General features: G+C 43.4%; 1 protein-coding gene across 1 annotated transcript; it reads left to right on the plus strand.

The window, feature by feature from the left end:
* Nucleotides 1-21,158: 21,158 nt before the first annotated feature.
* CLIC6 (chloride intracellular channel 6) lies at nucleotides 21,159-56,241 on the plus strand. Its single transcript, XM_054393800.1, has 6 exons — nucleotides 21,159-22,805; nucleotides 51,850-51,959; nucleotides 52,441-52,566; nucleotides 53,600-53,706; nucleotides 54,610-54,791; nucleotides 56,080-56,241. The coding sequence occupies exons 1-6, from the start codon at nucleotides 21,159-21,161 to the stop codon at nucleotides 56,239-56,241; spliced, it is 2,334 nt and encodes a 777-aa protein (XP_054249775.1).
* The last annotated feature ends 4,707 nt before the right edge of the window (nucleotides 56,242-60,948 follow it).

A 60,948-nucleotide genomic window follows, 5' to 3' on the forward strand; every position in this document is an offset into this window, starting at 1 on the left:
TTAAAGTAATTTAAGGAACTCAACCTGTTCTAAGGAAAATTAGCTGCATCAAAAAAAAAAATCTTTCATCTCAGCCCTAAAAAACAATTCTTCTCAGTAGTCCAAAGCTGAATTTTCCATACACCCTTTATGTTCCTCTTACTCTCCACAAATGAAATGAGTGATACTTGCCTACAATTAGATTGAAATGGAAACATGTCAGTTAGAACAGACCTAAGTAACCTACTTAGAAGAGACTACCAGGGCATAAATGAAGTTATTTAGCCCCCATGTGGCTGTACTCAGAACTTCAAAGTCATCAGTGAAGTAAGTATGCCACATCCCTTCAGGATTACAAGATACAAGCAAGCCTATTACTTACTGGACTTACCATTTTACAGTACAAGTTCTATAAAAAAAAAAAAACCAAGTGTCCTCTACTGACATAAAAAGGCTCTTAAAAATTGAACACCAGTTGAGGAGAATGGAAATATGCAAAAACATAATTGCTGCCTCTGGTAATTAGCTACTGACACCTTTTATTCTTTTTTTTTTTTTCCTCTCAAGTACATAGAAACACAACATGCAGATAAGTTAAACCTGTTGTAACTGTATGAAGAAATACTGCTTTGCTCCAAGGAAGAATTACAATTCTTCAAGCACAGAGTCAATATTAAAACTACCAAAAAGATGGGAACTAGAGGTAGAAGACATTTCAAGAAGACAGCAGCATTTTTCCAAGGTCATTAGCCAGCCTGAAGAACAGATAAAGGTTTTAATTGAAGATAATTTCTTGTACTTAGAATCATAGAATGATTTGGGTTGGAAGGGACCTCCACAGGTCATTTAGTCCAACCCCCGTGCAAGTGAGCAGGGACATCCTCCACTAGATCAGGCTGCTCAGAGCCTTGTAAAGCCTGACCTTGAATATAGCCAGAGATGGGTCCTCAACTATCTCCCTGGGCAAGCAGGGAGAGTTCCAGTATTCCATCACCCTCACGGTAAAGAGCTTGTTCTTAACATCCAATCTAAATCTACTCTTCTCTAAATTAAAACCATTGCCCCTCATCCTATCACTTCAATGAAAATAAAAGAGGATACAGACTCTAACAGGTATTCCTCCAACTGTACTTACTCTGAAGATTATACAAAGCCTTCAAGTAATCCCTGGAAGATTTTGAAAATGACACTGAAAAAGTAGCCATGAGTTATTTAAGCAAGTGAAATTCTTACAAGAATAAATCAGAGAACAAATTGTAATTTACTAGAACTATTACCATACTTGACAGAATGGTCTAAGAAACTGATCACTAACCCAACAAAGCCTCTTCGTATTTCTCAACTGTGACATCAACATTTCAATTAAAAAAAAAAAATGAGAGAGAAAAATCAAGAATACAGAAGCAACATTTGAAGAGTAAGTCACTGTTTGGGAAAGAGGAGGGCAAAATAGAAATAGTTGTTGCCAGCCATTGCCTAGCTGTCCTGTCTCACCTTTGATTGGATCAACCCTTCTCAAATAGGGCAATCCAGGATTATTAAGGGGCCCACTGAAGAGAAAAAAGCACTAGCTATGTAGACAAGGTATTTTAGGAGTGTTACAAACACTGGAAAAATATGAAGTCCAGAAAGCAGAAGAAATCATGTTGCACATACCATAATTCATTGAATATTTATAAAATGCTGGTGATGTCACACATTACATTCATTCCTTTGTCATCACAGGAAGAAAGTTCAACACAACTATTACATTTACTCACAAAAGGAAGTTTGATTTTTCTGTATATACCCTATAGCAGACTTCCTGAATCCTCTTAAAATTAACTCCCTCGTGAACTGTGGTCTTTCAAAATTATTACCTTGGAATCATTTTCAGATGCTAAGCTGTCACTCTAGACCATCCATTTTCTTGGATGCCAGAATCAGTAAATGCAAAGCAAAACTGGATGCATGCATGAAAGACTTATCTTTCCCCCACATTTAATATAACCTTGTTCTTTTCTGCAGCAGTACACCGGTGCCAATTTTCACACATCCAAACAGTCTGAGATTCAGCCTTTGCGCATAACCCACTTTTTCCTCTCTTTGCCTTATATGACCATATTAAAACCATGTCAAATTCACAGATCTGCTGTTTTCCCACATAGCAGTCATACATTTCCAGTTTTAAAGAGTTAGCTCTTGCCATCTCTATGACTGTATTGACTAAATCCTGTATTTTGATGGCTGAGATTGTTAGCAAAAACCTAAGCTCTTGTTTCAGCCTACTAAATCTGCATACGCCTACTACATTTATAAAACACCAGGTCCCAAGCACCTCAACATCTTTGGGTTTTTCTTTAATCTTGTGTAATTTATAAAGCTTTGAGAAAGACTTTTTCTTCCCTCTTAGAGATACACATATTCCTTCAAGGTCAAGATAATTCTTCCATTCTTTGCCCTTGGAATTTAAAATTTAAAAGGAACAGCTATGCTGCAGCGTAACTGTGTATGCTGTCATCCGTGGTTAAGATAACACAGTTTATGCTGAGATTATTAACCTCAAATTTGTTATAATTTTAAGTAATCTGCATTCCTTCCTGATGAAGTTCTTGGCAAGGAAAAAAAAGAAAAGTAGTTAAAACAACTTTTTTTTTTTGTAGTGTTAAGGTGCCGCTCCCCTCACATCCTCCAGTGCCCAAAGTGTACAAAAGTACATTGCCATTAAAAGTTATATAACTGTAGAAAGTACCTGGAGTACAACAGAGCTGCATCTCCTATTTCCTGCTCATTTTTAATGCATTATAGCTGTTAGCAAGGTTGATTTGTCGGACCACTACTACTACAACTCTAAACTGTTTTTCACAAAGAGACAGCCAATTATTTTAATAGCATCTTAAAGCAGTACAATTATTGCCTAATTTTCCATGTCCATTTCATTTAAATCTGTTAAAAAAATAAACACCTTCTTCAGTATCACAATCGTTAGAAAAATAAGAGTGTGATAGCAAGACCAACTATAAAAACCAAGAGAGAAGTTAGCTTTGTTCGGTCTTTAATTTTGGCCAGGGCTGAGACAAGGATGAAAAGTTAAGATTCATGGGAATTTCTTCCTCATCAAGTAGGCCACAGATAACATAAGAAGCAATTATGAAAACTATTTCAGGATACATCCATTTATTACACCTAGAGCTGCAGTTAACTTCAGGTAGTTTATAATATTCCTCTGACTGCTGCTGTTATATTTCGCATCTCTGGAACAATGGCTGATCATTTCGATTATTTTTAAAACAAAGTGGTGCTCAGCTCAGACAAGCGCTACAGATCTGCGTGGGATACCCAGCTCACTTTGCCCGTAGGCAAGCTGTGTGCACTCGAACCACTGTCTACTACCTGCCACCCTCCCAGGTCTTCAAACGCTGCCTTCTTCCTCGTGTCACCAAACACTTTCGAGTGCATCAACAAACTGCCGCTCCTTTCTAAACCGCAACCGCTACGCTTTGAACAGCGCGCTCGCGGGCAGTTTCTTTCTTTTCTGGTCTATGCACCTCTTCGCCCTGACCTATGGGTTCAGGTCAGCGACTGCGCCGGACTGAGTCCCTGGTTCAGACCCTAGGATACGATCCCAGATAAGGCTTTTTAAGCCGCTGGCAGAGCGGCCACCCAGCCGAGGTAGAGCCACCGCATCTTCCCACACTCGCTCCACTTGCCAGGAGACAGGCGGGGACGCAGAGCCGCAGCCTCACAACCCTCCCCCCGCCTCCCCTTCCTTGAGAGAGGAGGTGGCCACGGAAACCCGGGCGGAAGCGGGCCGCCCCCTGCCTCTCTCTCATTTCCCCGCCGCCGCACAACGCCGGCCCGCAGCGCTCGCCCCTGCCGCAGGCCGCCTCTTCCCCCAGGAGCAGCCGCTGGCGGCGGCGGTGGCCCTAGAGGACGGGAGCCGACCGAGCCGAGCGGAAGCGGCGGTGGCTCCTCACCGGCAGAGGGAGCCGGCCCACGGCCCTACCCGCGGTCCCCCGGCATGGGGCGGGCCTGCCCGCCGCGCTCACCCGGCACGGGCCGTCCTGAAAGACGCGTGGGTCTAGGTTGCAGGCGATGGTGGCGGTGGGCAGGTCCCGCAGCGCCACCGCCTCCATCTCGCCGTCAACGAAGCTCCAGTCCGTCTCGGCCTCGGGCGACGACAGCAGCGCCGTCTCCTCCTCCCCTCCTTCTCCGGGCGGCAGTGGCTGCTGGAGCGGCGGCTCCTCCTGCCCCGCCGGGCCCCTCCCGCCGCCACCGCTCTCCATCGCCGGGGGCGAGTGGAGCCCCTTAGGGCGGGGCACAGCGACCACCGAGCGTCGTCGAGCGCCTCCCGCCGGCGTCAGTTTTACCCCGCGCCTGCCCCCCTGCTAGACGCGCGCACACACACAAAACTTGCACACACCCCCCAGGCCCCGGTTCAACCGGCGACTCTCTGCCGCCCCCGCTCGCCCCTCACAGGGCGCACGGCGCCGGGCGAGCCAATAGGAAGCCGCCTCCGCAGCAACAGGTGGCCTGCCTGAGCTTGGCGCTCCTTCCGCCATCTTGACTGAGGGCAGCGCGCGGCTTGGGAGGTGGCAGTGAGTTCGCGGGGAGTGGGGCGATAGCTCATGGGGCAGCAGCACAAGGGCGGTGGCTGGGCGGTCAGGGCGGGGCGCGGAGCGGAGCAGGGTGACCCAGCGGCTGAGGTTGAGCACATGCCTGGTGGGCATGGCTGCCCGGTCAGAGATAAATGCAGCAACCCAGGGCCAAGGTGACTGGTGAAAGCCTGCTGCGGTGGCACAGCTGTGTTTTGCAGTAGGACTGGAGAACAAAGCACTATGCAACAAGCAGATGAATTTTAAAAACCCCTTAAACGCTTACAAGTTAGCCAAAAGTCGACGTTGTATATGTCTTAATTCTCTTACCTGCCTTGCAAAGAAGCCAACTCACCGTAGGTGTTCTGCAAGCAGGCCAACAGAATAGAAGCTTAAAAGAAGCAAAAAACATCTCTCTAAAAGACAATTTTGTCTTTGCCATTCCTTACTACTTTTTCTCAAAAACTTCTTATTGCTGGGTCAAGACGAAAATTTTGGAAAAATTCAGAATTTGTGAAAGGTGGCACATAAAGCTATAGCTATGTCCCATCCTCATTGCTTTGGACGTGAAGGAGGTGTTTGCTTACAACCTTTCTTTTTTACTTGTCAGAAAAGGCCATAAAGGACAACAGCACCTTCTCTGCCTACATTCAAGGAGCTGCTTGTGTTAGGTGTTTCTATGCAGAAAAGTAAAGTTTACCTAATGCACTTTGCTGGCTAGTTTGACCTAACTGACCTGGACAAACACTGCTCTTACATACGTATACAAAACATCACCTTCCAGGGGAGGGCCCAAAAGCGAGCTTCATAGTTTACAGTTTTCTTATAAAGTTGCTGACATTCACATATCTAACTCCAAACTCCAAAGTTCTGTACCAGTACAAGAGTGTAATGCAGAATAGTGAAAACGTGATAAGGAGTAAAAATATGCTGGGCAGTACTTGGCAAAGTACAAATGTAATATCCTACCTGTCAGGGCTGCATAAGAAAGAATGAGGTCTGAAAAGTGGGAAGAACCACCAGAAACCTGCTTTCTCACCTGAGACCTGTTCAATACCAAAATCCATGTCTATTAGCAAAATGTACTTGAGTTCCTGTCAAGCACGCAAACCGGTTACAAAGTATGGGAGTTCCTTATGATGAGAAAGCCTCTGGGGAGCTAATCCTAATCTCATTTTCAGTCACAAGAAACTTCTCAAATACATGAAGAGTGAAAGTGCTGACATGTATACTACAGATCAGAGTTCCAGAGCTTACTTGTAAAGCAATATTTCATCCCACATACGATGATAATGATCATATAATGATCTTGTCATCCTGTGTCATCTATCCAGAAACCACAAAACAACAAAAAAAAGAGTTTCATAGTGACTGATATTCTCACAGATTTTTAACCATATTTTTGTAGCTAGCACATGTTAGCCCACACTTGGAACACATTACTTTGATAAATACAGAGTCGGATTTTGTAACCAGACTGTACACATACCAATGCAGGCTATGACAGGTCACTTCTTCTGGTACAGCAAGTATTTTCAAAGTGAAATACTCTTACACCTCTTTTCTTTCAAAATGCATCAAGATGAAAAACTAAACTAGGTGAAAAACTAATTTTGACAGTTGTGAGTGCTACACCACCTACTGCACTGTGCAAAGTTTATAGCAGTGGCAACTGCCCCAGTACTTGAGATACTACTCTTATGCTATCTTATGTTAGCACTGATGACCTTTTTCCCCCAACAGATCAAAGACTTTAAACTAGTCTCGGTTTTAATGACATCTTGCAGGATACATCATGAAAGAGAAAAATACCATGTGAAGAGATAATCGTTTCCCTTTTCCCTCCTCTTCTGTTAGAAGTTTCTTCTGAATCGCTAATCTGTTTTGCACCATTTAAGCCTTTTCTGAGAGATAAGCTCTCATCTTGGATGTAGGATATTTCTGTGATCAGTTATGCTAAGTGAAATAAGTCTGCGTGTTCTCATGCCACTTTTCACAAAAATTCAGACAAATCGTATCTTAAAAGTAACTTATATGATCAGGCTGAAACTTTTTAATGCTAAAATACCATTAAAACCTGCAGACAAGCTAATGCCATTTTTAACCTTATTCTTTGATCTCAGAGTTGTTTCCTGACAGGAATGGTGACACTTGCCTCTTTGAGAAGACACTCTCTGTCTGTACTCACTGCATCAAGAGCTCTAGCCCCCTACAAAAATCCCACCCGAGGAATCTGAATGGAAATTTGCTGTTCCATAGATTTAAAAACCTGAAGTCAAGAAGCAAAACCTGCTGACAACAAATTCCTGTAATGGCAGTCTCTGAAAAATATTAACAGCTACTGGTTATTATAACTCAAGAATCAGATTTGTAGGTGACAATAAGTTATTAATAATATTTGTATCATAATAGCACCTAAAGCTCAATTGAGATCATTATCATATTCTACCAAGTGCTGCAGTACTCCACAGCCAAAGGACCTAACTTCACTAAGACCTTAAAAGTTGCTTTCTCTGAATTCCACCCTTCCAGCATTAATGCATTCATAAGCTTCAGAAGAAAAATTAAACCTTAATCTCCATAATCTTAGGGTTTAATGACAGATTCATCTCTTCTTTTTGTTACGTATGAGGGGAATGCAATGTACACTTTTGACTGGAAGAACTGGTAAACCAAGAAGAAAATAAATCTTCACTCCAATATTCAGCTTTGGAGACAGAGTATATCTTTCAATGTAAGTGGTAATGATTAACGATAATGATTTCTTACCCAGGAAAAACAAGATTCCTGGGGTAAATCTCTGAATGCACATGAGAACGGTGCCGTTCAAATGTTTCGAGCAGCACACACTGCCATCTAGTGGTAGAAAGAAAAAGCACGAAGGAGAGCTATTTCTACTTGCATCTGCAACAAAAATCCTCACTTCTCAAATGAAAAGTAGCTAACCAGAATGAAAAATAAATTGAAAAAAATTTAAAAATCAAACCGTACAGAACTTGGTTGTAACTAAATGGAAAACGTTTGGAGAAAGACCAAACACGTGGCCCTATTAGCATCCTTAATTCTTAAAGTCTGATTTATTATTCTGGCTTATTTAATATTCCTCAGAATAGATTTTCATTGCACCTATTTAATGGCTACACGTAGGCAGGTATAGATAGCAGTTTGAGCACATGGCATTGGTATCAGTGACAACACTTCAGAGGACTTTGTGGGATTTTCCTGCATAGAAGCCTGTTCACGAGACAGTACTGCAACCATTCCTTGGCTGTAGACTTTAAGTATACATATATCTAAAATATGCATATATCAATATTGAAGATTAACTGTGGCTATCAATGACAGTTTTGTTTTTATCAAAATAAATGCAATATCCTGCAAGTACAAAAGTACAAAAGCACATCTTCAGTTGCTTCCTTGTGTTGACATTGAAATATTTATACCATCAGTTATTTGTATACATATGTAACAGAAAATCTTGATTTCAACCAAATAACCACCTAAATTTACAATAATATGTGTCCACCACATTCACAGACTTAAAAGCTCAAAGCAACCCAACTGTCCAGCTGAATCTAAAAGATGGTCAAAAGCACTTGACCCATCTCATAATTTCCCCACAGTCAACCGTGGCAAACCAGCATATAATATGGCATTTAAAATATTTACTTAATTTCTCTTCTTAGATTGCATCAACTTTACAAAAGCCTGACTAATTTCAACAACACTCATTTGTGGGGCCCTTCTTTATTAAGTTTTGAGGAAGTGGTCCTCCAACTCCCATGTGGAAGGGCATACCTTAAGTGTGCCAGTCACTTTTCAATCCTGTTCTTTTGTTGGACAGGAAATGCCCATCTCTGATCCTTCCTAGAGCCAGAGGGACCTTTCCAAACAGTGGTGGCTCCCTCACAGGCTGCTCAAAGAGCTTTACCTCCTACGTTTCCTACAGCCATCCTGAAGACTTTGTTTTCCAGAAGGTTTCACTAAAAATCCTACTCAGTAAACATTTCAATTTACCTCTTTCAACTGCTTAATATGTGTCAAGCATCCCCTCTGGATTAATTTATCACAGATAGACTTGTTCCCCTTAAAACAGCTTCTCATAGACTGAGAAATCTCTTGCTCTTTAAAGTGAGCCACTTTTCTCAAAGTGAATGTATAAAGTACACAAAATCTCACTGCTTTTACTCTGAACTCAATTTGAGCAAAGCACATGCCCCCAAAAGAAAAAACATCTAAAGAATATCACCAGCCTTGTTTAACAGTTTGTTCTGACGTTAAATTTATGACGTTGTTAATGTTGGAGTCCCTCCTCACTATTCTTTTTGTTCAGCTGAGCAGATCCAGTCCTGCAAATCTCTCTCAGAGCTGTTGAAAGTGGTTTCACACCTAGTCCATACTTATCCCAGTGTGTTCCATTTCCTTCCCTTGACATCCAAAGGGATTCTCTTTTGAGAGTATCATCACTTTCACCCTTTGAGGTTCTGAATGCTCTCCAGTGCTGCTTGCCAATCTCCTGCTGTACCTCTGGAGCATCATGCCCCAAACCCCTGCCTTTTGTCTTGGATGCCTGTGGTCTTCACAGCCGCTTGCTTAGCTGGGTGTCTGTCTACCAATAGCTGCAGCATCCACAGTAACCAGATGTCCTGACTGCACTTACTACGGTTTGATAGCTTTTCCCAAGCCTGAACAAGGCAAACATACATCTTAAAACACCATTATTACAGGTTTGATTTTTTTTTTTTTGTCAGCTTAGAATAATTCATACAGATCACTTTTCTATATGTTTCTTGGTCTCTGTAGCAAACAACATTCAAGGTATTATTATAGTCTGTATCATATCAACCATCTACATTAGCTATTTCTAGCCTTATTGACTGAAAATATCTCATGACTGTCTTTCCTAGCAAAACACCTGTAACACAGGGTTATTTCTCATAGCAGTTTGGTGCACTGCATTTGCCAGTACAATTGGCCATCTTTCTTCTTTAACTTGTGCAGACCAATCCGCTGTCTCAAAAACACAGTAGTGAGAACAAGAAAGCAGAGTGATAGCTTTTGTGTCCCACAGTGTGTAGACTGGCCTCTTGTAAAAGGATCTGGCAACAACAGGAGAGGTAGGATTAGCTGGGGTGCTTTTTAGAACTACTAATATTTGGAAGAGTAGTTGTTGACTGGGAGCAGAGAAGAAAGATACACGTAGAATGCTGTTAAAGAAAACAAATACAGCAAAGATGAGGTTTCATTACTTTGGTATTGGTAGGAGGCTAAAAAAAAAAAAAAAAAGAAGTCTTGAGGTACAGAAGCTAAGGCTTATTAAAGAGTCTTTAAAGTGGTATGTACTGTACAAAGCTCATGTGACTGCTTCAGATCAGTTGCTTTGTTAAATGTCTTTCAGCACAATCTCTTTAATACGTAAGTCCCCTTTCTCCCATGGTTCACAACGCTCCTTCCCTGCTGCTGTTCTCAGTTAGATGGTAAGTTGGTCTGGAATGCGTCTTCCTATATTTGCATTGTGCCTGGCAGGGTAGGACTCCCAAGGTCACTGCCACCTTTGGATGCCACCCCAGATTTCACGATACGCTTTCCATTATAGTGACACAGCAGGTTACCGTGTACCTCTTACTGATTTTTAAATTACACTCTGAAATGTCAGATCCTAAATTAGGTAGAAAAGAGTCATACGTAGTAGAGGTAAAAGAGCCATTTGTTTCAGGTGCAATCAGTAATAAGCCTGGTTACTTATTTACAAGTACTGTAGAACAAATGAGTTTTGTTGGTAAGCACTTCTGAAAAGGAACCACAAAAACTATGTCAAAGCTCTTATAGATAAAGTGGGGTTCTGTGGTGGTTTTAAGACTGTCTTTTTAATTTTTCTTCACAAAGTTCAAGCAGAGAAAGTGAAAGAATGTAAATAAATCACTATTGGGTGTAAGAAAGCAAAATAATGATTATTCTAAACACTTCTATTGGAGAGGTAGAAATGTTTAAGAATCTCTGCTCAAAACAAGGTTGGGGAGTTGAGCAGTCTCTGCTTGCTTGGCTTCTGTCTGCCTGCTTCTTCTTTTCTGGCTGAAGATAACACACTGACCTTGACGAGCTAAGTCTAACAGCCTCTCTGCTTTTTGACTCTGCCTTCTGCCAGGGGGGTCTGGGGGGGGATTCCTTCTGGCTGGGGGAGGAGGCCCCTTGGGGGAAGCAAAGGGAGCTTGGTTGTGCTTTTCTGTTGATTGTACATATTTGTAAATGTTGTGAATAGTGTATATTTGTAAATATTCATTGCATTTTATCATAGACTGTAGTTTTGCTTGTAAATAGAGCTTTTATTTGCTTCCAGACTGAGCTAGCCTGGTTATTGTCGGTGTGGGACGGGGATTTCAGCTCTCACACTGTTACAGGTTCCTAATCTTGGGTAAAAGAAAAAAATAAAAAGAAAAAAAATCAAAGGAAAAAATTAAAAGGAAAAAAAAAGGGTGGGGGAAGGGGAAGAGAAAAAAACCCCACAAAATAGAAAACAAGAAAGAAGGGGCAAGGGGGGAAGAGAAAAAAAAATAAAAAAGAAATTGTGGCATAACTTGCATGCAAATAAAATAAAATAAACATTAGTGATAAATGGACCTGTGCCTATACAAAACTGTGTAATCCTATCCCAAGGCAGATGGTACTTGCCTTTTTCATATGTTTTCCTACCCCTTGTGATGAGTTCTAGAGCACTATGCACTGAAACCAGCTTCATTACACACCCCCTCAAAAATACAAAAAAAAACCCAATCAAATGAAAGAGTCAGCTATGCAGATGTTGGGAGAATGCCACATGCAAATTAAGGAAAAGGCAAGCAGGGCTGAGGAGACCTCTGGGGATCACCTCCCTTTCACTATAAGGCTGCAAAACCATTGATTTCTTTAATGATGATAAGAAAAAATATTTTCAAAGCTATTATTACAAAGCTATTTTCAAAGCTATTATATAAAATATTTCAGAGAATTCTGTGGAAATGAAATCTATATATTAGTTTGTAGAGAGCTACATAAAGATGTGATCTGTTTTTCTAATGAACTGAATTTAACAGTTAGTGTAACAACCAGGCTGCAAACACTGCAGTATTGGTAATAAAAGCCAAATTATCCCTTCTTCTTGATTATAATTTACTTTTATATCATCTAGGTATTAACACAAATAATATTATGGCTATTTTGTAACATTCTAAGTTTTATGCCCCAAATCTATAATTGCTTTATCTCTGAGTTTGCAAAGAATAATTGTATTAAAAGCCAAGTTCACAAGGAAATCTTTACAGAGAGGGAATGGTCTGCCCAGGGCAGTGGTAGAATCCCTGGAGGTGTTTTAAGCAGTGTGTGGGCCTGGTATTTAGGGACATAGTTTACTATTGACCCTTCAGTGCTGGGGGTGAAGGTTGGACTGGATGATCTTTGAAGTCTCTTCCAACCAGATGTTTGCTGTGATTCTCTGATTCTATGAAATGGTACAGCCTATGTCTATTTTACACAGGAAAACAAAGCATTTAAGATCTATGAAGAGTAAACAAATTCAAAACACAAGCAAGAGTATTGAAAGGTCAAATGAATGGCAATTAAGGAAAGCATTTAAAGAAATTATTGCAAGATTCTACAGGCACAGCAAAAATTGGGAACTAACAGAATAAATGACAGTTTAATGTAATAAGAATTAAAATAATAGAAAATATAGACACTTACTAAAAGTCGGGAAAACCTCTTGGACCTTAGAAAAAGCTTTGAGTTATTTCCAGGTTCTACAGTAAAACACTCTGATGGATCTATTTAGAACTTCATATGCAACTTTGTAAACCAGATCAATGTGAAAAAGCATCATTTATAACATAACATAGGAACACTGTATGTAGTTTATCCCTTTAGTTTTAAGAATAAATATGCCCTGGGAACTTAGCAAAACATGTTCTCTTCTCCAAAAAGCTTATATTTTAAGGACTAGTTTGCAGATACCTACAGCAGATGAAATTCAGCTGAAGCTGGAGCAGTTCATCACTTTTAAAAGCTCACACCCCAAATGCAATGCTACTGTATGTCAGAAAATAGAGGGAGGAATGCTGAGGATGACAATAATGAAATCACAGTTACTTAAGAAGACCCAGATCCTTGCAAAGACTCTTAGCTTTAAACATATCAGTAATCCTATTGAATCATGTGCAAATCAAGATGGTCCTTTAAATAGTGTTGTGTGCACACCCTTCCCTTAGCAATGGTGCACAAGGTGGGGGACAGGAATGGTTGAAAGGCATTTGAAAGTGATGGGGAGGAAGACAGTTCAGTGAAGTACATTTGACAAGGAATACCCAAGCAGAATCCAAATCCTGGGCTGGAGTACTTCAAAATGAGAGCAGGTCCAGAGTTTAAGCTGGACATACTGTGAAGTGAGTGCTGAAGTAGCCTTATTTAGCTAAAAAATGACATAATACAAGGCTCCAGGACAGTCACCAGACCATGGCACATTCAAAGTTAATTCCAAACCACTCTTTTATTGAACTAGATAGAGTAATTGACAGAAGAAGTCTACATACATGGCTGGTTTATCTTGCCTGTGGCACATCAGGTTATTATTTCTTCATTAAAATAGTACTGCTTAGCAAAAAGAAAGGTAAAAAGTAAGAACAGGAAAGTCAAAGCCTCTTTTGGAGAATGAGGAGATTTTAAGTTAAAAATAGCAAGCATTATGGAGTTTATTTTGTTGGTTTTACTATTGGTATTATTTTATTTTGTTAACACACTGCATAATGGTTCGTTCAGAATTTCAGTACAGACTACTTCAGTGCCTGTGGCTTTGTGGGGTGCTGGGAATTTGGGCATCTGAGTAAGAAAGAGAGAGACAAGGGGGACTGGGGGTATCTGGCTAGAAGATGCCCCTATTCTTTCTCTCTGCTTTTTCAGCCTTGGTTAGAGGTAACTTGGCTTTCTGTGCTTCCTAGCCTAGCAACCAGGATTTTTCCCCCCTCGCATATCTACATCCCTACCTTCTTCCCAAGCAGACTGCCTCTAAGCAGCTGGGAAGGGAGCCGATTGCCCCTAATCAGCTTAATACTGGGTAGCTCAGAACACTAAATACAGATGGCATCACCCCCCACCCCCTTAGCAGGCAGCATGCCACTACAACAACGTGGTTGTTTTCAACAAGGCATCTCACCCTCTTAATTTTGGGTGGACCAAACACTCTTTCAGCCACAAAGCAGCAGAATGCCACACCAACTTCTTGACAACAGTTTAAGAAACCAGGGACAAACATAGAGAATATATATATGTTTTGAAAATTATAGTCCTCCAATAGCATTTTTTTTTTCACTTACAACTTTGTGTTCTCTATAGAATATAGAGCTAGGTTACATACAAACATTAATATAGTTTTGGGTTTCTTTTTTTCCATCACACAGGGCTAGGTGCTCATATTCTTATTTGAGATAATGTTGTATACCACAAGTAATTTGTGGATATTCCAGTTAAACCACGAGCTACAATAAAAATAATGCCAAAAAAGCAATTTGGCCCATGTTTTGCTGGCTGCCCATTTTCAAGTTTTAGTCTGCTGGGAGAGGATTCATCTCGTGTGAGTTCAGATGTGCCCAGTGGAGACATCTTCCTCTGCGACTGTCACCTTCAGATTCTTCAACAGTCAGTGTAGAAAAATAAGCACTTTTCTGTCAAGGACTCGCTGGTCTGCTTTAGACATCTACTGTGGGATAAGACGAGTCATTTCATTGACTAGCCACTAGATCTCTGTTGGCTATAGGGTCTGCAGACATGCAGTTTGCAGCTGTCTGTGTTTCCTCTCTTAAATCCCTCCTCCATCACATGGTGGGGAACTATCTAGGCTGGAGGCTCTGTTCAACACTATTTCCCGACTGCTATTTTTCAGTGTAAAATAACTGAAAAATAACCGCTATTTTTCAGTGCAAAAAAATAGCAGTTACTCAGCATTTGCAGACCAAGCAGAATTCAAGTCGTGTGCAGGCATCTTTTGGCCTGGAGATATGTAACTTCACTTCTAAATCGTAACAGACCCTGTGAAGAGCAGATGCACAGTCTTGATGACACAGCACAACTTCAGTAACAGCACGCAAAAGGGAACAGGCAGAGCAGGCTTCTGTGGCAGACAGCAAGCCTGCACAGAGGGGCTAAAAAGTCTAATTGACTGTTAGCCCAGTTCACTTCAGACAAAACACTAAACATTTGGCATTTATGTATTTGACACTGCACAGGACTGTGAACTGGAGTTGCAGGTACCTGAACAAATACCCTGATCTTCTTCCTTCACACTGGGGACAACTTGTCCCAGTAGTTCGGCATGCCAATGAGGAGCGCTCTCTCTGAGACCCTTGTAAATGCAAGAGGCATTTTTTCCCTATCTCAGGATGCAAAAAATACAACCTCAGTCTGCAATTCCGTGTACAATCAAGGAAGGAAAAGAAGTCACAATAATCCAGGCAAGTTCAGTCTAATTGATAGTCCCAAGGGATATAACTTGTTCCCTAACAGACTATAAAGGGATCTTCATGTTGTCCACTAATGTCTAACATCTGTGATATTTAATTACCTGCACTCATCTTTTAAATGAAGGTGTGCAGTAATCCTTACTGAAGCCAAACTGAGAAAATAATATTTATTAGCTGAGGGCATCTTTTAGAAACAGATGGGGTGTAAAGAGCTTGAAGGTAGTATACAGGAGGACTGTGAAGCAGGAGAGATTAATTAAGTAATTGAGATAGAGGGCAAGAGTGTTGAATGCAGAGGATGCAGAACAACAGATACTCAAAGCTCCAGGATTTTACTGGGACAGATCTCATTTTAATGGTGTTTTTCCAAAACTACCTTTGCGAGGCCATGATGCTGAAGAGGGACAAGGAGCAATGTTAGACCAACTGGCCAGCTCTTGCCTGAGCTGTGCCCACCCCATCCCTCTTTACCCAGTCTCCCAGCTCCCTGGCTTCCTACTTTGTCTCTCTTGCTTTCATGGAGACCTCATGGCCTAAGCACTAGCAGGGTGGCCTAGAGCAGGAACATTAACCCAGTGCCTTTACATGTCATTGCTAGGTCTCAACTCCAGCAGAACTGGAAAATACCTGTTCCTATACTTCAGGAAAGACACAGCAAGATCTGTTACAAACTATCCAATCATTACTCCATAAAAATAGCAACTGTATCAAACACTATACCTTAAACTTTTCTCTATCCTACAAAGATAATTAACTTGATTATATCAGCTATTAGTCCTTTTCTGCTCTGCTTTTGTCAGACTTGGGTAGGGCTAATCTTTCCTTACACTTAAACATTGGCCAATGTTAATTATCAGGCAGTGCTTATCACTGAAAGGGGTTTGGTTTGGTTTGGTTTGGTTGAGTTTTATTTGTATGCTTGGTTTGGGGTTTTTTTGTTTTGGTTTTTTGTTGGTGGTGGTGGTGGGGGTTTTGTTTGGTTTGGTTTGGTTTGGTTTTTTTTGGTGGTGTTTTATTTCTTTTCCAGTCTCGAAACCCTCACTGTTTTCTGCTGAGAGCTATGGAGGAGGGAATAGGCAAATAAAGAAAACCAGGATACCAATGTTAATGAATAAACTGTGTAATGAGTAAGTATAGCCAAGAGACAATTATCTCTCATGTAGTTCTATCAGGTCAGCAGGATGCAGTTCCATGCCAAACTCATAACCTGGGCAAACCTTGAATCTGATGCTAAAAGAGATATTTAGAGAAGTGATGCAGATCCAAGGGATAGAGCCAAAGAAGGAACACTCCAGAGTGGGCAGCTCCAATATGCCAGAGAAGCCTGTGGCACATGGGGCTGCAGAAGAAAGGAACACAACATGCTTGGCTCATGGGGACTAGGAGTGGGAGTGAGCTAAACACAGTGTTCCTGTAAACCTAGACAGCAGACTTCAGTGGTTGTATATATAACCTGCAACAATTTCTCCTGCAAAATTTCCACCAGTTTTATGCCATGGATGTTGCTTTGCCATTCGTCTCACCATGAAAATCTGATGTGACCCTTACTCCTTCCAGACAGCGGACAGGACACAACACAGCAGTGTTTGTGGATGATCTGTGCAGTTGAAGACAGCTCTGTCTCATATCTGAAAGCTTTGCAAGATGGGACTTGTATTACACCTGGGGGATGTGGCTAGCCTTCAGGACAAGGATTAAGAACCCATCAGCAAGGGTGAGGATGAGTAAATCAGTATCTATGCAGAAACAGAAATGACTGAGATGTGTCATTCTGCTGATACCAGAACCATTACAGAGAATCAGCTGCAAAACCTCTACCATGAGATAGTGGAGTCTTCAATATGCAGGGAAATAGGGAGGAGCAGTAACAGAACCCTCACTTTGGACTTTCAGAGGGCAAACTTCAAGTTGTTCAGGCAACTTATTCAGAAAGTTCCCTGGGTAACAGCCCTTAAGAACAAAGGGGTCCAGGATGGTTGGACCTACTTCAAACAGGAGCTCCTAAAGGCACAGGAACTGGCAGTTCCCACATGCCGTAAGACGAGCCGGCGGGGAAGACGACTGGCCTGGATGAGCAAGGAGTTCCTGAAGGATTTAAGGGAAAAAAAGAGGGTTTATTGCCTTTGGAAAGGGGGGGAGGCAACTAGTGATATGTTTAAGGATGCTGTTAGATCATGTAGGAGAAAAATTAGAGAGGCAAAAGCACAGTTAGAAATTAAACTGGCCGCTTCTGTGAAAGACAACAAAAAGCATTTTTATAAATATATTAATGCTAAAAAGAGGGGCAAGAGGAGCCTCCACTCTTTATTGGACGTGGAGGGTAACATTGTAACTAAGGATGAGGAGAAGGCTGAGATTCTAAATACCTTCTTTGCCTCCATTTTCAACAGTAAGGCAGGAGGACTTCAGGATAACTGGCCTCCTGAGCTGGTTGATGGGGTCAAGGAGCAGTGTTGTACTCCTGAAATCCATGTGGAATTAGTGTTCGAGACTTGTTGAGTCACTTGGATATTCACAAGTCCATGGGACCTGATGGGATTCATCCTAGGGTGCTGAAAGAGCTGGCAGATGAGCTGGCCAAGCCTCTCTCCATCATTTTCCACCAGTCCTGGCTCACTGGAGAGGTCCCAGAAGACTGGAAACTGGCCAATGTGACACCCATCCACAAGAAGGGATGGACAGAAGAACCTGGGAACTACAGGCCTGTCAGCCTGACCTCAGTGCCAGGGAAAATCATGGAGCAGATTGTCTTGGGGGCAATCACTGCATACCTGAAGGATAGCCAAGGAATCAGGCCCAGCCAACATGGATTTAGGAAGGGCAGGTCCTGCCTCACCAACCTGATCTCCTTCTATGATCAGGTGACAGCCTGGTGGATGTGGGAAAGGCTGTGGATGTAGTCTACCTGGACTTCAGCAAGGCCTTTGACACTGTCCCCCACAGCAAACTCCTGGCCAAGCTGTCAGCCTGTGGCTTGGACAGCAGCACTGTGCACTGGGTTAGGAACTGGCTGGAGGGCAGAGCCCAGAGAGTGGTGGTGAATGGTGCCACATCCAGCTGGCAGCCTGTCACTAGTGGTGTCCCCCAGGGATCAGTGCTGGGCCCCATCCTGTTCAATATCTTTATTGATGATCTGGATGAGGGGATTGAGTCCATCATCAGTAAATTTGCAGATGACACCAAGCTGGGAGCAGATGTTGATCTGTTAGAAGGTAGAAGGGCTCTGCAGAGGGACCTTGACAGGCTGGACAGATGGGCAGAGTCCAACAGGATGGCATTCAACAAGTCCAAGTGCCGGGTGCTGCACTTCGGCCACAACAACCCCATGCAGAGCTACAGGCTGGGGTCAGAGTGGCTGGAGAGCAGCCAGGTGGAAAGGGACTTGGGGGTACTGGTTGACAGGTGCCTGAACATGAGCCAGCAGTGTGCCCAGGTGGCCAAGAGAGCCAATGGCATCCTGGCCTGCATCAGGCATAGTGTGGCCAGCAGGAGAAGGGAGGTCATTGTACCCCTGTACACAGCACTGGTTAGGCCACACCTTGAGTACTGTGTCCAGTTCTGGGCCCCTCAGTTTAGGAAAGATGTTGAATTGCTGGAGCATGTCCAGAGAAGGGCAACGAGGCTGGGGAGAGGCCTTGAGCACAAGCCCTATGAGGAGAGGCTGAGGGAGCTGGGACTGTTTAGCCTGGAGAAGAGGAGGCTCAGGGGAGACCTCATTGCTGTCTACAACTACCTGAAGGGAGGTTGTAGCCAGGAGGGGGTTGGTCTCTTCTCCCAGGCAACCAGCACCAGAACAAGAGGACACAGTCTCAAGCTGCGCCAGGGGAGGTTTAGGCTGGAGGTGAGGAGAAAGTTCTTCACAGAGAGAGTGGTTGGCCATTGGAATGTGCTGCCCAGGGAGGTGGTGGAGTCACCATCCCTGGAGGTGTTCAAGAGGGGATTGGACGCGGCACTTGGTGCCATGATAGTCATGAGGTGTAGGGTGACAGGTTGGACTCGATGATCCTTGAGGTCTCTTCCAACCTTCTTGATTCTTGATTCTTGATTCTTGATTCTTGATTCTCTATTGCCAAACACTGAGCCTCTATTCCTAATCTTCAAGAAACATCTTTTCTGACCATGACTGCCCCAGTTCTTTCTGTCTCACTGGCAGTGCACCTCTAGGCAAGCATAAATTCTATGGAAAACAGATGCAGGATTATTTATTTGTTTGTTTGCTTGCTTTTATCAGAGCAGGCATTTGACATGATGGAATGAATTATTATTCTGTAGTATTTGCCATCTCTTGTTGGCTGCATCTTTTCCCTTCCCACCCATTCCAGTGTTCACTTTCTACTCTCAAATATATATATAAGTGACTTTATATAAACATATTAAAAGAAGTATTTACATACATATATAAAAAGAAGCATTTATATAAATATGTAAAAATAAGTGTTTAACTGCATTTTTTTCAATATGATACCTCACTGCATCAGCTAACTTTTCTATCCACTGCTCTCTCTATGCCTAGAAAACTATGATTATTTTCCATTCAAATAGTTAAGTGATGCTTAACTTCACTTCTGATAAGAGTGGGACTAAAGCAGGCTGCATCTCCTAGAAAATGACTTACTGTATACAAGCAAAACTACTGAAGCTTATCCTCACAGCAGAACCTGCTGATTGTCTTTTTTTAAGTGTGTGTATGTGTGTGCACAGGCGAAGTGCCTCCATAAGACTGAGAAATTACCAAAAGCATGAAAAGTCATCTCCTATCTGGAACGGAAAAGGCCTGTGGGATGAATCTGCAGCTGCCTTACCGAAACTAAAAGTTACTGCTTCTTTCACACCAGTTGCCTGCTTCTACACAGAGCATAGTATTTCTTACCAGATTTAAATGCAAGCTATCACATGGGGCTTGACATGGTCACATATGAAGGACAGCTACTTAAAAGCATGCAAATCCAGGGGGTTTTACAATGTTTCAAAGTTCCCTCTGCAAGTTGATAAGGATACATTTTCCATCTTGACAATGTTTGCTGTAGCACAAAAGGGGCTTGAGAATACATTTCAGATACTATCCCACTGCTAAGGGAGGTTCAGGTTGGATATCAGCAAAAACTTCTTCACAGAAAGTGTTATCAGCCATTGGAATGTACTGGCCAGGGAGGTGGTGGAGTCACCATCCCTGGAGGTATTTAAAATACATGTAGATGTGGTGCTGAGGGACATGGTTTAGTGGTAGTAGCTTAGCAGCAGTGATGGAATTTTGAGTTCTAGGCCAGTGCTTGCATTTGATTATCTCAAAGGTCAGCAATTCTGTGATTCTATGATTCTATCTGTAGTTTCAAGAACCCTGCAAGACTGTCTGGAGTCCTGTCACTTTCAGTGCGTCAGCAAGTGTGGGGTATTAGTGATTCCCTTTGTAAACCTGGATTTGGAAAACGGCATCCCTCTCCTTGTCCTGGCAGCCAACAAACCCTCAGCTCTGCCGGGGTGGCTGTCAGCCTCACCCGTCAGTGGGCACAGGGCTTTGTGGTTGAGGCGAACAGCAGGGCGCCTGGGGCGGGGGCGGGAGGGGTCTGCAAGGCGCACTGTGCCTGAGGCCATGAGCAGCAGCAAAGGGAAAAAGTAAGGGCGGAAATAGGGTCTCCGGGGTGGGAGATGAAGCCTAGGGCAGGGCAGGCAGCCCAAGTTTTTTTGGCCACTCGTTGCAAAGGCTCTGGTCCCGCTGAGCACCTGCAGGCAGCGGGCGACTGGGAAGGAGATGTGCGAGGGGCAACACTTGGCGCCATCATGCCACGCTCTCGCCACCTATCCCTGAGCCAGCTGCAGCCAGAATCAGTGGAGGATTTAGAGGGGTGGAGAGGTGTGGGGTGGGAGTGGTGGTGGTGATGAGAAACTCGCTGGCCTTGCCCTGTGCAGGAGAGGCTGGGGACAGGTACCTGTGGCTGCCGCCTCCACGTACACGCACCGCGGTCCCGGGAGCCGGTGTGCGCAAGCGCCGCCTTTCTCGTCCGCCCCCCTCGTCGGTGCCCGGTGCTGATCCCCGGCGGGGACTCTGCCTAGTGCCCGCTTGTCCCGGCGGCCGGAGGCGCCCGCCGCGCTGCGCTCTTGGGCAGCGGCCCCCGTGGAGGCTGGCATGGCGGAGAGCCCGGGGGGATCTGAAGCTCCGCCGCCGGAGGGGAGCGACGTCCCGCGGGAAGGAGACGATAAGGAAACAGCGGCGGGGGAGCTGCAGCCCGGGGCGTCCCTAAACGGGGCGCCCCAAGATGGGGCAGCGGAGTCCCAGGACGAGTCCCTAGCCAGTGAGGTGCCGAGGCAGAGTGGGGAGGCGGTGGCTGGGAAGGAGCTGGTGGTGGTGCCTCCCGGGGACAGCGGCGGGACAGGGAGCGGCTCTTCCGAAGGGGCGGTGGAGACCCCGGGCGGGCCGGGTGTGGGGCAGCAGGCTCTGACGGGGGCTGAGCAGCGAGACTTCGACGGGGGCGACCTGGGGGGCGAGGGTCTGCCAGGAAGGCAGCTGGTGGCCACGGGCATAGACGCTCCCCAAGGCTCCGCGCCGGAGAAGGCAGACTCCGAGGATGCGGCTGTGGCCCCGTCGGGGACGGAGCCCAACGAGGCAGCCCCGGAAGGAGGAGACCCCGAGGAGGCAGTCCCGGCGGGGACAGACGCCGCATGTGTGGCCATGGCCCCGACGGGAACGGAGTCTGGAGAGACGGAGGTGGCTCCGGTAGGGCCAGACCCCGATAAGGCGGTGAGGGGGCCAGCCTCGACCGAAACAGACCGCGAGGATGCGGTGAGGACAGATCCTGAGGAGGCTGTAGTGACAGTCCCGGGAGTGACAGACGCTGGAGAGGCGGCGAGGACAGTCCCGGCGGAGACAGACCCTGAGGAGGCAGCGAAGATAGACCCTGAGGCGGCTGTGGCGGCAGTTCCGGGACGGACAGACCCCGAAGAAGCAGCGAGGACAATCCCGGAGGAGACAGAACCCGAAGAGGCGGCGAGGACAGACCCCGAGGAGGCTGTGGGGACAATCCTTGGAGGAACAGACCCCGAAGAGGCGGCGAGGACAGACCTCGAGGAGGCTGTGGGGACAGTCCTTGGAGGAACAGACCCCGAAGAGGCCGCGAGGCCAGACCACGAAGAGGCGGCGGTGGCAATCCCGGGGGAAATAGAGCTCGAAGGGACGGCGGAGCCAAGCACTGAGGTGATGATGAGGAAGGAAGTCCCGCCGGGGACAGACCCCGAAGAGGTGGGGGAGGAAGCCCTGTCGGGAGCAAGCCCCGAAGAGGCGCTAAGCCAGGCAGTCCCGGAGGCGACAGACCCCGAGGAGGCGGAAGCGACAGTTTCGGCGGGGACAGTCCCCGAAGATGCCGTGTGGGAGGCAGCATCGGCGGCGGCCCCGGCGGGGAGCGGGGAGGCTCCCGAGAACCGCGGGGAGGTAGAGGTAGCGTTGCTGCCCGGAGGGGAGTCCGACGGCGGGCGGCGGTCGCCGGCCGGCCCCGATGGCGAGGACGGAGCAGAGGCGCCGGGGACGGAGCAGGGAGCAGCTGTCCCGGCTGTGGCAGAAACGGGGAGCGCGGCCCTGGGAGCAGGGGAAGGCGGCGCGGCGGATCAGCACGACGGGTCCCTGGGCCCCAAGGAAGGCGAGTGGGACGCCGCAGGTCGGAGCCTGAACGGTGTGCAGGGCCGGGTGGAGGACGAGGAAGACGAGACTGGCTCTCCCGCTGCTCTGGAGGAGGAAGAGGAGGATGAGAAGCAGGAACATGACATCTCCCTCTTCGTCAAGGTAAGGTGTGAGGGGCTGCTGGGGAAACCTGGGGTTGCAACCTTACCCTCTTCTAGGTGTCACCAGGCAGCTCCAGTGATGACTAGCACTTAAATCTGGCAGACAGTCAGTGCTGGCTCAGGTGGTTTGATTATTAATGCCCCAAATCAACTTGCCTCTGGCTCCTCATTCCTTCAGCAGATATCTGTCAGGACAAGACGGAATTTCTTGCTGTCAGTCTCCACAGTCCTGGGAGCTGATGGTACTGCACAACTTGGAGAAGCACAGACCTGACTTGCAAAGTGGATTCCCCTGATGAGCCCTTTGTTTGGTTACTTGAGGTTTCTCTAGGTTTAAATGAAGAGGGTATGCAGGGAGCTTGGCTTCCATGAACTCTGCTTATGCCCTTCTCACTGTGAGGCTTGGACCCAGGCCTGAGGTGAGAATGTACCCAGAAGCATCTGTTTGGAATCATTAGCTGTGACTTGTGATATAAGGAATTCTCAAGGGATTTTAAGATTTTCAGAATGCAGTAAGAAAGGTACATATCACAACTTGGGGACTGAGGTGGAAGAAACTGGAAAATGTAATTTAAAATGTGATACTTGGATTTTCCAACGTGAACTATGATCAGCATTTGGATAATTGCCCCAGAGTTTGGAAAGTCTGAATTCAGAAACTTAGTAAACTGCCCAGCAGTGTAGCATCTCTTGTAATTGTCCAGTTTGTGAATATTTGGGCAGAGAAGATTTAGGTTAGAGGGAAGTGAACGGAAAAGAGAAAAAAGATGATAGTCCTAAAGCCAGTTTCTGGTGTTTTATAGCATAAAACTTTAGAGTTTCTTTCTAGCCTGTGCCTGAAATCCCACCAAAATTGGTGGGACTTGGCATGGAGACAGCATCTGTCTGCAGAGTTGAAATACCAGATGTTGAATTTCTATGCATAGAAATCATCCTTAAGGTGTTTTTCTTCCTAAGGTGTTTATGCCTCGATTTATCCCACTTCATCATACAAGCTTTTGTTACTCTTTTGTCAAGGCTGATCCTCCTTTGAAGTGTTATTGCTTGAAAAAGGCTGGAGAAGGCTCTAAGACCTATACATAGTGATGTCAGATGTGCTAGATGATGCCCTTTTGGAAAGATGAATGGTAATAACAGGTCATGTTGGTGATCTCTCCAGTTTGAGCAATTCCTTAGCAAGAAGGCTGGGATGAATTCCATGGTCTGAAGGAAGCTCTCTATGCATCAGGTTGATGTACAGTAGCTAAATGGTAACACTGGTACTGAAATCTGATTTTGTGTTAAACAGCAGGAGCAATTAACGTTGAGCCTGACAGGTGATTTATGGACTTTCTGGCTCACAGATTGACAGTCCCTTTTGCAGGCACACTTTTGTAACTTTTTTTATTCTTGTTTTATGCTCTTATATCCATCAAGGACTACTAGAGAGTGACAGAGATTAAAAAAGTCTATGATTTAGGACTATGCCTGCATTATTGCACTTTGGTGCTTGCTTTGTGAAAGAACAACCTGGCCAAAATTAGAAAGCAGCTCACAATAAGAGCATCTGTTTTGACTCTGCAGTCCCCATTAAACATGGGTTTTGAAAATATTTGTGAATAAAGACAGAAGGACAATTTTTGTGATTGTCTTAGCATTAGTACTTTAAGAATGTCTAGAAAATAACACAGCGGCTTTTTCTAATGATTTCGGTACAGAAGTATTACAAAGCTTCAATATTTTACCTTACCTGGAGCTAGATTGGTTTAGTTGACATTGGTTTAGTTCACACTGACATTGTTTTAGTTGACATTGGTTTAATTTTTTTGTTAGATATTAGCATGAATTTCTCCATTTTATTGTAAATTTTAAAACTGCCTACTGGAGAGCTCAGCATCCCACCCACCAAAATGTTCTGGGACTGCTGTACTGGGAACAAAGAAGCACTTCTCTTTCCTGCTGTCAGGAGAATTCATGTTCATGCTGCTCTTCCTGTTGCCTCAAGACACACTCACTGTCTTTCTATCTTTCTCTTGGGTATAAAGGGGGTATAAAAAGAAGGAGACTGGAAGTTCTGTGGTGACTTCAAGTAGGTTTCAAGAGCACAACCTATTATTTGAGCTGTGCTTGAATATTCAGCTGCTGTTGTATTTTGATTGAAAAAAAAAAAAAAAGGTGAGTGGATTCCAGAATAGGACAACATAAAATCTGGCATTTGGGGATTATTGGGTGTTTAGATCTGATTACAATGTATGGTCCTCAGACATGGTGCTCCTTCCTGAATAATTGCTAAACTCACAGAAACACAGAATTGTCAGGGTTGGAAGGGACCTCGAAGATCATCCAGTTTCAACCGCCCTGCCTTGGGCAGGGACACATCACACTAGATCAGGTTGCCCAGAGCCCCATCCAGCATGGCCTTAAAAACTTCCAGGGATGGGACTTCTACCACCTCTCTGGACAACCTGTTCCAGTGTCTCACCACCCTCGTGGTGAAGAACTTTTCACTGATATCCAATCTGAATCTATCCACTTCTAATTTTGCTCCATTCCCCCTAGTTCTATCACTGCCTGACACCCTAAAAAGTCCCTCACCAGCTTTCTTGTAGGCCCCCTTCAGATACTGGAAGGCCACAACAAGGTCTCCTCAGAGCCTTCTCTTTTCCAGACTGAATAATCCCAATTCTCTTAGTCTGTCTTCATAGGAGAAGTGCTCCTGCCCTCTCAACAAAGCTCTCTCCTTCCGTCTCAGCAGTGCCTCCAGGACGATCTGCTCCATGATCTTACTGGGCACAGAGGTGAGACTGACTGGTCTATAGTTCACCAGTTCTTCCTTCTTTCCCTCAAGGGCTAAGGAAGTGGGAACATGATCCAAACCAAATGCAAATGTTCGTTTCCAGCCTTAAACACTTCCCTTCACAGGCGTGTTTCAAATGCATGTGACCAGCCTACACCATCACTACACAAAGACAGAGAAGTGTTAAAAGTAAGTCCCATAACAGGAGAAAACTCACAAGAAGATAATAGCAACAGTAGTGATTGGATGATCCTTGCATTTTCCCTGCTGCAGAGCATTACAGTAGACTTGGCTGCCATGAAAGTATCTGATAGTCTTTCAGTAATAAACATTTGAGAATAACAAACAGAAGCATGACTGTCAGAAGGAAACTTTCCAGATGTAGCTGCATGATGGGAAGCGCTGCTTTTTTTCTACTGTTGCTCTCTTTGAGAGGTTTTGGGTTGTTTGGTGGGATGTTTCTTTTCCCCCTCTTCTGCTTCCTGCTGCTTTGCATTGTTTATTTGTTCATTGAATTTTGCATATATGTATTTGACTGTCATGAATATCGTGTCACCTCATGCCTCCCATGGTGAGGTGGGTGGCAAAATTCCTGCTAGCTCCGCAAGCACGGGTACCAGGAAATTGTGCTTTTAAGCCGATTTGGGTTGCTGTGCAGTGTTATTTAATTTGAACTCAGACACCTAGAGTTTAGTGTTGAATTCTCATGCTATCTGAGATACTCTAGCACTTAGCAGGGTTAGCAGCATCTATGGGAGATAATGTATTTCTGGACCAGCAGCTTGATGCCAGACAGGCTACAGTAAGGCATCTCACAAGCGGGCAGACATCTGTTTGGGCAGCTGAACTGTGCCCTTAATGGAAGCTGAACTACATAAGACTCCTTCGTGATAAGCACAAGACCATATCAAGACTGCTTTGAGGTGTTTACTTGATTTCAATTTTCCCATGACACCACATGCACCATATATTCCCTTTAGATAGCAATATTTAATGCTTCTGGTTCTTCAAAGTCAAATGTTTGCAAGGTCATCCAGATGTATTTTCCAATCAGTCTTTAGTAGTTGGCTAAGCTTATCTGGCACCTTGGGTAGGACACCTTGTGGATGCTGAAGCTTGCTAGCTGGTCTTCTGAGGTCAATGGTATATACAGGTTTGTTGTGCATTATTTCTTTTTCCTTTTTAGAATCATAGAATCATAGAATCAGTCAGGGTTGGAAGGGACCACAAGGATCATCCAGTTCCAACCCCCCTGCCATGGGCAGGGACACCTCACACTAGATCAGGCTGGCCAAAGCCTCAACCAGCCTGGCCTTAAACACCTCCAGGGATGGGGCCTCAACCACCTCCCTGGACAACCCATTCCAGGCTCTCACCACTCTCATGGTGAAGAGCTTCTTCCTCATGTCCAGCCTGAATCTCCCCACTTCCAGCTTTATTCCATTCCCCCTAGTCCTGTCACTACCTGATATCCTAAAAAGTCCCTCCCCAAAGGGAAGGCTCTCTCTCTCATTTTTTATTTTTTATTTTTTTGTTAGAAAATATCTGTAAATGTCCACAACTGTCACCAAAACTACTCAGTTAATTTTAAGCAATTTAAACTTAAAAGTTTATTTCTAAAATTAGAAGCCAAACAAACACCAAATCTTCCAAAGTTAACTACCAATCCATTTTAAATTTTCTTATAGCAGACAACTTAAACACCAGAATCACAATAGCAGATTTCATCATTCCAAACATTTCCAGGAATAATGATTTATCTCTGAGTGCTGAACATTGTTGACCAAACCAGCTTGAGCACAAGATCTTTTCTGAGATTGTTCATCTTCCAAAACATTGCTTGCTTAGTTTCTGGGTTAAATGGTATATAGTACAAACTGGTCATGAGCCTAAGGTAACAGAGTTTATCCAATGAAAAATAATACACTTTATTCAGTTTTGTGAAATTCTTGGTCTCTAAATCAAAGTAATTTATTTTCATTCAGGAAGTTATTTCATTCCTATGAGGGACCAAGGTTACTTTACTGATACAGAATTTCCTTGCATCATTCCTGGAATGTGCTTGATTGACTTGACATACTTGGAGCTGTGCTGAATTACCAATAGTGCTAACAAAGAAGAAAGTAAAAGCTTTGCTGTGAGTAGAGACAGGAATAAAAAGTGCTTGCATCTGTGCCTCCGAACACCACAGTTAACACGTCCAACTTAAGTAGTAATGGGTGTTTCATACTAGACAACCAAAAATAATCTCCTTTTGGGTGATGTGATGCATCTGTGGTTTATATAACTTACGTTGAAAGTCTAAATTGAACTTCTGGGCTTCAGGTGTTGTAGGTAGTAAGTTTATGGACAGCAGGAGCTCAGATCTCTGGAAAAATCTCCTAGCCCGTATTCAGTGGATCCTGTGCTGTACCTGGTGCTTGATGTAAACATTAACAACATAATCAGTGAGTAGGTATTTGTGCTTAAGATCTTGATTTTTTGCTCATCAGTGCAATCAGTCTATAAATGTATGGTTTATAAGGCAACAGCCAAGATTCTGTATCAAAATGAAAGTAGAAAGGTGTTTACTGTTCTTTTTTAGATTCACTGTAGAAGCCCAGTATTTACATGACCTCAGGAGAGCAAAGTAAGGATTTTGATGTGTGAAGCTACACTAGCTTCCTCTTTATGGATTAAAAGAGGTTTGAGGGAAGTTTAGTTACTGGATTCAAGGCAAGGGAACTACTCAGAGTTTGCTCAAGGTGAGTGCATCAGATTTGTGTGATGCTACAGAAGGACATATTGCTGTGCAACGCACAGGAGATCATTTGGTATGGTTTGGGCAATGGTAGGAAACAGACAACTTCTCTGCCCCCCATCCCAACCAATGCCGCTGCATTATTTCACTTTCTGCCAAAACTATGCCATATTTTCCCTGAGGAATATGTCTGCACCATTCTTGCCCTCTGCTTTTATCCTTTTCAAGCTCCATTTCATGTACCTTCTTTAGAAAGCACTACATTTTTCAGGTGCCACATTGCTGCTTCTAAAATCCTGTCATTTTTTTATAAGCTGTTTCCCTCCACCACTCCTTGTGGATATTCTGTTTTACAGTTGGCTATGAGACCTGTCTGCTTTTGTAACTGAGTAGCTATGAAAGTTACCTCTGATCAAGGGAAAAACCATTCAGGAGAAACTCCTTTTCCCAGGAAAACACAAACACCTCTTGGGCTATATCTGCTGAAACCAGAAGGAAACCAGGGCTGAGCCTTGTGGGGCCACCCAGCTAAACCAGCATGGTCCCACTTTTCTGGCTCTGGTTAATTAGCTGTTTGTGTGGTAACTTTGATCCCTTGACTACATGCAGCTGTACAGAAGGTACCGAATCAGCAGAGGTGTGTTTGTTTAAAGACATTGTGCAGTTCTGTTCCCAAGGCTGTCATACAAAGCAGGAAGCTGGCTCCCTTCCCATGGGTATTTGTCCTTTCTCAGCTACTTTTTTTTTTTTTTTTTTTTTTTTTTAATCTGGAATATGGCAATTTCAGGTTCCCTAATACAGCTTAAGGGGAACTGGCATTACAAATTCCTTTCATAACTCTGCAAGTTATTGTACACGCTGGGTGCACCTGCAGCAGTCTTTCTGAGGTCTGAGTACTCTTCCAGCAGTCTTCAATAAAACTGTGCTTGGGAGACTTTGGGTTGAACAGCCATGATACCAATCTTTTTTTCTGAAAGACCTATGCAAAGCTTTTGAATGTGCAATCTTTTTCATTTTTACTTCTCTTGCTTTCCTTCCTGGCCATTCAGGTTATCACCTTTTTAAAGCTTAAACTGCTAAAAAGGAGCAAGGTTCCTTGGAGCTGCTGTCTAAAGAGTAGCTTTGAAAACTGCATCAAAATTAGTCTTGCTGCTTTGCTCCTGGAAGGATACTTAATGAAGCAGTAGAAGGCTCTGTTTGTTTGTGTCAGTGTCAGTTCTGGTAACTGACAGGCCAAGTCCTGTTCCAGGAATACACAAACCAACAGAAAGACATAAGTGATTAGAAATAGGAAGTTGCATCTAATTTTTTAATTTGTTTGGTATAACCTAGTCATGCTTTTTGGAGCCATCTCTTTGCCCATGCTTTGTAAGTTCTAAAACAATCCTAAAACATAGGATTGTGCAAGCCTTAAGCATCTATTTATACTCTGCATGACTGCAGATCTCTGCTTTGCAGGCTTGCGTTAGGAGAAGAAAAAAAAATTTGAAATAAAGCAAATGTCTTCCTAGACCTTTTCCTGTTTTTATTTACTTTGAGCTCACTGCTTCAGTAAAGCACCTCACCATGTGTTTTACTTTAAGCACAAGCTTAAAGTCACGTGCTGTTTAAGCCCTTTGCTGAACAGGGGACACTTTCCTGATTCGTTCCTAGGGCATGGCTCTGTATTTCTTGCTGGCTGAATCCAGCAGAAACTTCTGATGAGATCAGCCTGTCACCCAAAATTCAGCTATACTGCTTCTGCTCCTTGAGTTTTGTCTTCATTAAAGGACTGATCAAGTCTGTGATCATCACAAACTTGGGGCAAGGATGGAAGATTTCCTTGGTTGCTTTCTGCATTTCAGGTGTTAGTTGTCTGAAGTGAACAGTCATTTCATAAATCCTGTTGGAGAGCTGTAGCCTTCTTCAGAAGCACTGATGATTGCTGCATGAGGTGATTGCCATGCAGCTGTGCTTGGGAATTTTCATGTTATCTGCCTGTTTAATCTGAGGCTTGATTCATGTTTGTATATGGATGAATAACAAACCAGCATACAAAACTCACGGCATTCACAAATACAAAAAATTAATGTGTGGTGAATAACTTTTCTGGATGAGGAAAGGATTTGACCAATTAGTTGAAAAATAGAACTATACTCAAATGAAATTATTAAAAAAGTTGAGTGAAACTTTGGAAATAGTCTTCATAAAATAACAATTAAAATATTTTGTGAAAATATTACATGCCACTGTTGAGTCTAGATTAAGGGGTTTAGGCACAGTTGGAGGAGGAAGCAGTAGCTGCATCCTTAGCCCTTGTACTTACGACAGTGACACAGGATGCAGGTGATTGAGGTTGTGGTGTTACCTGGAGCTTGAGTGGAAGATCAGTGCACAATATAGGAAGGACATGGACCTGATGGAGAGGGTCCAGAGGAGGGCCACAAAAATGATTGGGATTGGAGCACCTCTGCTACTGAGGCTGAGGGGGCTGGGGTTGTTTAGCCTGGAGGAGAGGAGGCTCTGGGGAGACCTGAAGGGGGCCTGCAGGAAGGATGGGGAGAGACTGTTTACAAGGGCCTGCGGTGACAGGACGAGGGGCAATGGCTTCAAACTAGAGAAGGGCAGATTTAGATTGGATATCAGGAAGAAGTTTTTCACTATGAGGGTGGTGGAACACTGGAACAGATTGCCCAGGGAGGTGGTTGAGGCTCCTTCCCTGGAGATATTCAAGTGAGACTTGAGGAGGCCCTGGGCAACCTGATCTAGTTGGGGATGTCCCTGCTGACTGCAGGGAGGTCAGACTGGATGACCTTTGGAGGTCCCTTCTGACCTGGAGCATTCTATGATTCCATGATCCTCTGATCCTTCTCCCCAGCCAGTACCATAGACACAATGTAACAGAGTTATTCCTGCTCTCTCCATGACACCATCAACATATAATAATCACTTGCAAAGTGAAACAACATCAGAAAGATTAAATGCAAGGAGCCAGGAATATCCAGCAACGTTATGGTTAGTCAATATATGAGTAATTAATTTTTTCCTATTGTAGCAGTATGTACATTTTAAGTGGTATTCAATAGCCTCTAATTCTCATGGATTTGGGGATTACCTGTGAAGTAATATGCTTTGAGAAACTAGAATGTGGTAGGCATTAAAAAAATCAAAAGGCATCATGTTCCCTCCCAGCATGGGTGTGACAAATAATGCCCAGTCCACTTAAGAATCTGGATTTTGGGTTTATTAGCATTCCTAACCTTAGAAATAAACACATTTTTTGTTGTTGTTTGTTTGTTGTTGTTGGTTTTTTTTAAAAAGAGCCTTATTTATTACGTCTTTAACACTAAACCAACTTCTTCCATTTGAAATCAGTTGTCTTCAGCACTTTGCTGCCCTGTTTGTAAGAAGAGGATTAGGCAGCCTTGTGATCACTCTGCTTCCATGAACAATTCCTCTTTTTTGGGCTCTTTCTCTTGATGGGTACCATCCAGAGTTAACCATCCCAGAGGCTCTATGTTTTAGCCTTTCTTACAGTCTCATATGGATCCATGCAAAATTATATTTATGTCTGTTTTTCAGAAGTTAGTTTAAATACTAACTGAAGCAGATGTGATAATGGAAATTAGTAATAGGACCACATTTTTTTTTTAAGATGCTTATCTCTGGTGAAGTCACTTTGAATTGGTGGCAGCTGTACACTTTTTAGTAAGGGACAGGCCACTCCTCTTCAGAAGTAGTAAAGTGAGGAAGGTAGTGAAAGGAAACATTACACATATTTTATAGAAGGGGAAATGAAGCATGGAGACTTACTCCCATGCCATCCCTGACTGTATTCTCTGTGTCTCCCCTAAAAAGGTTCTACTGCTTCTTTTAGAGAGTAAGAAATTGCATGTCTGCTCAAGGAGCACAAGTAAATGCTATGTGAAGGTTACATGATTATTTTCTCACTCAGATAATAAAATGTCAGGCTGTGATAAGGACTTGTATGCATTTCCATTTGCAATGTCTGATTATTTACTGATAAAAACGGAGGAAGTTGAGGGACTCCATTCCAGTCACTTTCAATAACACCCAAGCACTAAACAAAGATGTTTTAATTCCTTCATAAAAATATTTAGCTTCTCAAGGCAAAGAGCAGCAGCTGGTACAGCCTGCTACTGACTCCACCACTGGAGGCCTTCCCTGGGAGGAGGGAACTGTTGCATCCTCCTCTCTCCACAGAGCCTGGGGCTGGCATGCCAGCCAGCTATGGGATGTGCCATGTGCAAGGATGCCTCACAAACAGGCAGAAGTTTAGATTGGATATTAGGAAAAATGTCTTTACTGAAAGATTGGTAAGGCTTTGGAACAGGCTGCCCAGGGAGGTGCTGGAGTCACCACCTCTGGAAGTGTTAGAGAAGCCTTTTAGTAGTCATGGTAGTTGGGTTATGGTTGGACTTGATCTTGAAGGTCTTTCTAACCTTAATGATACTATAATTCTCAGTGCAAAGGGGATATTAGCTATCTCAGTTTTCTTCTCTTCATATGCTGAAATTTTGAATATTCAAAGCAGACTAGAAATATAACTGTTGTAGGACAAAGAGAACTATAGCAGGGCTATATGAATGCATACCCTTTCCCAAGTTATTCAAATGGCACAAAGAAGTTCAACATTTACTCAGATTTCAGAAAAAACATAAATTCGTTTGTGTCTTGGAGAATCAATGACATTTACCTGGTAGCAATTTTTGAAATTAATTTTTTTAAGCTATTACAAAACCAGAGCAGTTTGTAAAAAAACAACTTCCCTTTCGTGATAGCGGCAGATGAAACTCAAAACAGGATCCAAATAGACCTCAGAAACTTAAACATTTCAAGGTGTATGCTGTCTGCAGAAACAGACATGCTACAAAACCCCTTGGCAAAACTGTCCATGGTCTTTTTCTTGCCAGGAGCACTGCAGGAACTGGGGGCTTCTCCAGGGCCAGGACCTCAAGATCTGTTCTTGTTTTGAGGTATATGAGTGTTGCAGCTGTAACCACTAGGGCCCACTTGTTTGCAGTATGATTCATGCAGTATATTGTTATTTAAAAACTAATTAGAATTTAATTAGCAATATTGCATTTCTCATAGTTTCCCAAAGCCTGCGAATGGAAGTGGGGTGGTGGGGAGAGTAGGATGAATAGCCTTGAACTTGAATTTACATCAGGAGAGGAAGGAATAGGATCCATCCCCATCTCTGCTGATGAGGTTTTTTTCTGGTGCACCCAGTCTCCCTCTCACTGCTCTTTCAGGACATGTCTTTGCCAGTTCCCAGTGGAGCTGACAGGTTTTTTATGTAATATTTTACCTGGTCATTTGAATTATTTTCTACTTGGACCAAAATATCACGTATTCAAGTATCAGTTAGTGGGGGAAAAAACCCCACAAGACGAAATCACTCTATTAATCTTTCACCTTCACCTCTTGATTTAAACATCACAGTTAGGAATACCATTGAAAATTATTTTCTAAAGCCTTCAGTGACCTAATCCCTGAAGCTGCATAAAAATATATTATTTATTTGATTATAGCTTACTTATTTATTTGCTTACAACAGAAATCAGAGATACTTTATATAATGTGTGTCCAGGTTTTGCATTTAGATTGAAACAGCATGGCTGTGTCTCACAGGTTAGCTATCATATGGGGAAGTGTAAAGCAGGATGTGTCACTGAAATGCCAGTTAATCTGTTTTTCCCAGACCTATAATGTGTTTGAGAATATAATGCTCTTTTGTTGAAGTAATTCCCTGTAAGAATTTAAAAAGGATATAAGATTTTTCTCTCCATGTAGAATGTTCAGCTGGCATCTTGCTATGTTATTAAATACGGATTAGAAATAGCATTGAGGTATTTAAACATAATTCTTGTAACAGGATAAATAGCTAATAGCATTTGGTTTGCTGCCTGTGTGCTTGTGACCTGGTAATGTCCCTATTAACACAAATACAGACGGTGTGAACTCTGCAGGCAGAATTCACAGCAGAAGGAAATTCAGTTTTCTGAACTGGTTTGGTATAAGATTAAAGGCAATGATCTCTAACTGGCTGGCATTTCCTGGCTCCAGATTTCACCTGTGTTCAGCTGAAACATTCTTGGTTTTCTTAGACTACTGGCAGGTTTTTAAAACTAAACTTGAATCTTTAAATGTATTTTTTAAGGCCATGTATTTTTATTAATTATCTGGCATATTTCTATTGTGGTTAAAATGGATGACAGCATTCTCTCAAGGGGGAGTGGAGCAGGAGCACCTCTGCAGCCATCCCTTTTGTCTCTGCTTAAACCCTTCTCTTCTGAATAAACCACCTGACTTAAATTTTGTGGCGTTTTTTGTTGTTGTTATTGTTTTTTTTCCCTCCCACAAGCAATGGAGATTTTGTCACATCTCCGTTAAAATAAAAAGGCTTTCATTTAGGAGGACTGGCAATCATTACTTATATTGCTTTGAAAAGCTTCAGTCACTGTGTGTGAATAATTCATTATCATTTTGAACTTAAAATGAACAAAAAGTAAGCAATGAAAGTAATGCTATTTTGAGTGATGGACAAAAAAAATATAATTCATGCAACATGACTTCTGTAGGAGAACGATATTCCTAAACTAGGCAAGATTAATTAAAACCCTACTAAATTATAGCCAAAGTTTTTCAGTCTTTGCTAGCCACAAGTTAATTTTCCTATTAATTTTTGCATTTAATTTTACTTGTCTTGCCTCTGTTCTCCTGTCCATAAATAGTTCCTGGAAGTTTGCTTGTCAAGGTCATCTAAGTATGCCCTGTAAAGTGAGAGATAAATAAGTGATAATGCATTGGTAATTATGTACTGTTTGTTGAAATCACTTTCCTTGTTTTAGGAACAAAGTAAGCTGTCACAAAGGGTTGCTGTTTTCATATGTTGTTGCTGGGGCTAGGCACCTAAAAGAACGGTACAAAGGAGACTTTGCCTTAAAGCGTTTAGTACCTGGCCAAGAAAAGGCTCTGTGTGATTGCTGCATTATGACTCGGAGCTGAATTTTGGCCAGCTCTTTGCCAGGGCTTGTTGCCTCCTCCCTCAGTGCCTGGCTGCAGAAATGCAGCTTCAAAAGTACAACAGGCCACTTTCTGGGTGGGCATCCCTGGGTGGCTGGAGCATGAGACAAAGAGCTCTCCTGAAAGCTGAAGCAGCCCCAGATAAACTTCTTTCTGATGCCCCCAAATGGTAGTGTTGCCACGGGAGCATTCCCTTTCCCCCTCCCCACAGTGCAGCTGGAGAGCATCTACTTGTGCAAGGGCCCTCCTTCAGATGGGTCTGCTTGGGACAGTCAGGCCTTATAACTTAAGCATTTTATTAATTATTTAAGCAAATTTTTGTTGAGATACTTACTGTGTTGTGGATGGCAGGTAGCTAGATGGAGGCATCCTCTATGTTTAACTGGTTGGCTTCCCATCATAAGAGACACCAATGGTTTCACTCTGAAACCCAGCTCAGCACTGTCCCCTGTTATGTTAAATACTACAACTACCACAGTGGCTTTATGTGCAGACCTGGTGTAAGTAGCTGTTAAGCTATCTGAGAAAATAAACCTTTCATTTGCATTTCTCCTTTGTAATTTCATTTGATTTTAGGAATTTTTTGAGAGCACCTGCTGGCTGCCTTTAACTGCTCTGCAGAGAGCCACAACTGTAGTTGAAAATAACCTGTGACAACGTGAAGGAACTGGCCTAAGGCTAGAAACAGCAATTATAATTATATCTGAAACTGCAGAATTGGTTTACTTTTCTCTTTTTTAAGAGTGTGTACACACAAAAGCTTAATCTTTAATTTCTTTACTGTAAATATTTGTGAATATTAGTAAACCCACAGCCTCTAGAAATGTTTACAAGACATTGCATATTTTATTTTTCACCTTCATTCTCATGTGTTTTGTTTGCTTCACAGAAATATCGTTTAATGGTTCTTTCAGTTAGAATCTTTGCCAGAACTGGAAGGGCAGGGTGCAGGCAGACCCACTGCTTTGCAGAATTACTGGGCAGACTGTGATATGAAAATCAAAAGCAAATGGATACTTCATCTAAGTAACAGGACCAAGACTAGGACTTTTGTTTCTCATTTATAAAGTAACTGGACCAAGGTAAAAAGTTTATTGCCACAAAGTTGCTTCTTAATGGAGGGGAATTTCTTCCTATGCATCAAAAGCATTTAATTATTTACTAAGTAATTAAGTTAATTTCAGCAATAATTACTTACCCAGCAGACCGTGAGTAAGTAAATAATGCAGTCAAAGTTGGAATAAAGGAGGCTTTCTCTGCTCTGAAATGGCTGCTGGCATGCAGGGGTGAGAGAGAACTGAAACCAGAGGAAATTACAGCTTCAAACTTATTTTCCTTTCTGTCATCTAGAGAGGATTAGAATTTCCAGATGTATGTAACTCCTTTAAGCTGTGACCACTACTCACTACCTAAATCAGGGTAATATCCCATGAAGGAACTCCAGCACACTTAATCCTGCAGCAAGAGCTGAGGACCAAGAGCATTCAAAGAACCATTTATAGCAAAGAGCCTTACTGAACATATGAATTATGGAGTCTAATAAAATAATCATAATAAGCTAATACAAACACTGCATGAAAGAAAATGTAGCATAATTTACAAAACCTAAAAGAATGAGAAAAGCCTTAATAACAAAATTGTTATGAAGATGTTATGAAATGCTGTGCTAAGAGACATAATTCTTGTCCAAGCTTCAGATGTTAAAACATTAGGTAGCAAGAGTCTTTTAATTTCTGCATGTGGGAACTCAGCCTGAACTTGCATTCAGTGAGAGAAGAGCCCTGCTCCAGGACAGAGCTCATCTTTTTTTTGTGTCAATAATAATAGCTAGACAACCAAGAACAAGATAATGACTAACATACAGCTGCATCATTAAAAACACAGTAGGCAGGTAGGTTTCAATTGTCATTCTGATTGTACCCTTTAGTCTACTACTTATAGTCTGTGGTCACAAAAAACCCCAAACCAAACCAAAACAATTTAATGGTTTTCTGTGGTCTGCTGACGTTGTGCAGGTGAAAAGTTAATTCCTTGTACTTAAACCATTCCCTTCCATTCTCTTTCACTCATCATCTCTTTTTAGGTCTAGCTTTGGCTTGATTTACACAACATTTGATAAAAAGAATTTAAAAAAAATTCCTTTGGCATTTCCACATCTCCACTAATGGTCTGCGTAGAAGTTTTCTATTGGTTTTTGATTGATTTATTTTGTTTTTAAGTTAGAAGTAGTCTTTTCACTTTTACTTAGTTTATAGTACCTAGACACTTCTATGAAGGTCTACATTTCCATGCCTCCATGAGGAGAAAAAGGAAAGCTGGGCTTAGAAATCCTTCTCTGAGGACCCCAGACCCACCTTTTCCATAAGTCTATATCTGTATGAATTTGGCGTCTGCTCTGTGCCCTGGTGCTCCACATCCTGACATCACTTTCAGCCAGAACTCCTAAGATACTATCTTTGTAGCCCATTTTATATATAAGCATTAACATCAGATGAATATGAAGTGCTGCTGATGGTTTTTGGCAGTCGATCTGGCACTTTGCATGAGGATTGACCATGTGCATGCTGTGCCCCAGCAGTGGCCAGTCTCAAGCACCCAGAGCAGCCTCCTGAGGTAAGCTCCAGGTACTTGGCAACGTAGACTTGTCTTAAAGTTACCAGCCCTTATAATCAGTCTTTGGGTGGCTCATAATCTTCCAGATGTGCTCATCTTTGGGTCAACATCCCACACTTTGATAGATTGCTTTCACAGGTAGGAGACTTTTCCCCTTTCCGTTGCTGGTGCTGTTTTGCTAGATGGCATTCTGGTACCTTGTATGCCTAGCCTTTGTTTTGATTATTATCCACAATCAGGCCAGCTGGTGGTTGAGGTATCTCTGGAGCCCTCCTATACTTTGTTAGGCCTAGCACTGCTTGGATGTCCTCAGAGGATGCTGCTACTGCAGTCGTCCTAGGTTGCATTTGGATCCTGTAGCTGCAAGCCCCGTTGCAACTATGTTGCCTTCTGCCAATGCTGTGTGATGGTACTGGGTTGAAGGAAGGTGTTTTTTTTTTGCTAGGTGCTATCCCTAGCATTCTTGCCTTGCTCCTTGTATTCTGTAAATTGGGCAGTGGTACCTGGCCAGTGGATGAATACAAGCCCATACTAATGTGTGTCCAGCCCTAGCTGCAGGTATGCATCAAACATCCAGCATCAGCAGTTACGTTTGCAGGGATTTGCTCAAGCCACTTTAAATAAAATGCCACTTTGTTCTAACTGCTCTCCTGTTCTTCCTCAGAGGAGGATAACCTCTGGCACCATTTACTTTTTGCTGTCTGGCTGATTTTAACATACGGACTGTTTTCACTGTCAGCAGCATCCTATCTTGCCTGGTGTCTGGCTGGAGCTTGCTGTCAGAGATACAAGAGCCATCACCTATTTATTTGTCTAAGGAATTTCTAAATTATTTTGGAGTGTAAACTGTGTTTGGGATAGCTGCTGTTCTTTACTGAGCAGTACCTTTCCCTTCCATCATGGTGCTGTGTTGTTTTCACCTGGACACATTCAGTGTCGTGGAATACAAAACCATGGCACTTGCCATCATCTTGTCCTTGGACTGATGTCTGTGTTCAGTACAAAGAAACAATGGGCAGCAAGGAATCTTCTAGTGGAGAAGTTTTGATACCTTCCAGTCCCTGCTGAAAGGTATCAAAACTCATCCTGAGACAACTTTTTTTCCTTTTTTGCTGTCACATAAGCATTTAGACCTGCTAATCCTACTGGAAACTGGGTTCGAAAACTCACGCTGTGGTGGTTAGGCTGTTGCACACACCCTTATAATTGTCAGCTAAGAACATTTTAGTTGGGTTTGTACCTGTTTGCTTCTGTTTCAGCATCAGCCCCAACTATCAGGAAAATAGAATATACTTACAGTGGGTAATCATATCTTTCCCAAGTCTTTGCTTTTCAAATTTAAAAAATTTCTTGTCTTCTCTTGTAAAATAGGTTCCTCGTTTTCATTGTCATACCAGTAGCAGTTGACTGAGTTTGGTTTAATCTTTCATGAAGGCAGAGGACCAGATTTTTGCAGAGACCTTTTCAGGACTATGTACAGTATTTTGTGCTGTGGCTTGAGTGCTGGTCTACTTCCACTCAAGTGTCAGGATTTAACCTAAGGCAACATCACCTTTCCCTACAGCTCCATTGGGTGGTTAGGTCAGATGCACTGGGAATAGGGCACTCTGGTCTTTTTTTCACATTATCTCTAGCTGATAAGTAGTCTTCAAGGGCTGGATTCATCTAACTTAAATTAGATTAAATCACTTAAATGAATACTTTAGGGCTATTTAGTGCTGTACTCAGAGAAAACTATCAGAAGCTATCGGAAACCATGCCATCCTAAATGGATGGGTGGTTGAGACAAGCAAGGGACACCACCTCAAGGCATGGTGCTCTCTCTATTTGTCTCTGCTAACCATAGACCTGATTTTTGCTGTCTGACTCTATGCAAGGTGGATTACAGGTTTAGCATGTAACATAAGTTTGTAATAATTTTTTGTCACTTCTCCATTATCCCAGCACTCAGGGTTATCAGTTTGTCTTGTATTTGGTCTGTTCCAAAAAGTGCTGGCGGTGCTCTTCCTGCCTCCTGGGTCGCAGGCTCTGTCTGCCAGTCTGGTGGTTATCAATACAGAATTCTCCAACATATCTCTCACTGAAACTTGCCCTTATGTTTTACTGAAATGCCAGACAGGACCTCCAAAGCTCCCTCTTGGACTGGTGCACAACTTCATTTTTTGAGGGAGAGGAAGAGAACAGGGAAGCCAGCATACCCAGTGATCTGAACCACTTCCATCTACCCTGGTGCTCTAAAAGACATGCAGTTTGGTTAAACACACTCTTCTCTCTTGCAGTGGGACTCTGCACTGCTGCCTCTCCCTGTACCATGTGGCATTCATTGGCCTGGATGGAGAGGGCTTCATCTTTCTGTAACAAAACAGGACTCTTCCCTCTGTGGTAGTAGCAGGTCCCAGTCAAGCCAAGTGCACACAAACTGAGTTGTTGGTTCCTCTTCTAGGTTGCCTTCTTGCAGTTCTTCCCACATTCCTCTTCAGGTTTAGTGCAGCTTGCTGATCTGGTCACCTACCCTTTAGAACATGCTTTCTTCCTAAAGTGCCTCAGTTTGCAGACTGGATCACTGAGATGTAAAGTTAACTGATGCTCTACTTTGTCTTGTCCCCTCATATGGAGTTGACAGGACTTACAATGAAATTCTGCTTTGTTCTGACAATGAAGTTAAATCCCCTTAAGCCAACTTAACTAGCAGATACAAAATTTAAAAGACTTATCCTTCCATTTGCAGTTGGTGAGACAATCTACTTGTTTAAAAGTTACAGGTACATCTAAACGCATCAAGAGAGGTAGGACAAAAGGGGAGAAAGTGGAAGACATACAGAGGCCCCAGATTTCATTTTTCAGCTGACTGAATTTTGCACTGTAAGATTTATTTCAACACATTGGCATGGTTTAGTTTGCATGGGTGGTTGTGAGTGTCCTTTCAGTCTTGTATTAAATGATCTTACTACTGAGACCATATCTCGAACCACCCAAACGCATGCTCAAGGTGGAATACATAGAATGAGAGCTTGCCTATTACGTAGCTGAAGGATGTAGTTGTGATGACCTTTGTAGCCTGAACTTGGGCTTCTTGTAGGGAGTGATGGGTACAGAAAGAGATCATTTATGATCAGGTGGAAAAGGGCTGTGCCTCCTACAGAGGTGGAGTTCAACATGGACACTCTTCTTATCGAAGACTCAGCTACTCAACTCAACTATTAGAAGCTGTTTGCATTGGAAAGAAAGTGCTCAGGGTTTGTCCCCACTTGCATAAGTCAACAGGAGCAGACTTCCAGCTTCATCAGGAAAAAGGGGTCTTACAAGTGGCATTGTAGGAGAGAATGGTGAAACCAAACCACTTCTTTATTCTTTAGAGAAAACATTTTAGTATACTTGTTCCCTCCTTGCCCTGCATGATTTTTTATCTTAGCACCTTAAGCAGAGAAAGAAACTATATTTAGGAGAATGCTTATAGTTGCACTTACTATTGCCTCCTTAGCCTGAAAGCTTAATTAGAGTTTAGGACAAAAAGTGTGATATTCAACTTGAGTGTTTAAAGTTGTAATCCTTCAAGTATGCTTGATGTTCTCTGAACCCTGTAATACTACTCAAGATAAAAGACAGCTTTTTTCCCCTGATTTTTCTAAATATAAGACATTTTAAAACAAAAGTCCTTATGGAACACTCTCAGTATAAAGGTGCTTATTTTGCTCTTAAAGAGAGAAAGGAAAATTGTTAGTTTTTTTTCACCTGAAGGAATGTTCAGTTGCTGTGTAACACAGTTTGCTCATTGAACTGCACTACTGTGGCTGTTACACACAGCAAGAGTCTACCTTGGCAAGTACCAAAAGTACAGAATATGTGGAGGAACCTGCCCCTGGAGATATTTAAGGTCAGGCTCAACAAGGCTCTGAGCAACCTGATCTAGTGGAGGATGTCCCTGCTCACTGCTGGGTGGGTTGGACTAGATGACCTTTGGAGGTGCCTTCCAACCCAAACCATTCTATGACTCTATGATCTGTTTTAAGTGTTGGGTATTAGCAGATAAGCAGAGCTACATCACCATTTAAAACGATATATCAAAATAATAAATGGCAAAAATTTTCCTTTGTTCATTAAACTTTATTTTAAATTACAGACGGTGCATCTTAAAACTTAGCCTGGAAGTAGAATTTCAGCATCTGTGGCATTGAGTGCACCCTCAGCAAGTTTGCTGATGACACCAAGCTGTGTGGTGCAGCAGACATGCTGGAGGGAAGGGATGGCATCCAGAGGGACCTGGACAGGCTGGAGAGGTGGGCACAAGCCAACCTCATGAGGTTCAACAAGACCAAGTGCAGGGTCCTGCATCTGGGTCGAGGCAATCCCAAGCACAAATACAGGCTGGGCAGGGACTGGCTGGAAAGCAGCCCTGAGAAGAGGGACTTGGGGGTGCTGGTGGATGAGAAGCTCAACATGAGCTGTCAATGTGCACTTGCAGCCCAGAAAGCAAACCAGAGCCTGGGCTGCATCAAGAGAAGTGTGGCCAGCAGGTCAAGGGAGGTGATTCTCCCCCTCTACTCAGCTCTGGTGAGACCCCACCTGGAGTACTGTGTCCAGTTCTGGAGCCCCTATTACAAGAGGGATATGGACATGCTGGAAGGTGTCCAGAGAAGGGCCACCAGGATGATCAGAGGGCTGGAGCACCTCTGCTGTGAGGACAGACTGAAAGAGTTGGGGCTGTTCAGTCTGGAGAAGAGAAGGCTCCGAGGTGACCTTATTGTGGCCTTCCAGTATCTGAAGGGGGCCTGCAAGAAAGCTGGGGAGGGACTTTTTAGGATATCAAGTAATGATAGGACTGGGGGGAATGGAATAAAGCTGGAATTGGGGAGAGTCAGACTGGTTGTGAGGAAGAAATTCTACAGCATGAGAGTGGTGAGAGCCTGGAATGGGTTGTCCAGGGAGGTGGTTGAGGCCCCATCCCTGGAGGTGTTTAAGGCCAGGCTGGATGAGGCTCTGGCCAGCCTCATCTAGTGTGAGGTGTCCCTGCCCATGGCAGGGGCGTTGGAACTAGATGATCCTTGTGGTCCTTTCCAACCCTGACTGATTCTATGATTCTATGATTCTATCTCAAGTACTCTCAAGAGTACTGTTAGCAAAAGGCAAGGCATCTCGCTGTGGAGGTGGCTCAGAGGCAGAACCTCTCCTGATGAGATGTGCTAATGTCTGAAAGCTGCCACTGCTCATTGCTCGGTGAGCAGAAGTCAGAATTTCTGTTTCAAGCCCAGTAGGTGGCATCAAAAGAGTTCTTTAAAATTCAGCATTTAGGTGTTCATGCCCTAGCCCTAGGCCACAAAATTAACGCAGCACTTAGATAGAGAAAATTCCAGGTAATCTTTTCCTCACAGAAAGCTTTGTTTTGAAAGATGATCTGATCCAAATGGCATGCCTGTGGTGCTTCTATGACTGGCACAGAATACCATGTGTCATTAAGTGCATTATAGTTGCCTTCAGTGAATCAAAATGACTTGTACCTGCATTTTTATTGCCTTAATAACAGATGTAATACTGCCAGTTTGGGGTTTTTTTGAGTGTTTGATATTATAGGGTCTGCATGAATACTGCAGCAGGCATCAAAAAAAAAAAAAGGTAAACCACACTTTGTATCCTCAAGGAGCAGGTGGGGTTTAGTTGTGTTTGTTTGTTTGTATATTGGTGTTTGAGTTTTTGTTTTATTTGGGTTGTTTATTTGTTTTGTTTTTGTTTTTTAATTAAAACAATTTATGTGTCATGGCACACTAACAGCACATAATTATGTCTAGAAAACAGACATTTTCTCATGTGGCTGCAGTCAAACCCATCTGCTTCTCAGAACCTACTGCCAAGGCTAAAGGAGGTCCTGGCATTAGTGGGAGTATGGGAGTACAGTCATACCACTTCCCTCTATCTTTCTTCTTTTGATCTTAAAAGAATGCTGTTGAAAAAAATGGCTTGGGCACTACATGGTAAACCACAGGGCAGTGTGAGTTCCTTTCAGGGGTCAGGAGAGGAGCAAGGAGGCACTGGGAGCTCCCTTTCTTTATAGCCATTGTGCAACCAAGTTCAATGTCTGGTCCCAGTGGTGCAGTGGAAGCAGATCTGTTTACCACGGCAGCCTTTCTGGTATTGTTGCTATGTGTGCAAAGCCAGAGGTGGCTGCTCATAGTAGCTACTGCTGTCAGGCTGGCATTGCAGAGCTTACCTCAGGGCAAGAGTCAGTGCTAGGAATGCAGTGGGCTCAGTAAATCCATGCCAGTGCACAACAAATGAGTCTCTAGAAGGAATTAAAGCAAAATAGCCGTTGGTCTTGAAAGTTGCACCCAGCCTCAAAGTTGCTTCCCGCAGGTGGCCCAAGCTTGCAAACTCCTTGTAGTTTTTCAGGCAGTAATTTTGAGGCAGTTGCTGTGGTTCCTGTTCTTTGACAGGAGTTCAAATGCATTGTGAAAAAGGAGAGGGGAGGTGTTGGTGTGCTTTGACAAGGAAGAGCACATTAGAACTGCCTTACAGCTGAGGTTCCAATAAGAAAACTTGGAGGCAAGTCCCAGTTCAGTCTGAGACATCAAGCTCAGCAGAAGAGGCAGGGTCAGATCCACAATGCTGGGCCCAGCTAGACGGTTCCTTGTCTCCCAGTAGGCAGTGTTTCTGCTCCACACTTGATAAACCAGCTTCTCAGCCAGCATAAATACGGCAAAGAAGGCAACTTAGCTCCCTCATGTCAAAGAAAGAAAATGGAATTGGAGTTCATCTTTTGGGGAAAAAAAAAAAAGTTATACTCCTTGTTCTCCTTTTTATTGTAGCTTCAAAGGGATTATATAATTATGTGAAAACAAATAAAGTCATCTCTGTGCCTTCTGAACTGTTTCATCCATGCTTAACCTTCAAAAGGAAGCAAAATGTCCAGAAAAAACAAATTCCACGCATCACGGTTTTGAAGGCACTGAACATTTGAGGTCAATAGAAGAAACTTGGTTCCCAAAATGCTTGTACAGAGGCAGTTACAAAAACAATTCTCACAACAGCTCCAGGGGCAGAGAAAATCCAGCTCAGAGGGCCCAAACTACCATCTTAAGAGTGACGTATGGTGTGTGACTCCTGGGTAAAGTCACTATAATTACCTTCTTGCTATGGAAGAGGATGTGGAGGTAAGTCACCTCTCCAGTCAGAAAAGCAGAGCTGCTGAATCAAGATGGCAGAAACAGCTCCAGAAACTGCATATAGTTCTTTTGGGACTCTCTTTAATATTTTGTGCATAGTGAAATTAGCCGAAGGCATAGTGGTGCTCCTACCCATGAGCATAGGCAGCAGTGGAAAGGAAGGTGTGGAGAGCTGTTGCCTTTCCCAGCTGTCTTGGTCCAGAAAGAGACTCAGTTCTTTTTGAATATCCCCATATTATGAAATTAGAGGCACAAAAGAGGCCAAAATATCAACAGCGAGGCTATTTATTAAGAGAATAAAGGGGGCAGAACAGAAGAAGGGAGAGAGAGAGGGAAAAAATAGAGAGGGAGGAGAGAGAGAGAGAGAAGAGGAAAGGAATTATATTACCGCACCCCCCAAGACGGTTTGGGTCCGTGGAGAAAGGGTGCTGCTGCTTTTACTTGGAGGAGATATCATCCTTATTTGCTGTGCTGTCCTCCACTGGAGGAAAGGAGGGAGAGATCCCTAAGTCCAAGTCCAATTCCTTCTCTGAGCAGCCTCCAACATGTGATGTCAGTCTTCATGAGTTGCAGCAGGCAGAACTTAAAACACAGAGGGTTCCTCCTGGTCTGTTGCTTCCAGGCTACACGGTGATGTCTTTACTCCTGTGTCTGTCCTTTTCTCTCCTTGTATTTTTTTATCTGTTTTTCTTCTCCTGAGCAGGCATTGCTCAGGTCTTTTATACAGTTTTTCAGTCACAAGTTTTTTTAGGAATGTGTCCAAGTGGTGAATCCATTGTCCTTTTCACCATCCTCCCTTCATGGGGTAGTTGATGGGTAGAGATGATCTTGTCTATGCACATTCCAGAGACTCATTATCCAGTGGCATCTGCCCAATACACATCAGCTATTGTCTGGGCAAGGAGCAAAGGTGATTTTATCTTCACATCAAGAGAGTGATTCACATCAAGACAGACAAGATTTAGCCTCTTACACCAGCATCTTTGAGTAGGACCTAGAACAAAGCAACAACAACAACAACAACAATAAAAGACCAGAAAGACTGTGGAACAGTGAAAAATGAATGAAAACAGGGAGTGTAGGTTTATAATCTCATTAAGTAATGGCATGATTATGGAGAGCTGTCTTAAATTGATACTGTCACAATACAGAAATTGCTGCCTAGGGCTCTGGAGGTTCTGAATGAAAGCTTCTATGCATGGCATGACATTTTGCTCATCTGCAGTAACAGCTGCCTTAATTGTTTGATTAATGAACTCATTAAATCACAGTATTACTAGACAAAACATATTGACCTCCTGACCGATCACAATTAAAATGTAAATGTCATTCATTAAGACACTGGTTAGCCATTTATTTAAGCAGCAGAAGAGCATATAAACCAGCTTGTGTTTTGGGGATTTGGCCCACTTCCTCCACAAGGTCTGGATGTTAAGAGAATGTCACAACGACTGCAGGTGGAGGTCAGCTTGCAGTACTACCTACAATTACAGCACCATTTGCATGGTTATTAAGCTTATAACCAGCCTTGAAACACAATCCTCCATTGAATCAACAGCAAGAGACTCAGGGCGACTTCACTAGAGTTAAGATTTCACCCTGTATCACCACCAAGCACAACAGTGAGGAATTGTAATTAAATTCTGCATGTTTACCATGCACTGGTCAAATTTGCACATCTCTGAGCGATGCTGTGGAGAAAAATGTGGAGAATAATCCCTTGCATTTTTCTCCCAGGCTGTAATGCCCCTAGCCATGCGATCTTCCTGGGGTTATTAATATGGGCCAGGAGGGTGTTTTCTATTTCTCTTACTGCTGCATCATATTCTTGCAAAGCAAGATGCCTCACCCTTGCTTTGTTGGAAAGTACATTATCACACAAGGACAGCATACTTCAGCTATTCTCATGTTGCTTGATACACAGACTTAAAGCTGTTTGTGTCCTAGCTTGTGGTTGTTGAGTAGCTGGAGTCGTCATGGCAGACTCTGTGTTTGAAAACTTGGACAAACTCCTTTGGCTTGTGTCACTGATGCTTTTATGTCCAGTAGGAATTGTAGCTCCCTGGATTAGATGAGCTGAGTAAGGAGCAAAGAGTTGTTCCTGTAAGCTAAAACGCAAGTTGATGTATCTGAAGTTGTTCTAGCTAGTGCTATTGACCCTGTTTTCCACAGCAGGCTAAAATATCCACCTTCTGGCCTTTCAGCAAAGCTTATGGGAAACTACCATCTTTGAGCTTCTGCCAGGTCAAACCATGTCCAGGTCTGAAATGGATCTGGTTTCATGTCTTGCAGTCACTTTGCACTGCTGGTCACTGCTACAGAAGGGAAAGATTTAACCACTCCTTGTGCTGTTGTGTGGGGTACTGTAATTTGCCTCCAGCTTTACAGAGTGATGGAAACCTGGAGACATCTACCAGAAGCCCTGGTGTGGCAAGTCTAGAAGTTTGTCCTCACTTCACCTCTCACCCAGAGCTCCAGTCTCCAGAGACTAACTGACATTCAGTTTCTTAAAAGCTCGATGGTGTTCACCACCTTCCCATCTGCCCCTACCTAAGTGGCTACTGAATCCTTTGCTGTAGGAACTAAGCAGCTGAGGCTTTTGACTGACCAACTCCTGAAGATCTGCCTATTGTTTTCAGTCCAGGCACAGCAACCCTGGAGGACACAGCCCCATCTTAGGTGTCAGGAGGTACTACACAGCCTGCATAGCATGGGCATTTAGAATAGATTTATAATGTCCACCAATGATGTCACAAGAAAACTGCTCAGAAGATATCCTCCTTACTGTGTGAGAAGGATCATGGCCACATCAGAAATGAGGAAACAACCTAGCCAAATGCTTACCATAGCCACAGGAGACAGCAAAGCCAGGCAAACACTGCAGCACCTCACTAGAGACTGTTACCTGCATTGCATGGAAGATAGATAAGACAGTAGTGCTCTGTCAATGTCCCTTGTAGGCAACATGGGAGGAGACACAGCACAGTACATGAAGATCAGACACTTTTGGACTTCACTGGTGTATTCAGCACCATCAACACTAGCCCAAAAGTCCCAAATGAACAATCAGTCATCTCAGTCATTATAGCTGGCTGTAATCAATCCCCCATTTTATTAAATTTCTTGGTGGTCAAATGGTTGTTTTTTGGTTTTGTGGGATTTTTGTTGTTGTTGTTGGGTTGGGGTTTGGTGTTTGTTTTTTTTATTTTGGTTTGGTTTGGTTTGGTTTTTTTTGTTTGTTTAGCTTTGTTTTGCACAAAGTTGCTTGCAGGCTGTGAGACATGAAGGTAAAAGGCTGAGAGCTTCACTGTTTGAGATTTGCTGTTTGCTCTTTTATTCATTGCATAACAGAAAACCAGCAGTGCTGCATTCGCTTCTCCTCTCAAGGAAGTATGGGCATTAAAACATTTCACTTAGAAACAAGACAGGAGGTTGCTTCTGTAACATCCCCATGGCTGCCAGTCCCTCAGCTTTCTGGTGGCCTATATGCCGTTCCAGTTAAGGACAAACTGGGACTCAGTGCCTGCTTTGTGCCTGTGCTTGCCACAGTAACACATCTGTCCTGACGTGGATCTCTGACTCTACCTATGGACATCTCCTCAGAAGAGCAGGCTGGGGCTGCTGCATCTCCTCCCTGAAATAGACTGTCACCAAGGTGATAGGGGACAAAATGAAGCAATAACTGTGTTTCCTTAGCTCCGGCAAGAAAAGTTAGAGAGAGCCAAAATTTTAGTATTTAATGGCCAGCAAAAGATAGTAATTGGTTACAAAAAGTTCACCCTGCTGTCACTCTTGATCGCATAGCTCTTCTTGATCACAGAGCTACCTGGGATATTCTCTAAATGATACACGAACCCTGATGAGATATTTTTTCCTATCAAAGGCTGAATGAAAATATGAAATCATAAACTATTTTTTCTGGACACCTCTTGCCCCATGCAATCTGTTGCTGTAAGATTATTTCTTCACTGACTTAGCTTAATGGTTGAAATTCCTCTATAACAAACTCTTTAAGCCACCAAAGCACAGGCTGATATCAGGTTGAGCTACTATCCCCTCAGTGTCCTGCTCAGGGAGTTTCCCTGAGAGCATATCTTGGGTGAACAGCACAGCCGGTGTGAGGGCAGCAGACCGGGAAGTGGTTGCAGCAGCACCTCCACTGCCAGAGCGCGGGCTGGCTAGGAAGAAGCTGATGGGAGCTAATTCATCCCCAGATCTACCTGCCTGCCTCCTCCAGACACAGCACATCTGAAACAATATCCTCTGGCTGCTGCTTGTCCCCTCCGTGCATCCTAGCAGAGGGGGATGGGGCCCATTGCTATCACTGAGAGGTCACAGCAATACCCTTGGGCTGTGTTGCAACCCCTTTTTCCTTGAGGGGTGGGTAAACCTTCACATAAGAGGCAGAGTGAGACAAAACGGTGGTGTCATGTATCTAGCTCTGTTCCAAACACATGCTAGCAGCATTTGTAGTCTCATTTTTATGAAACACAGTAGTTTTCTATCCTCTTGTTGCTGTAAACTGTATGGCACTGGAAAGCAGTGCTCTGAGTAGGAGGAAGAATACAATAGTAGCTTTTGACCAGCTTTCATTTTTGCCACCTACAAAACAAGCCTTTTCTAACACAGTACTCCAGCTGTTCTAGTGTTTCTAAAAGTTTTCATCCCCTGGTAGTATTTATAAGGCAATAGGCTGCTCTGGTTCTCACTGCCAAGGAAGCCAGTGGTTGTTGCAGCACCAGAGGCAGAAACCAGCAGAGACTTATCAGAGGAGCTGATAGGGAGAATAAGACAGTTTATCAAGCCATAAGAGCATTCCTCCTCATGCATCCCTCAAGCTCCACAGCAGAAACCTGCCTGCTCCAGACCAGGTGCTCTTTTCCAGACATAGAGCTCTTTGTGAAGGTGAGCCCTTTGTAAAGTGATCAGACAGCAATGTTTGTTTACAGAGAACTTTCTACTCTGTTTGAGATTCATTTGATAGCACTGAGGGAGGTGAAAGAGCAGGCAGAACTGGTTTCATTAGTGTGTGTTGTTTGGTATAAGGCCTGCAAACCTTAAGGAACTAACCTATTAACTAAGTGATGCACCTGGTTGTTCACTTCTTTGCTCTTACATTTAATCTTAAGTTTTAATGCTGTGCTATAGGAGAACCATATGAAGGGGTTAAAAATTAAACAATGTTCTGTGAAGCCTAACTTAACCAATATCAACTATGCAAGACTTTGCCTCATTATTACAAAGCCTCTTAACAAAATGCAATACAAAGCACAGAAGAGCAATGCTTCTGTGGCCACACGTACACTGAGTTGCTCCTCTTGTGGTTTACACTGACACCTGACAATTCGTTTGGCCAAAAAGGAAAGACCATCACTGCAGAGCACACAGAAAGCAAAGTTACCTGACTTGGGTATGGCCACACTTTGGTCTATAATGAGGAAGGATTAGTCAGGGGGATGCAGCATTTGTGCTTCATTAGCCTTCAGTTCAGCAAAGCACAGAGATGGGTGGGTTCAGCTGGAGCAAGGCTTACCAGCGAATCTTCCTTCCTTCACTGGGGCCCCACAGTTGTTTAGTTTGAAATTCTTAATTATTTGATTTATTCTCTTTATTCCCTTAACTGCTTTTGACATTACATCTCAATTTAGGCTGGCAAAATTTGCTCTACTTGTTTCCAGTGATCATAAAAAGATTTAACTTGTTTTAGTCTTGCATTGAGTTAGGCAGATTTATAGTCACACAGGCAAATGAGGTGGAGGCTATTGCCTTTGGAAGGACTGCTGTAATTTCAATTTTGTTTTGCAACTCATGGCAATGTTGATACTGCATTTTAATGAAAAACTACATCATATCTCTGTGCATGTTTGGAGGAGTATATAAAGAAACTTTGCATGAAAGTATGCATTAGTAGAGATTACAGATCACAGAATGTTAGGGGCTGGAAGGGACCTCAAAAGATCATCTAGACCAACCCTCCTCCCAGAGCAGGATCACCTATACTAGACCACGTAGGAATGCATCCAGGTGGGTTTTGAATATCTCCAGAGAAGGAGAGTCCACAACCTCCTTTGGCACCTTGTTCCAGTGTTCCATCACTCTCACAGTGAAAAATTTTTTCCTCCTGTTTCCATGGACTTCCTATACCTCAGCTTCCACCCATTGCCCCTTGTCCTGTCATTGGGCATCACCAATAAAAGCCTGACTCCATCCTCTTGGCACTCACCCTTTACATATTTATAAGCACTAATGAGCTCTCCCCTTAGTCTCCTCCTTTCCAAACTAAAGAGCCCCAGCTCCCTCAGTTTCTCCTTGTAAAGAAGATGTTCCACCCCCTTAATCATCTTTGTGGCTCTGTACTGGACTCTTTTAAGCAGTTCCCTGTCCTTCTTGAACTGAGGGGTCCAGAACTGGACACAGTATTCCAGATGTGGTCTCACCAGGGCAGAGCAGAGGGGAAGGAGAACCTCTCTCAACCTACTAACCACACCCCTTCTAATCCACCCCAGGATGCCGTTGGCCTTCTTGGCCATAAGAGCACATTGCTGGCTCATGGTCCCTCTCCCTCTACTAGGAGCCCCAGGTCTTTTTCCCCTTCACTGCTCTCCAACAGGTCAGATGGGTAACATGCTATACTACTCATAGCAGATATGGGTTTTCTGCTTTCCTACTGCATCTGTTATCAAAGTTTGCTATCATCGCAGATGTATGTATACCTTGTTTTTTTTAATTGCAGGCTGGCAGTGACGGGGAAAGCATTGGAAATTGCCCGTTCTCACAGCGCCTCTTTATGATTCTGTGGCTGAAAGGTGTCATATTTAACGTCACAACCGTGGATTTGAAAAGGTGAGATCGTAACCGGAGTTCTCCTTTTCAGAACAACTTTTCCAGAGTGATGATTTTAAAGGGTGACTCACTTCTGATAAATCTGAAATGCACACCGTGGCTTGGCATTTGTGTTAACAGTCTGGATGCTTGCTCTTCCTCTTTAGAGTTCACTAGTAGAAGTTGGACTAACTCTGAAGCAGCTGAGATTTTAATCTGTTTTGCAGTAAGTCTCTGTAACATAATAGAGAAGTTTGGGGTTGTTTTTTTTTTGTTTGTTTTGTTTTCTGGGGTTTTTTTTAAGGCATTTCAGAGCACATTCAAATGCAGGCTCCTTTGAATTCTTACTCTACCATTGTGAGGCAGCTGGCTGAGTTTTATTTTGTAAGAAAGAGACAGTGCAGCCTGCTATTTTAAAGGTGAAACAGTTCGTTGCAATTAAGGGCAGAAATTGCAAATGTAGTTCCTGTTGTGATTAACCCCATCTCTTTCCTCCCATTAGAAAGCCTGCTGACCTGCAGAACCTTGCCCCAGGAACAAACCCCCCCTTCATGACATTTGATGGTGAAGTGAAAACCGATGTCAATAAGATTGAGGAGTTCTTGGAAGAGAAGCTAGCACCACCCCGGTACCATATTCCTGGCTGCTTCTCTTGCTTTTAGCTCTTCACAGCCCCTGACAGACATCAGTGACCAAATCCCCTCAGTTTGGGTGGGTCAAGACCACAAAAGTGTGTGAGGCTGAGGCTCACCATGGTGGAGCTCGCAGCGAGGGGTAAATTTGACTGGCGTGAAACAGCACTGAAGCCTGGCACTGTGCGGAGCTTGTGCCTGGGGTGCTCCCGAGATGCTGGCTGTGCTCCTCCTGCTGCTCATGCCTTTGCCTTGAGTTCACTGCTGTGCCACCACAGTCGTTCCCAAGGAACAAAATTCACCCTGCTGCAGCAAGCGTGTGCAGAAACCTGCATGCCACTGCAGAAACTTGATCTCTTTTTCCTCCACTTGTGTTTGTTTGAGGTTTCCCTCTTCACACAAAACAAATAATTATGCTTACTGGGAGCAGGTAGATGGGAGAAAAGGGCAGTGAAAGCCTCCCACACAGCAGACATGCTGGGGCTCATTTTGAGTGGCCAGGTGGGCACACCTTGGCACACACTGGGGTCTTGGGTTTGGATCTGTCCTTCCCTGCCCCAGCAGCAGCAGCAGCATTGTGTGCCTTACTCTGCACCTTCTCTCCCTCAGGACAGCAGCCCCCTTCTCAAGCAGCCAAACCTGACTTTAACTGGTCAAGCAGCTGCTCCCCTCCACTTTCCCCTTCCTATCTGCCCCTGGCAACAACAGCTGCTGGACTGGCTGTTCTGAGCTTGCTTACCCATGGACCAGGTGGGAGGCTGGGAGGAGCAGCAGCTAGTATGAGTAGGGACTTTCCCTCCTCTTCTCCTTATGGCAGGAGCAGTCATTTCCCTCAGGCAAAGGAGGTCATCCACATGGCTTAACTACGTTTAAATATGCCCTTGCTAAGTATTTCTTTTAGCTCAAGAGGGTTCCCTTTGACAGTCTTGTGTGGCCATACATTATGATGCAGTGTAAATAATGCATAATGGAGATGAAAATAAAGGCTAGATGTGTAACTTCTTTTTTTTGTTCCTTTTCACTCCTCAGGTATCCCAAACTTGCACCAAACCACCCTGAGTCTAACTCTGCAGGAAACGATGTGTTTGCAAAATTCTCTGCATTCATAAAGAACCCAAGAAAAGATGCTAATGAAAGTATGTGCTGAAATCCTTCTGTCAGCCCTGGTAGTCACTGGAAGCAAATTAGAGCTCTACAATTCTAGCATGCTGTGCTGGAGGTACCCCATTTACAGCTCAGGTTAAACAGACGTTTTCCAGAGCATAAAGGCTGTGGAAATCTGAACATATCCACTCTCTTATTTGAGGATTCCCAAAGTTAGTTTTTGCAGATGCCACTGTCAGCATGGGAGCATCAAGTCCAGCTCCTCCTTGTTTCTTTGGCTCCCCAGCCCATAATGCTGTACCTTTCCCCACAGCTTTGTTTTGGGTTTTTTTAAAAGACGACCTTACTGTTCTGCTCCATTTCTGTGAATAATGAGGACTCCAGCCCCATGGCACATTTCCTTAGATCCGGACCCTTGCTACTGCAATGCATTTAATCATCTCTAGCCTCCAGCTCTCAGCCCTGTTCCCTTCGCTTTACTTTTTCCCCTTCTCCACAGTGGCACACAGGCACTAACCACCCTACAAAACCCCCATCCAACATTTGCTGGGCTCTGCTGCCCTTACCCCACTCATGTGCACTCAGCTGAAAGCACAGGACTGTGGTTTCCTGTACACCCCAAAGCAGCATCCCAGTGGCTTGCTGTCCTGTGCTGGGCTGCTCTGCAAAAGCACACACTGCAGCAGTGTCTGAGGAGCCATTTCTGGTAACACAGCCCTAGTCTGGTTTTTCTCAGAACCCCCCTTTAGCTACTTAGAGCTCTTATCCCAGCATTAAGTTTTAAGCTTAGGATAAAAGAATTGCAGGAGTTGGCATGGCCTGGTGTCTGTGAGCTGGATTGGTGCCAGGAGACAGGATGCAGGAATCGCCTTTCTGCTTGGTGTCAGAGAGACCTTGGTACAGGCTGGAATGATCTTTTTATTGTCTTAACCTAGATTTGGAAAAATCTTTGCTTAAAGCCCTGAGGAAGCTGGACAACTATTTAAATAGCCCCTTGCCTGATGAAATTGATGCTTACAGCACTGAGGAGATCACTGTTTCCAGCCGGAAATTCCTGGATGGAGATGAGCTCACCTTAGCGGATTGCAACCTCCTACCAAAGCTCCATATAATCAAGGTTTGCATTTGCCTTTTAGCTTCCTGGAGAGGAGGGGTGGCACAGAAGCTCAAGCTCTTTTCTATCTATTCTATAGCCATACAGTCACTGTGTGAGGACACAGTGCTAATGCACAAGGCCATTTCATTTGCAGCACAGACTCTGGAGCTAGAGTATCTGGGTTTGTATCCGGATTGCAACTGCACTTGCTAAGCCTTTCACAAGTGTGATATGAGTGCTGTATTCAGTGCTGTAGAGAAGTGTTTTCCTTTGCATTTCATATGCAAAGTGCTTCTGGTCGTAGATCAGTATCATTACATTATTTTGTCCATGCCAATTCAAATTCAAACCTGTCTCACCTGCTTTTAGTCCAAAACTTTTGCTTTGCTGAGTATCACTAGTACCAATAATGCTGGTAGGGTAGCCACCACCTTCCTGCCAAGGCTCCCAGCCTCTTCTTGCAGGTTTGTGGAGCATACACACACCCCTAACAGTCCTGATGACTAAGATGTCTGGATGTTGTCACAGCCTGTCCCTAGGCTATTTTGGAGATAATCAGGCTCTGAAAGAGAAACGACCACACTAGAAATCCATTGGTTTTCATAACTAACAAAGTAATTTCAGGAAGTTACCTTTTTTGACTACTATTTTGTCAGAGGAAGAGTGGATTGAATTGCTTTCTGATACTTCCAGAAGTGAAAACTTTCCCCAGACAGATGTCCTGGTTGAACCTATTGCAAAGAGCAGCAAGGGTATGAGCCCTTTCCCACGCCCACACAGAGCTCAGGCACAGTAAAGCTCAAGAGGTAGCAAAGGTCAGCAGAGCCAATACAGGGAGAATCACCTTATGTCAGGTGCATGTCTGAAGGAGGGATTAGGTATTAGCCAAGAGTTGTTTTCCCTAGCCATTTGAAATTTAGTATTTTAATTCAAGTTTTTCCTTTCTGTTTCAGTGAAAGTTACCCAAATATGAGGCAGTTTGCTACTGTAAGATGATGATGTTAATTCTGGGTTATGCTAGCACCCTTGCTGTTTTAAGATGTATCTGATTCCAGGTGTGGTCTACTGGTCCACATAGCTCTGCATAACTCTAGCAGAGTATTTATACCAAATAAATCCTTTTAAGCTTGTTAGCTAGCCATCTTCATCCCAGGTCTTCTCTTTTTTGTTTTGCCTTTCCTTTTCCCTTCCCCCCCTGTTGCATATCATAACAGACTTACCCACTGAAAATGAAAAACAGTGCATTTGGGTTCTGTGCAGATCATGTGTGTAATGATTCTTTTCTTTTTTTCTTTTCTTCTAATAAAAGGTTGTTGCAAAAAAGTACAGGAATTTTGATTTTCCACCTGAAATGACAGGAATTTCAAGATACTTGAACAATGCCTATGCAAGAGATGAATTTACAAACACTTGCCCTGCTGATCAAGAAATTGAGTATGCATATTTGGATGTTGCAAAGAGAATGAAGTAAACAGAAGATGCCTCTGTGCTTTCCTGCTTCTGAGATTTAGATGGGCTCCAGCCAAGATGGAAAAAAACCAAAAGCTGGCATACATTCTGCAGTGTAATTTTAAGTTCTGCTATTGGCCAATCCTTCTTTTCTAATGATTGTGTAGCATTATTTGCTTGGTCTTAAATTAGGTGTCTATATGTTTGTGTGTCTGTACAGATGTCTGCACACATGAACATCTGTTGTGCAGTCCAAGTTAAAGGCATCAGTCAATATTAAAGCATTTGTTGAAGTTAGGGAAAACAGTGTAGGCCATGCAATTATAGCAATATTACAGACTAGTGACTTGTGCTAAATTGCTGAACTCTGAGAAGAAATAGCCCTGTTTCTAACACACATCTAACCTGTCATTACTGCTGCCTCTGATTTCTCTTTCACAGTTTGTTGCCAAACTTCACAGTTACTGGGAGAGTTTCTTGTAGCTTCTCTGCAAGCCTCAGAGGGCCTCAAGTCAGCAGCTGGTGCCCGTGCAAGCACCCTGGTTAGCCTAGGAGAGAGGCCAGCCTGTAGGTGGGACCACATCTGATGTCCCAGAAGCCCTCTCCTCTGTGCTAGATACCTGCAGGGCAGGTCAACAAAGAATAACTTTTCACATTGTGTGAGTCTTCTTTGCTATTAAAATTTTAAAAAATCAAAACTTAAATAAATAATCCTGCCTTCTCCTCTCTCAGGGCTGCATAACCCATCAAACTTCCCTGCAGGTGCTCCCAAAAATAGACAGATAGTGGCACAGACTGTCACTAGCCTATGGACTATCTGATAAATATTTGACAAGGCAGGAGAGCCAGAGTTGGTTGTCACTGTAGATAGAATAAATGGGTGAACATCTGTCTCCAGCTACCAATATAGGATTTCTTTGCCATCTTTCCATGACTCTCATTTGGTTTTGGAAAGCAAAGAGGAGGAGAAGAAGGTCTAAGAAAGGAACAGTCCATTTATAGTTCCTTTTCCTGGTTGAGCTCCAGCATGCTGGCTTTCCCAGGACAGCTGAGAGGACTTCATTGCTGAGAGCTTTACAGCTGAGCAGCTAGGTGTTTATCAGGAACAACACAGACCTACCTCCTGCCTTAGGTGGGGGATGAATTAGATGAGCTGCTCCAGCCCTGCGTGAGCCTGTGTTCAAGGCAGCCAGTACTGGTGAGAAACCCGCTCTAGCCTGGCATCAGGATGTGCACTATTAGAGATGTATGGACTATGAAAGGTGATGTCCACAGCTGCTTTCTGCTGAGCAGGCCCTCAGCAAGCACATAGGAGTAGAGAGTCCTTTAGTCACAGGGTCACCTGGAAGTTTCTTCTGATGGATTTCGCCTGTGTGTACAAAACAGATGTGGAAATGGCTAAAAATAGCCTTTACAGGACCTATACTGACAAAAAGAGAGTCATAGAGTTGTAGAATTGTTAGGGTTGGAAGGGACCTCAGGGATCATCAAGTTCCAACCCTCCTGCCACGGGCAGGGACACCTCACACTAGATCAGGTTGCTCACAGCCACATCCAGCCTGGCCTTAAAACCCTCCAGGGATGGGGCTTCCACCACCTCCCTGGGCAACCTGTTCCAGTGTCTCACCACCCTCAGAGTGAAGAATTTCTTCCTAACATCCAATCTGAATCTACCCGTTTCTATTTTTGTTCCATTCCCCCTAGTCCTATCACTACCTGACACCCTAAAAAGTCCCTCCCCAGCTTTCTTGTAGGCCCCCTTTAGATACTGGAAGGTCACAATAAGATCTCCTTGGAGACTCATACCAACTAGTCACTCATCCTTGCCCATGCCAAACAGACTCTTGCTTTCTAAAAAAGCACTAGTCAATGGTAACAGTGTCAGGTATATTGTCTGTGGTGTCTTCATCTTGCACTCTACGCAGTTCTGATGCAAATGTGTTATAATCACAATTGTTTGTAAAAAATATCAAATGTGCAGTTTGAGTTTGCCTTTAGAGAAAACAGACACAGTATCTTTCCCCTCCCACTTTTCAACTAGGAACTCTCCTGTTGGGGTTGATAGCTGAGTAGTCACTTGTCACAGATTACTAACTGTTACTTTGTGTTTTCAAATACATGCTTATATATATCTATATAAAAATATATTAAAAAATGAAATTTGTATACTCTTTTCATATGCCTTATAAATTTAAATAGAAAATATAAAAAATAATTAGTAATTTGAACAGTGTTTTGGTTTTATTTCCTTGCCAATTTCCTGGTAAGATACCTTGCAACAGTGGCCTAGATTTTAGGGAATACAGGGCAAAATGTAAAATGGCTTTCATTTATTTTGGAGGAATTACGTATGTCACACACTTGCAGTGAGATACTTGGTTGTTCCTATTACTGATGAATAAAAAAATCAAAGGGCCAGCATGCAATCATTGGACACTGAACTATCTAGTACAAAGTGTCCCACATCCATGCTGGTTTAGGGCTGGCCACATCTGTAACCGTTTGGTCTTGGGGAGATGCACTTGGAATGGTTCAGAACAGCCAAGGACTGCCCACACTACTTGGTAACTCTTGTAGTAGTCCAAATACATCAGACTACTCCTGGCCCTCACTGACTTCTCACCATAAAGACAGTGAGGGCTGTTTATCATCAGTAAGTAACAGAGCATGGGATATTCTGTTATCTGGGATATGGGCCCTGAGCACACAAGGTGTGGTTCACATCCATGCAGCTATTTTCTACCTCCTGGAAACAGGGTGACTGTGCTGGTTGTGGGGAACAGTGCCTGTGTCCAAATCATGCCTGGCCACTGGTGGGAGCAATGCTCTTTGGTATGGGTCATGGTATTTGTAACAGAAGCAGCTGGTGAAGATGAATGAAAATGTGCTTGTGAAAGCACTAGAAGAAACAGAAAAACAAGGGCTAAAAAAATAGGTTAATTGCTACAGGGCATTGTAGAAGTAAATTCAAAGGACCTCAGAGCAAGAAGGCAAAGGACAAACAAGCCTCAAGCTAAGGTAAAGCGATGAGGAGGAACAGGAGGGATGCCATAAACCATCCTGATAAAGAAAACAACAGAGCGATGGGAAGCAGGAATTTTGTCTTTGACTTAAAGATCCTGACAGACCCAGAGGTATGAAAGGCACATTCAGAAAAGTGTTGTCACCAGCAAAGAACCCAAGAGCTGTGCCAGCACCTGACACCCAGTGGCACTGGTCTGCCACCTCAAACACAGTCTGGGTGGGTGTCCAGGTGTAGATGATCTATGGGACGCTGAATGTAAGTAAAATACAATGAGTATCTCTTTTTTTATTCCATATGGTCCCACAGTAATGCCCACCCTGTGGCCTGGCCCTGCTTTCCAAATCCAAACATGGCACCTGTGTGCCTGCATTTGGGGTTGACTGCAACTCAGCAGCTGGTGTGCAAGTGCTCAGCAGCAACTCATCCCTAACCATTCTTACTGACTGAAAAGGACAAGAACTGTATCTGTCTGAAATACCTTGCTGGTTTATGTTATGCCCATGTTGATGGCTTATAGACTCTACAAAACTTTTTTGGCTTCAGATCATTCATTTAATCTTCCTCTTCTCTGTTCTCTCTTTCGTATGCTTCACTGGAATCACATGCCTGCACTTCCAGTACTGCTGGATGAAGGTGAAAAAAAAAAAGACTCAGACACCCAGCAATCAGAGGTGTTTTTTCCTTAAAATCTGACACTGCTTGGAAGGAGATTTGATTAAATGCTTGTGGTGATTGGTAGTTTCCAAACCTTTGTGGTTCCCTTCTTCCTCTTACTCATTCAAAGTTGTTCACAGCTACAGCCCTTCACAAAATGATGCCACCTAAACCATCATGTTATGGTTGGTGTTTGCATATTTCTGGCAACATAGGGAGGAGATACAGGTAAGAGAAGACATGAAAATGACCCAGCATATCAGAAAACTGCAGTCAGTTCATTTGTTCTTGGATGGGATGAGTTGAAGTGTCCACACAATCACACAGTAAATTAATCTCTATCTTCTACACATTTTGAGTGTCTGAGTCTGTCTTTTCTTAAAACATACTATTTTAAGAACAGACCTTTGTCCCCATTTGAGTTATTCTATTTTTAAAAGAGCATTTTAAAGAAAGAATGTATTGTAGAATAAATTAGATAAGACAGAAAGCAAGTTGTGATGTTAGCAGTATCACCAGCTGTTTGAGTGGCCTTGACATGCAATAAGATGTAAAATCTAGACACAGATTTGTAGTGCTTGATCCCATGCCAGGGCAGAGATCATGTTCCATTATTTAAGGGCATATTTGTGGAGATAGAGCTACTGATTTCCAAATGCTTAACAGCACAAATAGTATTCTGGGTGGTGCTGCTCCTACAAAAATATTTTTATTATCATTTTCCACACAATTTTTCACATGTCTCTTTTAAACACCTGCTGTATGCAAGGTGAATACAGACAGCTGCTTTACCAACTGCTCTTCAGCCACTTGTGTAGAAAACTCTTTGATGTTTGAAGGTGTTTCTCAGCTTCAGTATTTTAGTCTTCAGCATCACCTGCCAACTATTTGCATTCAATGCAGTATCTCCAAAAGGAGGCTGAAATAAAATCCAGTGCAGGGTAACTAACTGCAATGTATTTCCTCCAATGTATTTTTTTTTTTCCAATGAAGAAATAAACCTCATGAAAGCAAGTTAGCATTTCCTCATCCGTGTCAGCATGCTGTTTG

Source organism: Indicator indicator, chromosome 1, assembly GCF_027791375.1.
Source record: "Indicator indicator isolate 239-I01 chromosome 1, UM_Iind_1.1, whole genome shotgun sequence".
Classification (NCBI taxonomy): Eukaryota; Metazoa; Chordata; class Aves; order Piciformes; family Indicatoridae; genus Indicator; species Indicator indicator.

What these genes read in the sequence shown, in the direction of transcription:
- CLIC6 (XM_054393800.1), top strand. Translation starts at nt 21,159, where the DNA reads ATGGCGGAGAGCCCGGGGGGATCTGAAGCTCCGCCGCCGGAGGGGAGC. An exon ending in ACATCTCCCTCTTCGTCAAG is followed by an intron (nt 22,806 to 51,849) that starts GTAAGGTGTGAG and finishes TTTTAATTGCAG; the next exon opens with GCTGGCAGTGACGGGGAAAG. An exon ending in ACAACCGTGGATTTGAAAAG is followed by an intron (nt 51,960 to 52,440) that starts GTGAGATCGTAA and finishes TCCTCCCATTAG; the next exon opens with AAAGCCTGCTGACCTGCAGA.